Here is a 72,089-nt window from a genome sequence, read left to right on the forward strand (position 1 = left end):
CATGGGTGGAGCTTCAAAGCCCATCCCCACAATGACACGCTTCGTCCAACAAGGCCACACCTAACGGTGCCACTCCTCATGGGCCAAGCATATTCAATCCACCACAGGTGTCTTCTTAATTAGTCACTGATGTGGGAGGGTCCAGCCCATCGTAGGTGCTGCCATACCTGAGCTGGTCATTCTGGGCTCTATGAAAAGGTAGGGAGCCATGGGGAGCAAGCCAGTGAGCAGCACCCCTCCATGGCCTCTGCAGCAGCTCCTGCCTCCAGGTCCTCGCCCAGTTTGAGTTCCTGTCCTGATGTCCTTTGACGATGAAGTTGAACTGAGATGTGACGCTTAAGCAGAATGAGGAGTCTCCTCCCCAAGCTGCTTTGCTCAATGGCGTTTCATCGCAGCAGTAGCAATGTCAATCGAGACAGCGGGATAGCTCCATGCCTCCCTCCCCAGGCCTCCCTCCCACCTCCTTCCTTGTCCTTATGTACTGACAAAGTTGACCGATCAATCAGCTTTTACTTTGGTATACCAGTGTGCACAGCCACGACCCATTTTGATTGGCTGGTGCTTGTTTAGTACAGTGTTAAATATTGTGAACACTTCTGACTACAGCTGCCATTTCAGTTCTATCTCTGTCTACTGTGATGCTGTGAAATCAAAGGCATGGACTTTGTGTACTGTGTATTCACATCTCCAGAGCCAGAAAAAGTATCTGTAAATACATGGGGTCCTTATTTGCTAAAACGGACAGAATGTAAATAATCAAATTTTTTAAAAGATTACTTTCCTAATTGAAATATTTACTTTATGAAACTGTACTGCCCTATGCCAAAATCGTCGTTTCTTTTGACGAATGAAGTCGGCCATAGATTTGGTAAGTATACAGGCCAAGAGAAGAGGATTAAGTCATATCATGACTCTTTGTTTGGAATTGGGAGGGGAAATTCTACACTTGGGTATCAGACATATCTGTAACTGAACTGAGAGCCCTCAAACGTGTGACTCCGAGAGGCTATTTGACCTCTGTCTTTGCGTTTCTATTGCTGTGAAGAGACACCATGACCACAGCAACTCTTATAAGGCAAATATTTAAGTAGAGCTGACTTGCAGTTCAGAGGTTTAGTCCTTTATCATCGTGGCAGGAAGCATGACGGCGTGCAGGCAGACACGGTGCTGGAGAAGGAGCTGAGAGGTCTACATCTGGATCCACAGGCAGCAAGAAGAGACAGCCACTGGGCCTGGGTTGAGCTTCTGAGACCTGAAAGCCCACCCTTTAGTGACACACTTCCTCTAGCAAAGTCACACCTACTCCAATGAGGCCACACCTAATGCCATATTCTGTGGGCCTATGGGGGGCATTTTTATTCAAGCCCTGACATTCTATCCTCTGGGGCCCATAGGCTTGTAACCATAGCGTAACGCAGAGATGTATCCAGTCCAACTTCAACAGTCCCCACAGTCTATCAGTCTATCACAGTCTACCACAGGCTATCACAGTCTACCACAGGCTATCACAGTCTATCACAGTCTCAAACTCGTTTAAAAGTTCAAAGTCTCTTCTGAGACTCGGGAAATCTCTTAACTCTAATCCCCTATAATCAAAATGAAAAAAGCAGATCACATATTTCTCACATATAATGACACAGGACACACACACACACACACACACACACACACACACACACACACACACACACACCACACCACACCACACCAATTCCAAAAGAGAACATAGTAAGGAAATTCTGGACCAAAGCAAGATCAAAGCCTCCTGGGCAAACTCCAAACTCTGCGTCTCATATGTGATGTCAAAGCAGTTTTTAGATCTCCAACTCCTTCCAGCTTTAATGACTTGGACACACTTCTATCTCTCGAGCTGTTTCCACTCCCTGTTAGCAGCTCTCCTTGGCAGGTATCCGATGGTTTTGGCATCTCCAACATCTAGGGGGCTCCAAGGCAATCCAGGCTTCACCTTCCTGACTTCACACAATGGCCTCTCTGGGCCTCCATGCAGGGACATCCCTGACACATGCCTGGTCTCGGGAGCTTCCCTTAGCCGGGGAGGGAGAATCTTCCACCCCTTTCTTGTATCTTTCTTGTATCTTTGTATCTTTCTTGTATCTTGTTAGAGCCATGTGGCTGAAGCTGCCAAGCCCTGCTGCTTGCTGAGGCTGAAACCCGGCTGTTTTCAACAGTTTCCTTCAGCCTAAGCTTGGTTTTCTTGGATCTCATTTTCAGTGTTGTGATGTGACTATACTCATGGATTGTGATGTAAGATTGTGTGTTTAAAAGGACAGGATACAGTCTCCCTTAAACACCAGCTATTGACCCCTGGGAAGCTAGTTCAAGCTAGTAGTGGCCTTTTCTGTGAGAGACTATGCAGGGAAAGGAAGAGAGGAGCACATGCCTTGCAAGCTCTTGGCCACGCCATCATGAAGTCTTTGCAGAGGGCTCCATGCCTGCTGGGATGCATGGACTCTGAGCTGCAGAGACTCCTGTGCCCAGCATTACACAAGAGGGGCAAATGAAAGGCCTTTATCTGAGCAGAGTCTCACCTATCAACATAGGAACTATCTTGGGTTAGTCTGGAAGACATGTTATCCTAAAACTGGAAACTTCTTTCACCTGAGGCATCTCTCCTGCTGACGAACTGCAAAGAACAACTGGAAACTAAAGGCTGGAGGTCTGATGTCAAGGCAGGCCATGGTTCAGAGTTTTCTCTGACTGGGTGGACTGGTTAGAACTAGCAGATTCCAGGACACATGAAGGAACCCTAAACTGTAAAGATTACTTAGCCAGAAAAAAATGTTCCAAGTTAGAAATATTACCATTCTAGTACATAAAGATGTAGCATGAAGTTCATATTTGAAAGCTTGTTCAGTTAGCAGTCAACTGAATTATAAAGGATTAACTGTAGGTGAGAAAAAGAATTTCTTTAAATCTCCCCCTCTTCCTTTCCCCCTCCCTATGTCTGTCTGTCTGTCTGTCTCTTTCTCTCTCTCCTCCTCCTCCCTCTGCGTGTGCGTGTGTGTGTGTGTGTGTGTGTGCGTGTGCATGCATACATTTGTGTGTACCTAGGCATGTTTACTCATACGGCACTGTGGAAGCCAAATGTCAACACTAGATGGCTTCCTCTAACCCTTTTTACATGATGATGATGATGATGATGATGATGATGATGATGATGATGATGATGATGATGATGATTAGAGACAAGGTCTCTCACTAACCTGAACCTTGCCATTTTGGCTAGGCAGACTGGCCAGTGAGCTTCACGGATTTACCTGCTGCTTGCCTCTAAATTCTGTTGCCTACAGGAGGGAGCTATGGCTCCCGATGTCTATGTTCTGTGTGGGTGCTGGAGACCTGGACTCAGGGCCCTTATGCTTCCAGGGCAGGCACCTTATCCACTGGGCTGTCCCTCCAGCCTGAGTTTACTTTACGCCCACATGACGTCTTCTGTTACTTCTGTCTTATCAGTTCCCATGTAAAGGGACAAATCACGGTGAGTCCACAGACAGTAAGTGTGAGGTGCTTCTTTATGAAGGAACAGGGAGGTTCTACGGTGACCCCACTGGAACCTAACTAGGACACCTGTGACATAAGATCCCAGGCAAGACTGTGGTTCCTCCCCTCCTCTTCCAAGTCAGCAGTGTTTGCTTCGTGTTCCCTGCAGCTCCGTGTCCCCTACAAGCCCACTCTGCTGACGAGAGTCAACCGGCCGGCTGACACGATGTACACGGCTGGCTTCACACCTACTCATCAACGAACTCCACACAACTGGAGGGGACGGTCTTTCTCGGGACTCAATAAAGAAGCAACGAGACACTTGGGCTGCATAACAGAGTGTTCTCACTAGGAAATAGGTGTGAACCAAAGAGAAGCGCTTGCCATCCTGATGACTTCCTGACGCTCAACTCACCGAGGCCAGTCCTCACTCTGCCTCTGCTCTTCCTCCCCAATCCATTTCAGGGATGGATCTTTCTGACATTAAAAACACAGCAACCCAAATTCGATGCTTAGATAGTTCTCCGTGTCAGTATGCTACAAGCACATTTGTATGGGAAGAAAACTAATTTACTTAACCATATTCACAGTACCTGTAGCTATAGAATTTTAGAGTGAGACTTGGTTTGAAATGCTGACTTCTAAAATAATAATTTTATTATACTAAGTGTATGTTTGTGTGTGTGTGTGTGTGTGTGTGTGTGTTATACATGGATATGTGCACACTGTGTGGGTGTGCCTGTAGAGTCCAAAGTCAACAGATCCCTTTAAACTGGAGTTACAGGCAGTTGTGAACCACCTGAGGTGATCCTGGGAATCAAAGGACCTCTGAAGACCAGTAATCACTCTTAACGGCTAAGCAACCTCTCTGGTCCTGAACTGCTAACTTTAAGTGCACAGTGGTATAATATAATTCTGTTATGCAATAATTAAGTGGCATAAGAAAAAAAAGCTTTTCCCTTTCATTTTTTTTTTTTTAAGATAGGGTTTTTCTGTGCAGCCCTGGCTGTCCTAGAACTCACTCTGTAGACCAGGCTAGCCTTGAACTCACAGAGATCCACTTACCTCTGCCTCCCAAGTGCTGGGATCAGAGGCCTGCACCACCACTGCCACGGTCAAAATAATCTTTTAAAATCTTTAGATCGTCTATGGACACTGGTTTTATCTTTCCCTTAGTTTTCTTGCTTCAGTGTTGCTAAAGTCCTGTCTCACCGTTGAATACCCTATGAGCTCAGCATCCTTTCGTTCCCACTGATTCGGCGGCAGTGTTGGCTTCTTACTAACTTGAACCTGGGTTGGTACTTTGGCCTGTGTGGAAGAAAGAACAGCACACTGGGCTCTAAGGTGGGTCTGGTGACCGGTGGTGGATCACGGAGGATGCCATGCTGGGCAGTGGGGGTGGGGAGAGTGTCCCAACTGCTGACAGGAGATGAGGGGAGCATTCCAGGCCGTATCTGTCCAGGAGGAATTGACCTTCCCTCTGAGCGGTCGAAGATTATTAGGGTGTGTCTGAGGAGGGGCAAGCTCTCTGGCTTCTGTTTAAAGAAGACTGCCTTGGCTTTGTACTGAAAATAGTCTCAAAGAGCAGGAAGCAGGGAGACATTTGCCATTGCAGAGGAAGAGCTGCTGGCACAAGCTAGCAGCCAAGGAGGTGACAAGATGTGGTCTGGCTCTGCGTAGCGTCGGAAAGGAAAGCTGCAGAATCTTGTTGGTAGACTGAAGTGAAGTAGGAGAGAAAGAGACAAGACAAGATGATCCTAGGGACTGACTTCACACCCATATACATGCAGGCACATATACATGCACACACATGCACATACTTACACATACACATACACAATCACATGCACACACATGTATATACACACATGCACATGCACACTCACACACATGCACACACAAGCACACATACACATGCATGCACATACATGCATGCACACACACAAGCACACATACATGCATGCACACACATGCATGCACACACATGCACACTCACACAAGCACACAAACACACATGCATGCACACATACATGCACACTCACACAAGCACACAAACACACATACACATGCATGCACACATTCACACACATGTACACTCACACAAGCACACATACAGACACATGCACATGCATGCACACATGAGCACACACATGCACACTTATACACACACAAGCACATGCGCTCACATACATGCAGAGGCACTCACATGGTCACACATGTACATACAGAGGCAACATGTAACACGTTCACAAATTTCCTCAATCTATAAATAAAGCAACTGCTAATCAATTACATGAGAGGTTGACTGTTTACCCAATACCTTGCTAGGAAGGGGTCAGCCTCAACACCACGTTCAGCTCCATGAAACCACTCGAACTGTTCTCTGAACAATAGCACATTCGTCCACATGCCAATCTTGGAATTTTCATAAGCAAAGGTGTGGCATTTTGACTTTTGAGAAGTCACTGCTAATTTATCGATTTCATGTACTAGGGAGTATTTTGTAAACCTAATCCGGTATTCAACACTTGAGCACTTAATAGCAGCTGCAATTGAAAACTCCAGGTCCCAAGACACCCTGCAAATGTGCCAAAATGGAATGCTTTGGCCAAGAGCACAGACGTTTGCACTTTGAAATGTGGAGTATCCTCTGCCAAGACTGTGGCATTTAAAAACATACCCAGCGGGGCTGGCGATCACTTAGGGGTTTGAGGACCATGTCATTGTGGCTTCAAAGTTAGCCCGGCCCTCCTTATGTTTCTCTTTGGACACCTGGGAGACGTGTTTTTACCATCGCCTGAGATCTAATACTTAGTCAACACGGAGTATTTGCTTTGGCTGAAAAGTGGACATTTTGTGCTAGCTATCAACTCTAAAATATTACGCCCATATCAGATTCCCACTTTTTTTTAAACCAAAAGAAATCCTGGCCAGAATACTTTCCAAGGGGAATTGATGGTGTCTGCCAAAGGCGCTGTTGGCTCTCCGTCAAGCTGCTGAGTTTTAAAGACTCTAACCTTGATGACCACTGCTAGCTGGCAGAGACCCCCAAGAGATGAGGACGGCTTGACCCAAATCACACACTGGCCCCTCCTGGTCCTGCCCCTGGGCCCACTGTTATGTCTGTGTAAGGCATTCCGAATCTTGGAATCAGTCTTTCCAAAAGCCTGACCCTCAGTGGGCTGTCTGCTATTCTAGACTCCTCAGTACTTTTTTCTAAAAGCTGGCAGCACCCTTGGGTCCTGTCTGCTCTGACTTGCAAAGCACTCCAGCCTCAGTCTGTGACCTCCAGCTGCATTCAGATGCAGGAAATGAGCCATTCCTTCCTCCCACCAAATTAAACCTTTTAACTTGATTCTGAAACGTAATTGGCAAAGCTCACTCTACTGTAATAAAGCACTTTGTGAATCCGCCAGAGTTTAATACCACCAGACCACACTGAACTGGGTTCCAGCGGAAAGGGGAAGGACTTGGGAAGCAATTAGACTGTGTTTACTTGAACTTGAAGTTCTTGCCTCAATTTTATTTCTTCCATTGGCAAGGTGTACCAGCCTTGGGGGGGCGCAGGGTGACAGCTTCTGTGCTGCTGACAGGTGCAAGCAAGGGGTCTGCAGACTGAACCAGTCAGCAAGCTCAGCACTCTTGGCTTGCACACAGAGAGAGATTGCGTCCCAGAGGAGCTCAGCGGCCACGGCCACTTGGGTATTGCGATCACACTTCCTGTTGTCCCTAAAATCTAAGTGTCTGTTTGAAGGAAACCCCAGAGAATTAACAGTTTCAGAGTAGATGTTTTGAAGTTTTTGGTTTATTTGCTTGCTTCCTTATTTACTGGATCTGTAGTGGGCGTGTACTCCGGTTCATGCGCATCTACCTCGGGGTACCTCGGGGTCATGTGGCAGTTTCTGGGTACCTTTTTAAAAAGACATTCACTGAGTGAGCCGCATCTCCCTTGACTCCTCTCTCCTTAGTCTGGCTGCCCAGCGTGGATTTACCGCCCTAGACACTGAGTTGGGACAACACGTGAGAAGAATGACGTGGGAGGCGGCTGAGCCAATGATAGCGTAGAGAGCCAGGTGCAGAGGCTCTAACAAGCTGAGCCTTTGAATTCACATTAAAACACTGTTATTCTGGGTTACTCTTACTCAAACTGGTCCTAATATATAAAATACACCTCGGGGCTGGAGAGCTGGCTCAGAGGTTAAGAAGAAGACCTGGGTTCAGTTCCCAGAGCCCACACGGCAGCTGCAGGGGATCCGATGCCCTCCTATGGCCTTCTCAGCATGTGCCACGCGTGCACACAGACGGTCTTCTCAAACACGTAAGTAAAGAATAGAACCTTAAAAGAGATAGGTCTGCCAACATAAATGTCACATTTTCTTGAAGGCTATATTTCTAAAACCCAGGCTTGGCGATGTTCCCATTGTGAAATGGTTCCACGTGGCTCACAGAAATCTGTTTGGTGCCCTTGTCGAGCCGTAAGCGCCATGAGGCTTAGATGGCAACAGTCTCAGCGCTTTCCCCTCTTCTCGCTTTAACTGCGGGAGGCTCCGATACCACTGAACCACGTGCAGTCCGTGGAACTGTACTTTCTCCCGCTCTGCGTCTCTTGGCAGCAAGCTTTCTCTTTGCCCTCCTCCTTGGCTATCTCCCCACAGCCCTGACCCCGGACCTCTAATCTGTGTTGTGACCTTGACATGAACTCTCAAAGCACTTGCATGCACACATAGAATAAATGGATAAATATTTTCTAAAAATTAGCATACCTCTACGACTTGTCAACACCCCTGGGATCTAATTACTTGTTTTTATCAAGCACTATGGTCCTGGGCAGTTAGTTGTTGGTGGTTTTTAACTTAATTATTCCCTGTTAGGTTTTCCTGAGCCTGGAAGACCAGCAGTTCTTCTAAGGTATGTGTTTGGGTCCAAATACTGAGGAGAAAAACCATATGAAAGAGTCGATCCATTAGACGGGAAGTGTGGTGTATTAAATCTAATTACTCATTAAACCAAACATGGAATGTTCAGAAACAAAGCTAAGTCTGTTGCTAGAACAGCAGCTGGCACTGTGTTCAGGCCCCTCTCCCATCTGGGACTAATGTGGAGGTTTGCAGGGTGGGTAAGATGGGAGATGCAAGTGAACGGAGATGACTATTATTTACACCTTAACTAAGATAATCCAGTGTAAACTTTGGGCACACACGAACCTCCCAAGTCCTGGACCCCTGAAGACATTAGAGGTTACGCTGTGTCTCACATGTAATCCTGACCATATGTGTTTGCAGCCTACATTCAGAAGAAGCCATCACTCTCTTCGGGTTAAAGCATTTGCACAGACAGCAAGCCACTGTGAAAAGCAAGGAAATAACCTTTCAAAATAGGGCTCCCCCTGGAGCAAAGGAGGGGTGAGCTAGAGATGGGCTTTGAGGGCCTTAAGCACATGTGCCCCTAGTCTTACCAGAGACACGTAGTCTGCTCTGTCCTTTGCTCATCTGACAATACCCATGTGACCTGCATATTCCTGTTCATATACTATTTATGCTTGCCTTGCTGTTTCCTTCACTCAAACATGTAATTATACCTGCATGTTATACATGCAATTACACACTCCTGTTTATACACCGTTACCTCCTCACAGTTTAAAAGGCATGGACATAAATATTAGTAAGCAAATGTCAAATGCTCTAATAGAGAAATGGACAAAAAAAAAACAGAATTGAATGCTCATTAGATGTTTAAAAATAAGTTCAATGCCACTAGTAATTTGCAAGTGCAAATTTAAAGCACAGTGATGTGCTATTTAAAAACCACCTCATGTGCTCAAAGAGTTTGTCAGTATCCAGTGTCCATCAAGCTGTGGAGAAACAGAAACTCGTGTGCATCTAGACACCAAGCGAGATATAAAAGCACTGGGATTGTGTAGTTGAACTACAAATATGCCACACACATGGATGGACAATCTACAACCCAGACACAAGTCCAGGGTTCACACACAGTCACATTATTGTCACCATACTCTGGAAAGGACCTAAGAGCTGATCACCGATGAAAGAATGAAATCTTCAGTGTGTACAGCAGTCAGAAACCAATCAACGGCAGTTGCAGACTCCTGGATCGACCAATGTTTCCCACAAGCTAAGGAAAATAAGCCCGGGATACCAGGAGAGAGGATGCCGCATGGAGAGTTAGAAGTGCGATGTGTACATCAACACACAGACGGGCTCACGCCTAGGTGCTCAGCCTAGGTTTGTACACAGTGGGAAAGTGCAAAGAATCCAGGGATCGGATGGATACAAAGTCTCAGAGGAGGGCTGAGGCTGCCCATCTGCAGAACGGAATTGACACGTGGAGACATCAACACATTGCTGATGTTTGGTTCTACTTCCGGGCAGAACAGTAGCTATAATAAAAGTTATTCATTCTATTTTAAAGCCACAGATACATCTTTGATTAGTTATATATTTCATTTTGCATTTTTAAAAATGTAAATATAATTTGGTGCTAAGAAGATATGCTAGTAAGACACCCTGTCTCAAAAGATAAAACAAAGACTCAGCATACTCCAGGTGATGGTGCCTGCAGGATGACAGCCGAGGTTGTCTAGTTGTCCCCTGGCTTCCACATGCAACTGCACACGCCTGCACATGGGTCCACGTGCTCACACCCCACTCCCACTCCCCACCCCCAAACACACAGACAGACAGAGAAAGAAGGAAGGAAAGAATGACAGGAGGAAGAAAATTAGTTGATTATTGTCTTGATACCCCAGATATCTGCCAAGTTTCCAGGAAGAATTGATGAGCTTTTCCAACGTCCTTATGGTAGGAATAACCCCCCCCCCCACCTGCTAGTCCTAGACCAGGCTCGAGAGTGTGTACACACAACAGTTGCTTGTCCGTTTGCAAACACTCCACAACCTCCTACTCTGGGGTCTCCTGACTGGAAAAGTATCACATGCAAGTTTGAGCCTGCAGTAACCACCTCCTGTATGCCAGGTCAAATACAGATTAAACCCAGGAGAGCCTCCAATTCCTCCCATAAAACAAAAGGAATGCGTTTGATACAATGATGCCAGTTTATGAGAAAAGAAAATCAATACTTAATTTTCAGTTTTCTTGTTTCCCTTTTGCTGAAAACCAGTTAACTCTTTTCTTAATGGTCTGTCAGATCTTAACCCCTACTTTGTATATTTTAGATAATAAAATGCCAGGAGATTAATTCTTTCTGCCCACCCCACTCTGTAGGTAGATTTTGCCTTGTTTAATATGTTCGGAAAATTGGGAAGGTTCCAGAACATGCGAGTTTAATATCGGAGGACTGGGAAGGCTCAGGCGTACAGTCACCGGTCTCATGACTGAGCAGCCAGCAGAAGCTCCTCGGCTGCTCGTCTTTGCCTCTTGGGGTTCCTTTGTCTAAGAGTAAGGACCCCTCCTTCTTGCAGACTGTTCAGTCCAGACCATAATAACCTTCCCTTCTCTTAGGATGACACGAGAGACTAAGGTTCTTTTTAATTCCTCCAGTGCTGATATGGCGGTGAGTCGTGCCTCTGCCTGCCAACCGCACGCCCTCCCATCCCCCCCCCCCGCGCCTTCCCCAACCCTCTGGTCCTCCCATCCTCACATTCTTGGATGGACGTGCTCCTCTTGCTTTCACTTTTCCTTCTTTAAGATTTATTGATTTTTCTACTTTTAGCTCTCTCCCTCCCGCCTCTTTGTGCATGTGTGTGCGGGCGTGTGAGAGTGTGTGCGCTCGCTCGCTCGCTCGCTCGCTCGCTTGCTTGCACATGCAGCATGAATGGAAGCCAGACAGGGTGTTAGGCCCCTTGAAGCTGAAGTTTCTCTGACTGGAGTTTGTCCCTCCTCTGAGCCTCTGAGCCTGTGGTCTTAAGTGTGACAGCACTCCTTGGAGTCAAGCTCTCTCTGGGCAGGATTGGGGTGCAGATAGCTGTGATCTTAGGTGTGTAAGTACTCCTGGGAGACTAGCTCTCTCCAGGCGAGATCAGGGTGTGGATAGTTGTGGCACAGGGTTAACTCCGGGGGGCGCAGATGGAAACCTGAAGTTTGTCTTTTGAATCAGATATTAAAAGTTCTTTATGAAAATGGTCAGACATTAATGTGCCTAATTTCCTGAACTCACGGTCAATATGGAGGAGGATACACCATTTGTACACTAATATTAAATAACTTTTAAAACCGGATTAATAGGCATTTTATAGTTATTATTTATTTGTGTTCATTGTGTATGTGGAAGCCAGTAGACAACCTCAGGCGCTGTTCTTCAGCACTGCCTACTGCTTTGTTGACCCAGGAACACCTGGCCCAGTAGGCTAGGCCAGCTTTCCAGTGAGCCTTTTCTCCTTGCTAGGATTTTAAGAGCATTGTCGTGGGTTGGACACGCTTGACCCAGGGAGTGAAACCATTAGGGGTTTGACCTTGTTGGAGGAAGTGTGTCACTGTGGGCGTGGACTTTGAGAACATCTTCTTAGCAACTTGTAAGGCAGAGCTTCTTCTGGCTGCCTCCAATCAAGATGCAGAACTCTCAGCTTCTTCTCCAATACCATGCCCGCCTAGTTGCTGCCATACTCCTGCCTTGATGATAATGGACTGAACCTCTGAACCTGTAAAGTAGCCCCAATTAAATGCTGTCCTTTGTAAGAGTTGCTTTGGTCATGGTGTGTCTTCAGAGCAATAGAAACTAAGATAAACATCGCAGAATGCCTAGTTCTCCATGTACGTTCCAGGGAACCTAACTCCGGTCCTCATTCTTGCAAGGCCAAGAATTTCTTTGCCACATGAGCCTTTCCCTGGCTCAGCACATATATTTTGCTCTTTAAAGTAGGGAGGCTGTCCTGGCTAGTTTTATGTCAACTTGACACAAGCAAAAGAAGAAGAAACCTCAATCCAGAAAATGCCTCCATAAGTAGAAAACAGGCAAGCCTGTAGGGTATTTACTTAATTAGTGATTTTGGGAGAGGGCCCCGTTGTGGGTAGGGGCATCCCTGGGCTGTTGGTCTTGGGTTCCGTAAGAAAGCAAGCCATGGAAAGCAAGATAGTAAGCAGCACCTCTCCAGGGCCTCTGCCTCTGCTTCTGCCTCCAGGATCCTGCCCTGTGTGAGTTCCTGTCCTGACTTTCTTTGATGATGGACATAGATGTGGAAGTGTAAGTCAGATAAGCCCTTTCCTCCCAAGCTGCTTTGGTCATGGTGTTTCATCATGGCAATAGTGACCCTGCCTGGGACAGAGGCCCGTTCCTTTGTTGTGGTGTCTGAGATGAAGATGGGAAAATGTTCCTCAAAGGTGATGTACATGGAGTCTGGGGAGATTACCCAGTTGGTGAAAAGTGCTTGCTATGTAAGCATGGAGGTCTGGATCCAAGATGATTGGCAGCATTTGCCTGTCATTGCAGTTTTGAGGCAGGTAGGATATATGTACGTACGTGTGTGTGTGTGTGTGTGTGTGTGTGTGTGTGTATGTAAGTATAAATGTATATATATGTATGTATATATGTGTGTATGTGTGTATATGTATGTATATATATGGGTTATGTATGCATATGTGTATGTGTATATATATGTGTGTATATATGTATATGTATATATTGTAAAATGCAGTAACACTTTGACAGGATAGACTTCAAGTCAAGGAAAGCACAGCTCTGTGAACAGCATCTGTGCAGAAGAGCAGAGGCTGAGTCTGCTGCCTCACCTACTGGGAAGAGCTATGCAAGTAAACACAAAGAACTGTGTAGCCCAAGACGGCGCAGGGGAGTAATCCTGGGAATGGTCCTGCGGAGGCGTCCTGTGTAGACAGTCTCTTCTGGTAAGAGACCTGCCATGGGAGAGTGCTCCTGCCCACTTTGTGTGGTCATTTCCCCCCCCCTTAAATTTGTCCAAGTAATGTTTCTTATAGCTTCTATTTCTTTGTTCAAATTCTACCTCTCTTGGCCACATGGAGTGGAACAAAAGCAGCCATGGTCCCTGGGACAGCCACCCAAGCATTGATGTCATCTGTCCCTTTTCTGTTCTCGTTGTGGTTTAAATATCATTTTCTTTAAGCAACCATTCATCACATGATATGGTGACCAGGGTTCCTTCCTTCCATGAAGTCCCCAGCTTCTTAAGTCTGTATGACTTCATCCTCATCCAGTGACACTCTCCATTGGCCACAACTTTGAGAAGACCTTGTGCTGTAGAACAGCCAGTTACCACTGACTCTAGACACTGAAGGACAAGAAGGGTGAGGCCGCCTTCGTTTGCACTTATCTTAGCGGGCTACACAGAACCACTGATGGAAGACATCCTTCCAGCTGTGGCAGGTTACGAGCAGAGGGGAGAGAGAGCCATGAAGGGCAGGGGATCTCACAGAGTGGCCCAGGGAAAGGGGCGATGCACAGCAGGTTAGAGTGCTGGGAGATGAACGAGGGCTCGGAGGGGGCAGAGGCAGGTGCCACCGGCTTGGCCTCTCGTTAGCTGGAGCAGAGGAGGAAGCCCCGGATGTGTCAAGTCTGCACAGCTCGACTCCAGGAAGAGCCTGGTTGGGTTTGGTCATGAGAGGTTTGATGTGACAGCCGGGACTCACACTCAAAAAAATCAGAAAATCATTCATTCTAACTGGCGCAGTTTGGGGGTCTAGGGCCTCAAAGTAACATCTTTATGGAAAGGAGGGATCTCTAGGAAAGCTCTGAGTGCAGAACCAGCATTAGCTGGAAAAGCCGAGAAGAGCGCTATTCGAGGTCGGGGAGGGGAAGGATGGGTGGGGGGCGCTCATGTTTATCACTAGATGCTGAGATGTCACACACAGTGCACAGCCAAGAAAACATACCACTGAAGGGTGATTTTCTCTGACTAAGATAAGACTCACAGGATAAAGGAAGATGTTTGATGTCTGATGGTTGGAAGCCTTCTGGTTTCATTTTGATTTTTAGACTGGAATGATGTGAGCAAATGTCTGTGAGGAAACAGTGGAGGAGGAGGAGGAGGAGGAGAAGCAGGGAGAGGAGGGATGAGGATGAGGGAGGGGGGGATGAGGATGAGGGGAGGGAGGGGAGGGGATGAGGGGGAGAGGGAGGGAGGATGAGGGGGGGGGAGGGATGAGGATGAGGGAGAGGAGGGGGATGAGGGGATGAGGAGGGGAGGGGGAGGGATGAGGGATGAGGGAGGGAGGGATGAGGGATGAGGGGAGGGAGGGATGAGGATGAGGGAGGAGGGATGAGGATGGGGAGGGGGGAGGGGAGGAGGATGAGGGAGGGGGAGGGGATGAGGATGAGGGGGGAGGGGATGAGGGATGAGGGGAGGGGGGAGGGATGAGGATGAGGGAGGGAGGGATGAGGGATGAGGGAGAGGGGAGGGATGAGGGATGGGGAGGGAAGGATGGGGATGAGGGGAGGGAGGGATGAGGGATGAGGATGAGGGGAGGGAGGGATGGGGATGAGGGAGGGGAGGGATGAGGATGGGGAGGGGGGAGGGATGGGGGATGAGGGAGGGAGGGATGAGGGGAGAGGGAGGGGAGGGAGGGAGGATGGGGATGAGGGGAGGAGGGAGGGATGAGGGATGGGATGAGGGAGGGAGGGATGAGGGAGGAGGGAGGGATGAGGGAGGGAGGGGAGGGATGAGGGGGGAGGAGGGATGAGGGAGGGAGGGGAGGGAAGGATGAGGGAGGGATGAGGGGAGGGGAGGGATGAGGATGAGGGAGGGGAGGGATGAGGATGAGGGAGGGGAGGGATGAGGATGAGGGAGAGGAGGGATGAGGATGAGGGAGGGGAGGGATGAGGATGAGGGAGGGGAGGGATGAGGATGAGGGAGGGGAGGGATGAGGATGAGGGAGGGGAGGGATGAGGATGAGGGGAGGAGAAGGATGAGGATGAGGGAGGGAGCGAGGGAGGGGAGGGGATGAGGGATGGGGAGGGGGGAGGGATGAGGGAGGGGGGGAGGGATGAGGATGAGGGAGAGGGAGGGAGGGATGAGGGGGAGAGGAGGGGAGGGATGAGGATGAGGGGAGGGGAGAGGAGGGAGGGGAGGATGAGGGAGGGGGGGGAGGATGAGGGGAGGGGAGGGATGAGGGATGAGGGAGAGGAGGGATGGAGGGATGGGGAGGGGGAGGATGGGATGAGGGGGGGGAGGGATGAGGGAGGGGGAGGGAGGGATGAGGATGAGGGAGGGAGGGGGGATGAGGATGAGGGAGGGAGGGATGAGGATGAGGGAATCTGTCTACACGGAATGTTTGACTATGGAGGTGGGTTCACGTAGCCTATAGTCTTACTTTACATTTTAAAAATTGGTTACCATTCTCTCTCTCTCTCTCTCTCTCTCTCTCTCTCTCTCTCTCTCTCTGTCTCTCTCTGTGTGTGTGTGTGTGTATGTGTGTGTGTGTTAGGAGTTGGGGGAGTGTGGTGTAATTTAAGAGGAAACATCTACTGGTAAACATGTTTTCCCCTTTAAACACCAAACCCAGTGAGCGGGAGAGCTATAGGTTAAGCAGTTACACCACTGAGGCTCTGATAAAATCGTGTCTACTCAGGCTCTCTGTGTGTTCACTGATGCAGATCTAAGAACAGAGCTAAGAACAGCACCGGAGCTGCTGATGCGGAGACAGCAAATTACAAGTTTTCAGAGACTGAAAAGCTTTTTGTTAAAACACGAATAAGGGGCTTGAATCTAACTTCATCCTCTTCTTAAGTTAGCCAGGTTTGAGGATTCTGGTAAGAACTCTGGGGTTCCTAACACACACATATGCACGCACGCACATGAGCACACACACACACACACGCACATACACACACACACATACACACACACATACACACACATACACACAGATACACACACAGATATACACACACACACACACACCACAGAGATACACACACACACACAACCCAGACAGACACAGATCTTGCACACACACACACACATACACACACACACACACACACAACCCAGACAGATGCACACACACATGGATGCAGAGGCACAGAGACAGAGACAGACACAGAGACAGACATACTTTCTCCCTCCCTCCCTCCCTCCCTACCTCCCTCTCTCCCTCTCTCCCTCCCCCCTCCTCCCGGATCCTTCCTTTGTTAGAGGTACTGAGTACTCTCCCATAACTGTTGGTCTGTGTTATGGATTTCATACTATGGGATTTGGAAAATCTTTGCTCCTTTCTTCCAGAATTTTTTAATGTGATACCTGCCTAGCCAAGTACTCATGACCTAGCTCAAGCAAGTCCATGTTCAGGAAGTCTTTGGAGAACCAGTCAGAACAAAGGACTCTCCCATCCTCCATGTTACTTCAGTACAACATGCTTACTGCACGCCTGTCTGCGGCAGTGTCTGGCATACTCGGGAGCTCTGTAACGGGTCTTCTTGGCTAATGAATTAGACATTCAAGAAACTCTCTATACATAGGAAACGGAAAAGGAGCCAAGGGCTGGAATAAACTTCTATTGCTTTTAATGTACTGTACATATACTATACAGAGAATAGCATATGGATTGATACATTGTATACATAAGATGCCTAATCGATAGACTCTGTGAATGTTGATCTATCTGGTCAAAGAGAATTTGAATAGAGATTAAAGAAATGAGGTGATTCTGGATCATCTGGTTCGATGAAGTGATCACACGTTCACGCGAGGAGGTGGAGGGAGAACGGCAGAAGATGGAGGGATATCCGGAAAAGCTAGAGTTTCACCAGACACCCGAGGAGTGAACAACTGATAGGGAAGAAGGAGCCTAGAGAATTTCCTTCACCTGTGACCGTGCCCTGGGAACTTACAGCCCCAGCAGATTGAGGTGCCCAGGGAGGCCACTGGGCAAGGAGTGTGTAAATACAGAGAGCAGTTTTATGTTTGGAAAGGTTTCGCTACTGCAGCACCCAGGCCAGCTAAACAAGTTAAGTCCCTGGAGGCTTCAAGACCTGAGCAGGGATGGTTTCTCCCAGGCTCCTGTCCTTGGCAGGAAAACCTGGCCTTTTCCTGTCTCTGTCTGTGCCCTCCTCTCCTCTTCCTACAAGTCCTCTGTCACACTGTGTTAAGGTCCACACCGATGACTTCATCTTAAAGCTGATCACCGCCGTGAAGACCCTGTGTCTGTAGTCGAGTCCTGAGGAACTGAGGATTTGGAATTCGACGTGAGGATTAGGAGGTGGGATCCACGTTGGCTTGCAGAGTTCTCTGTCTCACACAGAGTTCTCCAGAGGAAGTGAGCCAATTACAAGAAGGGAATTTACTGGACTGGCTTACGCGATGGGGGCCAGTAACCCAGTGATGGATGTCTGCGGGCTGGATAGGAAAAAAGCAGGTACCCAGCCCAGAGCAGAAACCTCGGCTGGAGACCTAGACGCCCCTGGTACTGAGCCTACCTTGAAGGGCTGAGGCTGCAGTTGGAAGCAGGCCAGATCAGCCGAGTCACTCAGAAAACAGAGGGGCTTGCAGACTTACTGCTGCCCCTCCACAGCCTCTCAACACCTGTGCCACGAACCCATTAAAAGGGCCATTTTACCCCCAGGTGGGTCTCTCCCCCAGGTGCTGCCCCATGACATCCATCCTTTCTGGAAAGAATCCCAAGGAACAAGTGCATTCCTCAGGTCGGATCTCTCTGTGTGCTCATGTTGACAACAGCTAGGACCAGCCTTTCCATCAGGCACAGAGGGAGGGGGGCAACTTAAAACAAGTGCCTTAGGTCTCAGAAAAAGCCTCGCTCCCCGGATGTGGGCATGTGCCATCAGGGCAGAGAGGGAGCCCGAGGTCACTGGGGACAGTGTACTGACCATGGTCGGTGGTGTGATTCTGTCAAACCCGTGAGCACAACACCTGGGTGTATAAATAGGACAGAGAGGAGCTTGTGAGTTGGTCAGCTGTTACTGTCGGGAGTCATTGAGAGCGCCCTTCAGTTCCGGATTCTAAGCCGACAAAGGCTGAGAAGACCCTGGACAAGGTCAGAGGGGAGAAAGCCTTGTAGAATTACGGGCTTCTCAGCTATTTGAAAATGAGCACTCTGTGATCTCTCAGCCTAGGGGGAAGCCAAGAACCTCCCCCAAAACATCCACGTGAACGAGAGTGATCAGAGATCCTGCTGTCTGTAAGTTAGAGATGTAAGAGAAACCATTTCTTAACGCTAGTGACTTAGGAAAATATTTCACAACAATGTGAGTTTTTAAAAACTGAAGTTACTAGGGTGGACTTTAAATATAAGGTAAATTTTACTTCAAATGATTTTTAACATGAACAACCTCAAGTTAGCAACGTATGGAGTGCAATCAATTATTTGTTTAGTCAAGAAATCAGAAACTTTAAAACATTTATTTACTCTCTCTCTCCTCTCCTCTCTCTCTCTTCCCTCTTCTGTTTCTCTCCTCTCCTCTTCTTCTTCTCCTCCTCCTCTTCTTCCTCTCTCTCTTTCTCTCTTCCCTCCCCCTCTCCTCTCCTCTCTCTCCTGCCTTCTCTCTCTCTCTCTCTCTCTCTCTCTCTCTCTTCCTCTCTCTCTCTCTCTCTCTCTCTCTGTCACTTGTACCTCAGAGCACACGTGGAGGCCAGCAGACAACTTTCCGGACTGGATCCTCTGCTTCCCTGTGTGGTTTCCAAGGCTTTGTGGCAAGCGACTTAACCTGTTGAACCATCTCACAGCCCCTCAGCAGGTATTACTTCTTAAGTGCTGTCAACCATACATTAGGCACTTCTAGCCGATGTCTAACACAGTCCCTCTCCTCAGGAAGTTTACTTTACTAGGGGAGAGAGACCACAGGCACATGTGCACACACACATGTGCACTCACACACAGTGTGAAATGGCAACAACTTGTATGCAGTAAATGCATGAATCAGGAAAGGGGAAAATGGGACTGGTCCACTAATTAAGTCCGAGCTCTCGGTAGAGGCCTCCAGGACATACCCGAGCAGTGACCCGGGAGATGCGTACTGACAGGTAACCTTCATCTGCCCAGATTTGAACTCAGCTCTGCTTCATTCCATGCTCACAACCTATACTGGGGGAAACTGAGGCCCAAAGAGGTTAAGTGGCTTGCACAGGAGCCGGTTGGGCTTTGCTTCCTCCCACTATTAATATTCACTTCAATAATTCGAGTGAGGGCTCTGTTGGGCACAGATATGCTGCTTATTCATGTTCAATAAGGCGTACAGGGAAATAGGTGCATTTAGCAGAACTCTGAGTTACTCTGCCTTCATGATACCTGCCTGGGTACACATGATACACAAACCGGGCATTTAGCTGGCATGAGCCGACCTCAGAAGGCAGGTGTCCGCGGAGCAGAGGTGTCCGCGGAGCAGACTAGAAGCATGTGAGATCTCGTGGAGAGTAGACAGTCTGGCTGCTGCTAGAAGGAACAGCATGCGGCCCGCACAGTTACATGCACGATGACCCACAGCCACGGGTGTGACCACTGTCCCTGTGTGAAAGGTTCGCACGGCAGTGTCCACACTTAACTCCTGTCCCTCCACAGTCAGCACTTTCAGGTTCCGCCTCGGGTTTTACCTCTTCAGACTGTTTTTACCACAAATGTAAATGCTGCACGCAGCACTCTCTGCTTGGCCCTCTGGGACTGCGTATGTGCCAATGACTGTAGGAATTCTCCCAAGTAGGACATTTTGATTGACTTCAACCAAGCCTGCCTATTAGAGGCACCAGGGGAGCAGTTAACAGCTCCAAGTCCCAGGCTGAGCCCTTGGAGATCTTGACCAAATGGGTCTTGATTGAGTGCAGGCATCAGTGTTCACTGGATTGATAGCTTCCCTGGAGACCTGCTACATGGCTGTGGTGGGAACCTATGGCAAGGGCGAAGAGAAGCCAAACAGGCAGACGAGGAGTTCTGCACTCTCAACACCATGGACGATGCCTGCAATATCTCGGCTTCAAGATCCCCTAACATACACACTAGTCTTTGGGTGGGCACACCTTCAAGTTCCCTGTGACAGTGCTAAGACCTCAGGGAAGGTCAGCACCAGAGCATCCAGGCCTGGGTGGAAAAGTAATACAGGCATCCAGGAGGCCAGGTTTGAAAGGGAAGCCAAGGGTCTGCTCTGTAACGCGTAAAGTCATTTGATCTTTAAGGCCACGCCAACTGCCTCAGTGGTGCATGTGTGGCCTACATAAATGTCAAGGTCTGACTTAGTGCGGTGTTGTGGGGTGTGGCTGTCACGTCCTTGAATTCCCATCATTCGTGATTACCCACTCAACAACTACACAAGATTTGGCTGACCTATCTCTTCCCTCATGGGTGGGAGTGGGGGTTTGCCAGGCTCTGTCCCTCTCTGAGGATGTGGGAGTGGTCTACAGTGGCTTGGAGAGTGCACTTTTCCAGTGACCAAAGGCTCGTGAGCTCCCACGCACCTGTAAGTAACTAAGGAAGCTTGCTGCTTCCCCAAGCCAGCTCTGAGTGGAATCACTTCTTTGGTTTGTTGGCGCCCCATCTGGGGCGGAGCAGACATTTGTTCACACGGCCCAGGGGAAGTTCTCACAATGACTAGAAAGCACAAAGGCGGACGACAAACATGAAGAAGGCAATAATTCTGTCTCGCAGCAGCCACAAACTTGAAACCCAGGGATCACTCAGTGAAGGAGGGGATCCACCAACCAATCAACTTCAGCATCACAGAGTGATTTGCCCCAAAATAGAACACAGGTTTGTGATTGGCCAACAGTCTGCTCTGCCCACCAGTGAGCCTTCAGGTCTGCACCCTCCACAACTCCACACAGTGTTTACTCATCCAGTAATGTGATGTAATACAGCACGGCACGGCACAGCATGGCACAACACAGCAGGTCTGAAGATGTCTGTGGGGAAGTGCCTGATGCGTGGTCATGAGGACCTGAGTTCAGATCACCAGCACCCACATAAAATCCAGCACAGAAGAGTACACCTGTAACCCCATCGCCAGGGTGATGGTGGGAGAGGGGGAACCTGGGTTTGCTGGTCAGCCTAGCCTAACAGGTTAGCTTAGGTTTAGTGAGAGACCCTGTCTCAAACTGCAGAGTGATAGAGAAAAAACACTGACATCGGCTTACAGCCGTCAAACATGAACACACCCCTGCACATAAACTGCCGATAAGAATACATTTGTTTATATCTATCTGTCTCTGCACTTATACAGGCATTTCTAGGAAGAGACCAAGAGGAAGAGTTGTTGGGCTGAGAACAGTGGATCAGCACACACACATGCACGCACACACAAGTGCACACACTCACACATACTCACACACACAAGTGCACACACTCACACACATACATACACATACAAGTGCACACACACATACATGCACACACATACACACACAAGTACATACACAAGTGCACACACACATACTCACATACACAAGTGCATACACACACACACACACACCTTTTCAAGTTAGCCACACACTGTATAATGAGAGGGATAAATTCTGAGTATCGTTTCACTGGGCAATTTTGTCCTTGTGTGAACATCGTCCAGTATGCTTGCACAAACCTAGACGACACAGGACAGATGCTGGGCATGGCCTCTTGGTGTAACTGGGAACTGCACACTTGTAAGATGACCAGGATACCGGTATAGTGTGGCAGTCTGGCTCACAGCAATAGCCTTAATACGAGGAACACCTGAAAGAATGAGAGAAACTGCACCCCAGGGGGAAAGGGGGCACTGCTAACACAGCCCCATGGCACCACTGCCATGCACACAGCTGTCTAGAACCAAAGTCTCATTTGTGACCCTTGACAATGAAACACAAGGGTAGACCTGAGGGGCAGGTGACCAGTCGGACTTAACATATGGGAGCGCCAAATAAAGGGATACAAACAAATATGGAACAGCGTAAAATAGGAGTGCGAAGCCCACTGGAGCCTTCTGTGACAGGCTTCAGACTGGCTGGGGACCCTGGAGGCCTTATTCTACCTCGACATCAGCACCTAGGTCTTTGTAAAGTATATTCACAGCTGCAGACACTTGCTCAGGGCGGCCTGGTTAGGGGACACACTGAGATCCCAGAAGCCTATAGACACTGATTCTGCCACCTCCTCAAAGCTGACCCTCAGCTGGCCTTCTGGAGCCTCCAACGTACTTCTGCCTTTCCTTTCATGCAGGACGCTTTTGCCCAAGAGGATGCCAAGACTGGATGTTGTGAGCGCAGTTAATGCAAAATAAATGATAGATAGATGATAGATAGGTAGGTAGGTAGGTAGGTAGGTAGATGATAGGTAGATAGATAGATAGATAGATAGATAGATAGATAGATAGATAGATAGATAGATAGACAGACAAATAAATATAGACACTCCATTACTGCAGGTCACTGCAGGGTTCTTCCCTTTCTTTGAAACACTGGCCATAAGATATTTGTCTCCGGTAACCTTTGGCTTTAATCAAAGTCTCAGTAGAGAGATTTCTAGCCCTTCTCAGGGAACTCTTGCACCTCTGGGTCTTCAGAAGTCTTAGCTTTACAAATATCCAGGGGATTTACAAGAGATACTGCATACAGCCTTCGTGCTTGTGGTCTCAAGTACACTTTAATTATAAATGTTCTACAGAGGGAGGGAGGGGAGGGAAAGAAGGGAGAGGGGAAGGAAGGGTGAGGGAAGGGGGGAAGAGTCTTGGTGCACAGTTTCTGAGTGACAATGAGAGGCTCTTGCAGAGGAAGCCATGGTGCCTGCGTGTACTCAGCATTCTCCACAGTGTTTTTGAATCATCCTTTCCCAGTGGTGGTGGGAACACTAGTGCCCTCTCAGTCTGATTCCACTCCTGTCTGTGTTCTCCATCCTGGTTTTCACAGGTAACAAAGTAAACACTGTGGCCAGTTCCCCTTGGCTGTTGCTGCTGGAAGGGGGTGGGCGCCCATTTTCACTGTGAAAGCTTTGTTTACTTAGTGTGTAATGGTGTGGAGAAACAATGTTTCCAGCCACCACCACGGAACCCCTGTGCAAGCTTTGCCCTCTGCTAGGGTTCGGGGAACACAGTGGCTTGTCCAGAGTCAAGCTTTCCTCTGGTTCTATGTCTTGTCTTCAGGTTGAAACTAGGCACGGCAGCCTCAGGATCCTTAGTTTGTAGACAATGTATCGAGGACACATGAGAGGGTGGGTACATTGAAGCCAAACAGTAAAGGCTGTAGCTCTTTAGCCCGCTCTCTCTCTCTCTCTCTCTCTCTCTCTCTTCTCTCTGTCTCTCTCTGTCTCTCTCTATCTCTCTTCTCTGTCTCTGTTTCTGTCTCTCCTCTCTGCATGCTCTCTCTTTCTCTCTCTGTCTCTCTGTCTGTCTCTCCTCTCTCTCTCTGTCTCTCTCTGTCTCTCTCTGCTCTCTGTCTCTGTTTGTCTGTCTGTCTCTCGCTTTCTCTCTCTGTCTCTCTGTCTCTATCTATCTCTCTCTCCTCTCTCTCTGTTCTCTCTCTATGCTTTATATATTATATATACTTTCTATGTATTACATATACACAAGTGTATGAGTGTAGATATGAGCTCTCACCATAACTACATCGAGTCCTCACTATATATTCCATAAGTTTTTCTAACGCCTCACAACAGATCATCACCCAACTTTACAGACCAAGGGAGGCTGAACCTTCAAGGGCTTGGGGTAACTATTTCTAGCCAGTTGGGAGGTCCAAGTTCAGGAGAGCTGACATCAGAGCCCAGTTTCTGAGGTGCCTCCCTCGTCTGCTCTGTGTCAGCCACGGCTCTACAAGGCATGACAGTCAATGCGGAGTGTCAGGTGACACCTGAGGCCCCTCAGCACGCACAGGCTCGGAGACAGCACTTCAGAATCTCTGCTGGGAAGGCACAAGCACACAGACCCATGGCGAGCTTCTGAGAGGTCCAGGCAGGGGCGGCGGGGGCAGTGGAGATAGCGGGGCTGCAGGGGCCTCAGGGGCCACAGGGGTGAGGTCCTCACACTCCTGTGCCTGACAGTGCCAGCTCCTTAGGACTCCCTTCTTCTTGAAGTGCCTGTGAGGTTAGCAACCTGATGTCTGGTAGGAAACAGGCAGGTCAGAAGGAAGGTGGCAGTAGAGTAAGGACTAAAGCTGAAAGGCGGGTGCACTGAGAGAACAAAAATCACAACCAGGAGTAAAGCTGGCAGGTTACTATTTTTTGCTTGTGTGTTTGTTTAATAACATGGTTTGAGGAAATGTCGCTGTTTCCTGTGTGGACCGGAAACCGATTGGAACCGGGTAAAGCTGGAGGTGTCACTACAGTAAGGCGCAGTGCTGTGGTCAAACTGTGGAAGTGTTCAGACCCTCATTATGAAGTTACCCCAGAGCTGCTGCGCAGACTTGGTTTGGCTGGAGTCCGTTCGAGGTTCCTTATTTTGGTTCTTGCTTGTCTGTTGTTGTGGTAGAAATAATCCGAGAAAAGCAACTTACGGAAGGGTTTACTGTGGCTCACAGCTCATAGCACTGCCCAAGGCAGCAGGGAGACAGGACAGCAGAAGCCTGAGGTGGCCTATGACATTGCAGCCACAGTCAGGAAGAAGAGAGTGAGGAATAACTGTGCTCCCCTCACTGCCTCCTTGCGTACAGTCCTGAATCCAGCCAATGAATGAGGGCGGGTCTTCCCACTCCAACTAAACATACCAACAGAATCCTGATGGGCATGACCAGAGGCCAATCCGACTGAGAGAGAGCCCCTGGGTGCGCCCAGAAGTGTATCTTCTAGGGGACTCTTCATTCTGTCAAGTGGACAACCCTAACCATCGCATGTATCCCTAGGCCCTTTGTGAACTTCCTGGACACCCACAATGGGGTTTGTCCTAGTTAGGGTTATGCTCACCGTGACGAAGCACCACAAGCAAAGCAACCTGGGGGGAGAGGGTTTATTTCAGCTTACACTCCCAGGCAGTCAGGACAGGAGCTCAAGCAGGGCAGGAACCTGGCGGCAGGAGCTGATGCAGAGGCCATGGAGGGTGCTGCTTACTGGCTTGCTCTCCATGGCTTACTCAGCCTGCTTTCTTACAGAAGCCAGGACCACCTGACCAGGGGTGAGCCCTTCCATATCAATCACTAACTAAGAAAATCCCCTGTTCCAGAGCCATTGCAAGTATGACTGTTATGTCACATGTGCGTCAGTAGGTGGCAGAGAGAAGGGAGAGAAGTGTATGTTGAGAGAAGTGTATGTCTATACTCCGTTATGTCTGATGATTAGTAGCTTAATACTCCTTGAAAAAAGGAAACCTGAGATGGTCACCAGTCCAGTGTGAGGGCAGGGAACAAGCCAGAGACTAGAAGACCCCTCCCTACTGGGACCGTGGGCTTGGGGCAGGAATGAGTCCAAGCCAGATGACCCTCGCATGGGGCCATGTAGGCTAGCCTGGGTGAAGGGCTAGCCTGGGATGACCACCAGTCTGACACTACTCAGGCCTGGGGTGAGCAGGTGGACCATGCCAGAGACGACTCCAGACACTCGGAGACCCTGGGCACCACTAAGAGGAGAGAGTGAGTGGTGGAGAAATGGAAGGGAAGGAAAAACCGTTTTACGTGAGTACCCAGTGATGCCACCTGGGACCGTGGTGGGGTTCCAGCCTGTGCTGACACTGGAGACTACGTCTGGGTCTGTGGCCCTGCTGCAGTGGGGGTCTGTTATCACCAAGAGCCAGCCAGATGTCTCAGGATATCTGAGGGGAGACCCAGTGGGGTCCAGTACTGATAGAGTAGCAGAAGCCAGAGGCCTCGTATCAGACCAACGAGTCATTGCAATGAACATTTGCAAGCAAAGAAGTGTGGACAAAAGGGTGTATTGTGGGACACACTGAGACACACTGCAGCTTCTATAATGAAGATGTTTTTTCTCTGTTGGAGGGGGGTTTGCAAGGGTGGAGGGTGGGTATTAGGAGAGAGGGATATGACTGGGATTGGGGTGCATGATATGAAAGTCACAAAGAACCAATTAAAGATTGAAAACAAAAGTAAAAGGAAAACGTGTCCAACAGTCTTTCCTATGGGCCTGTCTGAGAGGAGGGTTCCCTCTCTCATGATTCAAGCCTGTGTTAACCTGACATAAACTTAGCCACCACAGGGCCTCCGTTTCTTTTCTCAGACCTGACCGACTCCTTACATCATTAACTTTAGAGCTAACGGTATCTACCCTTAGAATCTGCCGTCAGTCGGACTGCACAGACGTCCAAGAGCTCCTTGGTTGTCTTTATTTCCAGGATTCATCTATAAAACCATTACTGAGCCCTCAGCTGGGATATACACCATCCCAAAGGGCCAGTGCGGATCAAGCCAATGCCTTTGCTCCGTACAGTGGAAAAGCAGTTAACTAGCTCAGTCCAAACAGCAGAAAATGTCAAGACCAGACACAAACCTTGCTTTTAAGGAAGTGAGGCCTGCATGGTTAGTCTATGAAGTTCAGAGATCATTTCTTATCCTATTGGTCAGAGTTACTACTAAACAACGGTTTTCCCTGACTTTGGAGATGTGTTCTATGATTGTTTGGTGTGTGTGTGTGTGTGTGTGTGTGTGTGTGTGTGTGTGTGTGCGTGCGTGCGCACGCGTGTGTGTGTGTAGGGGGGCAGTCTTTAAACCCTACCGGTGAGCAGCGTTTTCTGTCTTCTGTGCTTTTTTACCAAGGACCGGTCTTTATGTAAGATACATTCTGCAATAACACATTTAGGGGTCTGCAAATGTCTGTCACTAACTCCTCCCTCTCTCTGAGATGACACAAGGAAAATCTTATGTGCTAATGAGGTCTCCAGAGCTGGTCTTCTTGGCAGTATAATATGACATCTGTGGGCCAGGTTCTTTCCCTGTAACTACTACTTATGAACGACTCAAACAGCGTGCTGCTCAAATTCTTGTTCATGTGCTGGGCAGAGGCATCAGGGAAGTTCTCCCTCCCTCCCTCCCTCTCTCCCTCCCTCCCTCCTTCCCTCCTTCCCTCCTCTTTCTCCCTCTCTCCTTCCCCTCCCTCCTCCCTCCTCTCCTCCCTCTCCCCTTCCTCCCTCCCTCCCTCCTTCCCTCCCCTCCTCTCCCTCACTCCCTTTTCCCCTCCAGCTTTGAAGAGTTTGAAGTTAAATGGAACAGTTCCTACCCTCATGGCAACTTTCCCCAAAGCTCTGTGTACAAATTCAGTGTGTTCTTTTCCTGGGTCATTTTATGTCTGAAGATGAATGTCGCTGTGCCCAGACCGTCCTTCCTGAGTTGGAGGCAGAACAACCATAAAGCAAGGCTCTGGGGAGGGATGTTCTGCATGGATATGGATGAGTGAAAGGCATCCTCCTGCACCACGCAGCCCGTTCAATTAACTTCTCTGTATTTCTCCAGATCCGGGATGGCTTCTCTCATTGTAAGAGAACATTATTCATGACTCTCCCAAGAGTGCTTTACTGCATATACTCATGGCCATGAATTAAATGAGCTTAGGAAAAGCGTCTTGCTTGTAACAAATTCTTTTCCTTTTACAGACCAGGGTACTAAAGTTTAAAACATTAATGCAATGACCAAATTGCCTATTTTAACTCTAAGTTGACCAGATATTCTTGATAAAGGCATTGTGTTTTTATAGCTACCATTTTAACCTACATTTATATTTAAGGGCCACAAATAGCATGAATATTATGTTTCATTTAGTCATTTACACTATACATTGCAAAACGGGACTCTGGAGACCTCGCCCTCAGTCACCACTCCCAGCTATACTCCCATCTTTGAGACTTGCTCCTCTCAGACATTAAAACCACCCCACTCTAGTTCCCACCCTTTTATTTACTCACTAGGCCTTAGATCTGGAAAAAATTGATCTTCATATGTTCCTAGGGAGAAATTACAGACGTGATCAAGTTAAGCAGTCTGATGTGGGAGATTGCCCTAGATGGCACAGGTGCGGAGTGTGTGACACAGTCTGATACAGAAGATTGTCCTAGATGGCACAGGTGCAGAGTGTGTGACATCAAGGCATGCAGGAGTGTCAGAGACAGAAAGGGAATCAACAACAAAACCAAGGCCTGCACAGTGGAGCCTACAGTTAGGAACAGCAATGGCCTCCACAGCAGGCCAGGGTAAGGACAGGCTTTCTCTGTATCTGAAAGGGTCCTTCCTGGTGACTTTCCTTTCTGTTATTGTGCTAAACACCAGGATCAAGGTAGCTTATGTAGAAAGAGCTCACTGGAAATGGTGTTGGCTTTTTTAAAACTCAAAGTCCACCCCAAGTGTCACGCCTCCTCCAACAAGGCCACACCTCCTAATCCTTCCCAAACAGTTCCACCACCTTGGGACTGAGTACTCAGTCAATTCCTGAGCCTCTGGTGTCCATCCTCATTCAAACCCCCACACATGGTTAGATTGAAAAGGATATTGTCTCCCAAATAAATAAAAGCAAAATGAATTTGCATATTTCAAGGCACCAAGTCTGTAGCAGTTTGCAATAAATTCACCACTGGGGGGGCAACAAAGCATGGTGGCACCTGACAGTGTTCTCAATACTTGGGAGCTAGCAGCAGGGAGCTCAGAGTTAAAGGACAACTTCAGATACAGAGCAAGTCTCAGACCAGCTTGGACTGTACGAATTTATGTCCTAAAAATCCAAACACGTTTACACTCATGTACATAAACATAACAAGTGCTGGTGCCTGCCCCAGGAGAGGAGGAGCGTGGTCAGCTCTCTCACCAGAAATCAGCCACAATTAATAGGGACTGCGGAAGGACGATCTCAGGACACACAGAGGGACATGTCAGTTAGAAAATCCACTCTAAGAGCACCGGTGCTCTGGCTTCTGAACCACTACTCGCTTCCAGCATCTTTCAGCACCATAGAGCTACAAGTTCTTCCTTTTTCCAGCCCCCTGAGGAGGCGTGGCTGGGCGGAATGTGGCAGGGCGGGGCGGGGCGGGGCGGGGCGGGGCGGAGCATGGCACTGGTGTCTCCTCATTCCCTCTCGATCCTTGTAGAAACTCCAGGCAGGTGTAATTGAGGTGTCCTCAGCTCCTCCCTACACCCAGCTCCACACCCATAGGATGTCACTAAAGCGATTGTGCCTTCGTCAGCTTCTTCGCACTCTGTTCCTAGGATTGAGGTCTCATGACAAGAAAGGTGAGCCAAAGAGACCCCGCCCCCACTGAGTGTCCCGTGCCGAGAGGATGCTCCTTCCTGGTCATCAGCACTGGCTGCCAATCGCTTTCTTTATGGATTCTCAGTTTTAATTTTGATTCCTCTGATGGCTAAGGGTGCTGAGCACTTAATCCAAGCATTTACTGGCTGTCTGCTCCTCTTTTGAGAACAGTCCCTTCCGCTTATTAGACCGTTTGTTGCCTGGATGATCTGTTTTCTTTGTGCTGAAGTTGTTTTAAGCCCTTTACAGATCCGGGAGAGAAGGAAGAGAGAGGGAAGGGAAACTGGCACGGGATGAATGGGAACAAAATACAATGGTGTATGCGTCTGATGATGTCATACTGAAGCCTGCAGCACTGTATGCCTTCTTAAAAGAACTTATGAGTCTGGTGTCAATCAAAGAGAGATGTGATGCTGTCCACTCCCTCAGTCCTCCCCGCCCCACACACAGGAGAATAAGAACAATGAGCCTGGTTTGTGTGTGTGCATGTGTGAGTGTGTGTGCATTTATGTGCATGTGTGAGCATTTGTGCATGTGTGTGGGATGTGCATACATGAGTGTCTGTGTGTACATGTCTGTGTGTGCTCATGTGTGTACATGTCTGTGCACGTGTATTTGTGCACATGTGTGGTATGTGTGTGTCTGTGCATGTGTGTGTGTGTGTGTGTGTGTGTACATGTTGGTACTCAATGATTCAGCCACTGCCACCACTGCTCTAGGCACTGTTGTACCGTCATCCTCAGTGTCGTGGTCCCTATAGTGACACAGAGTACAGGCATAGAGGTGCTTGTAGCTCAAATGGTTGGGAACTAGCTGGGTAAGGACAAAGAACTCAGTGTGTTTTCAAGTACATGGTTTCAGTAATCGGTCCTGTATTTAGGCCGTGTGAAAACGGAAGCAAGGGTGGGGAAGCTGAGGACCTGCAAGTGTGACAACAACGTGCACAGGCGATTTCAGTAACACAGGCATTACTGCGGGGGAGGGGAGCAGACAGGAAGAGTCAGAGGCAGCCCCCATTAGTGCGGTATGACACTTTCTACTCTGAACGCGGGGATGCTTTCTGTGCGCTTCAAACAGATCAAAGTGCTTGCTTGCTAATAGAGTACAATTATGTGCTCTAAGACAAAGTCACACGCGTAGGAAACTATTGGTGTGTTAATTGAGCAGTGACATGGGACAAAGGACACAAAGTATTTCAACAACAGGGCAACCTCAGAGGCTGGGTTTGAAACTAGAGCAGCCTGCTTCCCACAGGGAGAGCATCTTCCTGACTGTGTCTCTACTATGGAGCTTCCTGGACCCTCTGCTCCAGCTGGATACAGCGCCCGTTCCATGGGGTTGTTGTGCACATTATAATGTATGTAAATTACCTGATCATCAGTAAATATTAATCACTGCTAACTAAGAAGCCAATCCCCAGTGCTTCGGGGAGTTCTCCGTCCACCGTAGAAAGTTTTAACGGAGATGTGGAAGGACAAAGAATTTTCCCAATCAGGCCTTCCTGGCTGAGGGCCAGCGATGGGCTTCTTCCTGTCTTATGTGTACAAATCTCCGAATTGGACGACAGAGTCAGAGACCTGATGGTTGGTTTAGTGACACATTCCCAGTGACTAGACAAAACTGTGACTCCAGAAGGAGAGGTGGCGAAGGCCAGCGTGATGTCTGGTGGATATCGCACACCTGTACCACCCAGCAAGAGCACTGTTCACGTGCTACGTGGTGCCTGTAAATGAGTTCTGAGGCCATCTACTCTCTTACCCTCCATGCCCCAGTCTCACAGGACCCTCAGGTAGCTCTAACCCGAGGGTCTTCCCGAGTTGTCATTTGATTATCCCGTCTTCCCACTTTCATCTTGGTTTACAGAGTTTCCTTTCCTTCCATGGTCTGCTTCTCTCTTGATGGACAGCTAATACCTAGTCTCAAGAACTCCCTTCGTGTGTGTGTGTGTGTGTGTGTGTGTGTGCGTGTGTGTGTGTAAAGCTGTTGGTCTTAGTTACACCCTGGCTGTGACTATCAAAGGTGAAAAAGCAAAGGCTGGAGAGATGGCTCAGTGTTTAAAAGCACTGACTGCTCTTCCAGAGGTCCTGAGTTCAATTCCCACCAACCACATGGTGTCTGTAATGGGATCCAATGCTCTATGCTGGTGCGTCTGAAGACAGCTACTGTGTACTCATACACAAAATAAGTAATTCCTTTTTAAAAAAGAAAAGGAGAGAAAGCAGACTGAGATATGTAAAGTGAAGAACTGAGCACATTTTAGCGAGGTCAGTCTTAACGGCACAGGAGGCAAGACAATTTGCAAAGTGTCTCCAAGCACAGTTTCTCGGTGCCCTGGAAGACTGCGCAGTGGGAGGTAGGCTCCTCCTGCAGCTCAGCACGGTCAACTGCGAATGAGTGAATGAGTCGTGTCCCCAAACCTTTCTTCCCAGAGTGTTTGCATCGCAACCTTACTCTTTCTTCCTGACTTAGTTCCTTTCTTGTTTTTAAATATTCTGATTCGAATAACCCAGAAGCTTCTCTAAGACCCTCTCTTCCACGGTGGGTTGGGACCTCATACGAAGTTGTATGACTGACTGCGGGGCTGTGGGAAAAGCCTGTCAGCAGTACGAGATTGAGAACACAAAGGGGCCAAGAGTTAACTCGGAATCTGCCATGTTGCAAGCCTGAAGTATGTCTGATGGTGTTCGCCTGGGCCGGGCACACCCCTGCACTGTGGCTGCGGTGCTGAGCACGTGTGCACATTTGATATGGCAAAGATGTCATATCAGCAGGAAAGTGAACGCTGGGCTCGGATTGGCGACTGTTGTGTGCCATGAACGCTGGTGTTCTTACTGTATGTAAACAGTCTTCTGCTCTTACAACAACCTAACGGTTTAATCTTTGAAGACAGAGACTTTTGGTATCTTCCTATCATCATTATTAGCATGCCAACCCCCCGAATGACTATACCTCTGAGTTATATGATATTACAATGTAATTTGAAGTTTACTTAAACAATCGTTAAATGAATTTGGGTTTGCAATTAGGGAAGTATTTCAAACGATTTCCTAGGTGACCCTAAACATGCCTCTGCCACTTCGTACCGTGCATTTCTCTAAAGAGGCCTTCTTAGTATTTTTAATAATTACGTATGACTATCGTGAGCAGCTTTAACCATGGCCCCTGATGTGGGCATCTGCCTTCTAAGGCAATGTGCATTAATGTTGGCTAACACACCAACGCCCGGTGATGCTTGCGGCTCACCAATGGCAGTGATCAAAGCCTACGTCTGAAATAGTCCTTTGATCCTTCGAATCTCCACTGCTTGCCATACCTAATTAGATCATCATTGTCTCGGTCTCACAGATGCGGCTGAGGAGGAGCTCATCTACAGGAACAGCGTTTACAGGTAATTATCTTGTTCCTCTCTCCGCTGTGGACCACTGCCCATCCTCTGTCCCTTTGTCAACCTTCTTTTCAGCCGTGCGTCTGCTTTGTGAGGCCAAGGCCAGTTAATGACAGATAACATCGTTTGGAAGCCTAATTACACAGACGCAGATAGCAACGTTTAAATAAGGGCTTCCAGCAAACGGCCGGTGTATACTGATATCAACTCAAACACCCACTCCTCAAAGAGGCTGGCTTACTCCTTAATGCCCTGATGTGGTCCGTGAAAGGTTCAGTTGTCAGCATGCATCCTGAGTGCTAGGAAGTTTGGTTTTGTGTCCCTTAATAAATGAGATGTGAGTATTAATTAGCCCATGGTCTATTTATACATGGCAGTATATTACATGAGGATATTTTCACCCGGGATGTGTACATCCCAACTTCTTGACCCTTTTCTAAAACCCCAATAAATTGATCTACAAAAGGTTTAAACCACCTTTTCAAATCTTTCTGGGTAAGTTCATGGCACACCATGTGAATTCAGTTCCATCAAAACTGAGGGTATTTCCTTCAGGACAAGGTAAAGGATAAACAAAAGTAGTTTTTCAATGGAGGCCCACACTGTTCGCCATGTGGTGTCTCAATGACTGAAATTCAATGGTGTGTATGTTTCCAGGATCTGATGTACTGAAGCAGTATACACTCGGGCCAGAGATGGCTTGCTGGTCAAGAACACTAACTGCTCTTTCAGAGGGTCTGAGTTCAGTTCCTAGCCCATCCACATCCAGCAGCTCAAATCAGTCCAGAGCAACTGGACACCTCTGGCCTCTGAGGGTTCCTGTGCTCACTTTTACATATCTGCATGTAACTGATGGGAGAGGTCGTGCATGGAGTATCTTCCCCTGTGTCTGCCTCATGGCTTTTCCATACATGGAGCCTCCCTGGCCCTCCAGTAGGTTGCCCTTCTACAGTAACTTCGTTCTGTGATCTTTGTGGTCCCGGCATGCTGCACATCCTCACTTCTTACTTACTAGATGGGGAGAGTCATGATGGTTTAGGTGGACAGGCCTTCCCCTGTGCAGAAGCACGAGGCTGCTGTGCAGAGATCACAGATGGCAAAGCCGGTGCGTCTCCCTCCCCGCAGCCTCTCGTGGCTCAGGCTGCTTGTGATGTGTCCCTTGATTGTCCCGTCTTTCCAGAGTCATCTGGACACAGAGCATCCACTCTCCCTTTCAAAGGCTCCCTGCTTTCCTCTTGATGAGCCAACCCAGCCCTGAGACCTCTTTTCGGAGTCCCCTGGAGTGATGCTGGGTCTGCAGGGCATGTGTCAGGTGTGGGCAGGTCTGTGTTTCAGTGTTCCCTGGCATTCACTATTACAAGAGGAAAAAAACCAGACTGAAGATAGGCAAACAGAGGACATTGCATTTCAAAGACGGAAAACATCACGGTGCGGTCCTCTGAGCGCTGTACTGTATGAGCAGCTGTGTGCCACAATTCATGTTCATATTAGGGAAAAGTCAGAAGTGAAGGGTCCGTACGTTTTGTTAGAAGTATATCGATCATCGAAAGTGAGTGCAGGATTCTCTCAGATGATAGAGTCTGTGCCGATCGTAACCAGCAGAACCAAGTCCACCTTAACATGGCTTCATTTCTGCATTTGGCTATGATTCCATTTATCAATAAAAGACCAACGCTTGTTGAACATTTTAATCTATCAAGCTTGGGTCATCAACTTGTTTTTCTGTCGCTGTAACTAATCAGATCCTTGATTGGTAAAACCCCAGATGCAAAGAATAATTGACCAAACCCACTCGTGAGCACGAAACATGACACGGGCAAAATCTATTCATCGAAGTAAGCCGTAAGGTTGCTACGTGCAGACGGACTAATGATGGCGCAGGGGAGCTGGTCTGTGGTCTGGAGCACTTGCTGTCCTTCCAGGGGACAGGAGTTCAGTTCCTAGCACAGGTTAGGCAGCTTGAAACTGCCTGGAATTCCAGCCCCTAGGGATCCAACAACCCCTCCTGGCCTCCATGGGCACCCATATACAATGTAGTATACACACAGGTCATGCACACGAATAAATAAAAACTTAACGAAAATCAACTTGGTGAGTTTAAAGTTCTCCAGGTCATTCGCTTCCTTCTGCGCTGTTGTGTCCTAGGTAAGGTAACTCTTTAACTCTTCATGACTCATCACAAGATGTGTCTCTGCCCCCTTCCCTGAGTCCGTCTCTCTGAGGCTGTTTCCTGTTCCTCGCTTGGCCACTCACTGGCAGCAGGAAATCACTTCATCTGTTTTGGGCTTTCCTTTGCTTGTCCGACTTACAAGGGCAGTGATAAATTTCCTTCTTAGGTTCCTTGCCTCTCTTCGCTTTCAGATTCTACGACTGGAGAAGCGGTTTTAGCTGCACTAGGCATCTTTTTACGGGTGGTTATTCTTAAGCCATAAGATGCTTACACATTTTTAATTAGCCAAGGAATCAACTATGTGTTTGGAGGGAAAAGGAAATCCAATCCACAGTAACGATAACAGAGAAGGCATAGCCCCGCTTCCCGTGTGGTTCTTGTGTGGTGTCTTTGTAAATCTCGCACTGATTTCTTAATTAAATAAGGTCCTATAACTTACACTGTGATGTCCAGTATGAGAGCAAAGGGCGTATCAGAGGATGTCCACTGCTGGCCCTGCCTAAGTTATTCTGTGCAGACTGCAAGCCGAACCTCTTTAAAGCCAACAATCCACCCGCTGGTCACTGCCACAGATTTTAGCAAATGTGTGTGGTGTGGTGTGTGTGGTGTGTATTGTGTGTGTGTGGTATGTGTGGTGTGTGTGTCTCTATGTGTGTGTGGTATGTATGTGTTTGTGTGTGTGTGTGTGTCTGCATGTGTGTGGTGTGTGTGTTCTGTGTGTATTGTGTGTGTGTGGTGTGGTGTGTGTGTTCTGTGTGTATTGTGTGTGTGTGGTGTGGTGTGTGTGGTGTGTGTGTGTGTGTGTGTGTGTATTGTGTGTGTGTGGTGTGGTGTGTGTGGTGTGTGTGTGTGGTGTGTGTGTTCTGTGTGTATTGTGTGTGTGTGTCTCTATGTGTGTGTGGTATGTGTGTGTTTGTATGTGTTTGTGTGTGTCTGTGTGTTTGTGTGTGTGTGTGTGTGTGTGTGTGTGTGTGTCAGTCACATGCCTGGTCCCCTGAAGCTGAAGCTGCAGGAGATTGTGAGCTGTCAGATGAGTGAGCGCTGGGAACTGAACTATGGTTCTCTGCAAGAGCATTGCTGGGCCCTCATCACACAGCCATCCTCTAGGCCCAGAAATGCAATTTTACTGATGGTAAAAACATAAGACGGTGTGTGCTCAAATCCTATGGCCTGAGTTGCTTCTGCCTCCTTGCTCTGAAGGCCCCGGATCTGACATGCTGGACTCCTCAGCCACAGAAGGCTCTCCTGTCACCCGCTGGGGATGAGGACACCTCACTTCCCAGCAATTCACCCTGCAGGAAGGATAGCATTCCGGACTGTGGCGCCTGTCCTCCGGAAGGACCTAGTCGTCTGTGCGAGCTGTTAAGGTTCAGGGGGATGAGTTGTGATAAGGAGATTGGAGGTCAAGACGCACCACTGGTTTTACTGCTTTGACTAGACCTTTAGAGCTTGTCTAACTGGCACAAGGTTTTCTCTGGAATTGGGTGCGTGGTGCTTATCAAGGGTGGAAGGTAAAGCACCCGGAGAAGCCCCAGGGCCCTGCCGAGAGGGCAGATGCGCGAGGGTACAGGCGAGCTGGGGCCTTTGAGAGGTAACCCTTCCCTTTGGGAGAGAGGATGAAAAGGTGAAGAAGATGGAGAAGTTGCGACTGGTCGTGCTGGGCCATTTAGAAGGTAATTCACGTAAATGATTGTTGGTGCCTACGGTCAGAGACTTCGATATCTCCATTTCAGAGAAGCCTGTAAACCAGTCCTTTTGCTTTGTCTCTAAACTGTCTGTCTGTGAGTATGTCACTCTACTAGAATGTGACAGGCCCCGAGTCCGTTTCTCTACAGAGGGATTAGTGCACAGACACTGGAGATACAGTGGGCTAGGCCACAGCGGCTGAGCTCCCCAGAGCACCATAAGGAGGGTGGTGAGGGCAGAGGCTGCCATCTGCATTACGAGCCTTGCTCTCTCTGTCCGTTTTCTGCCACTAACTGAGCTGCAGCTGAACAACGTTGGAGGCTGTTGAGTTGTTATGTCCAGTTCTGGCTAGGCCTGGAGGTACAGATTTTGAATCCTGGCTACTTCTGTGATTCCAGGAGAACCAGGAGCTCAAGGCCTTCGACTATGGAGGTGAGTTTAAGGCCAACAGAGGCAGCTTTGTGAGGCCCCGTGTGAGCAGAGGGTTGGGGAAGGAGCTCGGTGGGAGAGTGCTTGCCTCGTGTAAGAGAGGCCCTGGGTGCAGTAGAATCAACCAAACGAACAAGCTTTCCTTTTACATGTTTAAATATATCGACCTTAGTCTTCTCTCCCAACTCTTCCCACTCAATTTCTCCACTCTTGTCTTTTTTAAAAAAATATAACCAATCCAGTCCAACTGTGCTGCTCGGCTATGGCTCTGGCCTCCCAGCCTCCCATAGCGTCCAACAGCCCATGTGAATGAGAATTCCCAGAGGAAAGCTGCTCCACAAAGACTGACTAACCGGTTAAAGTTCGGTGGTGGACAGAGGCTGGAATCCTGCAGGCCCAGAGCTGTGCCTCACCTCATGCTACATCAAACCACATCTCTGGGAGCAGCGCCCTGAACAGCTGTGCTTGCTCACTCTGTGTCAGGACTAACATCCTGGGAGGGGCAGATACAAGCTTTGGGAATCTATTAACCTAGCAGACTACTGCTTTGACCTGAAGCTAAGAAGGTCGTCAGACAGTCTGAGGCCTACACAGAAAGTTTCTTCCGTGTTGCTTTACCCACCCAGGTACTTTACATTTCCCCCTCATTTATGACATTCTTTGTTTTGTAAAACTATAAAACCTCATGAACCTGCTTCCATGTTGGAACATGGAATTTGGGGTGACCTAGACTTGTATTCTCGGGCCATTTAAGAAGGCTCCAGAACAAACTGTTGCTTACTCCCTTCTAACACAAGAGCCGTGTTTTTGAAGTTGACACCCACAAACACAGCTCAAAATGCTGTGTGCTCGTCAAGGTGGAGTCAATCCTAGACACTAAGGAGACCCAACGCTCCAGGGGGCGACATTCCAGGCAGTGAGGTGCCTGACCTCTGAGGAAAGGCAGGCTTGTGGGCCACATGATCTGCACGCTCAATGATTACAGGCGAAGCGCCAAGATGAACAAGCCCATGAGGAGGGGTGCAGACCCAGCAAACCCACCAAACTGACAGCTGAGGTGTGAGTTCATGTGAGCTACTGGAACTGAGTGCCACGCTCTGGTGGCTTGAACAACAGAGAATCATTTCCTCATAGTTTCAGACTAGGAGTCCAAGGTCAAGGTGGCAGGAGGTGGTTTCAGGCAAGGCATCTCTCCTGGCTTGCAAGCAGCCATCTTTGTTGTTTCTTATATGATCCATCCACTGAAAGCTCAAATCTCTGAAGCCTCTTCCACACCTGATAAGGTGTACTGGTCAGGGTCCTCTAGGGTAACAGAACTTACAGCGCTCTCTCTCTCTCTCTCTCTCTCTCTCTCTCTCTCTCTCTCATATATATATATATATATATGTATATATAAGTATGTATATATATGTGTGTGTGCATGTGTGTATATGTGTATTTTGTGTGTATGTGTGGTGTGTGTGCATATATGTATATATATGTATGTATGGGGATGTATATGTATGTGTGTGTGGTGTGTGCATGTGTGTATATGTGTACGTGTGTATGTGCTTGTGTGTGTATGTGTGTGCACGTGCCTGTGTACAGGCTGTAGTACAGCTAATCCAACAATGGCTGGTTATGAATGCAAGGTCCAAGAATCCAGTGGTTGCTCAGTCCCGGAAGCTGGATGTCTCAGCTGGTCTTCAGTTTAAACTGGAATCCCATTGACGTAGGCTCTAATGCCAGTGGAGGAATTGGACTTTCTAGCAAGGAGAGAGCAAGCACGCAGGAAGCACAGGCTTCCTTTTTTCCACGTCCTTACACGAGCTTCAGCAGGAGGTATGGCCAGGATTAAAGGTGTGTCTTCCTGTCTCAAAGATCCCTGTTAGGAGTGGATCTTCCTACTTCAAATTGAGCAGAAACCATCAAAGGCATGCCCTCCATTTCTGAATTCCTACCTCGTTTATCTTTGTTTGAGGTCCTAGCTTCACATACAGCTTTAGGGTTAAAGGGCTCGATATGTGAGACATTGGAGGAGAGAGCCACAATTTGGTCCACAGAGGTGAGAAATACTTTAGAGAAGTAATATGTTCAGCAGACGCTTGAGGCATAGCATCATCACACAGAAGGGGCTGGGACAGCACAGGACTGCAGAGATCAGTCCCAGCCCTCAGCATCTCCCTTTCCTAGCTGCAAGAGTAATCCAAACATCTGCAGAGGCTAGCAGGAAGAGAAGGAGAGAACCAACCCCATAGCTTCTCTCTGTCTGCTCTGAGAAGCATAGAGAGGCAGCGAGTGGGTCAGGCAAAGCATGACAAGCAGACCATCCTGTATTCCCCACTGCAGCTCTCCCACCGGGCCTGCTGGTATCTCTGGGTAAACCTTCAGGAGAAACATGTCCGTGGCTGCAGAAGGTGCCAGGTCAGGAATGCAGGGCAGGAAGAAGGCAAATAGTCTCTGCCTAACGTCATGTTCCCAGGCTGGCGTGGGTCACGGAGGACAACAGCCCACAGGCAAACACCCGGCCAGACCTGTGTACCCAGAGCACAGCTGGGCACGGCTATGGGAAACGTCCTCAGCTCAGGGCCAGGCAGGTGTGGGAGAGGTCAGACCAGTTGAGAGGCTATGACACCTGGGACTGAGGTCACCTTTCATGGTGACTCTGAGGGCCTGGGGGTACGGAACCAAAGCAGAAAGAACAACAGTGGGGCCCAGTTCATCGCCTGGGCAGTGGTCCCTGCAGAGCAAGCTGAGCGGGTCCAGCCTGTGTTTCCACTGTAGCCCACACTGGGGCTGGCTTTGAATTAGCTAGCTAGCAGGCCTCCCTGCCTGACACCTGCTCAGGAAGAGCGGCCCGGAACTAACTGAAACATTGTATTTCACATTCTTTTCCTTAGAACCCACCCAAAGCTATCTGGTGCAGAAGGAACAGGTTTTTCTTAACTAACCTTCTGCTGGATGCTACTCTGGATACCTCACACTTTCCCCTCCCCCTCTCCCTCCCTGTTCCAGTCCTACCCAGTACGGTTTAAACAGATCCCAATCCCCACTTCCCAGGAGGCTGGCCACGGCAGTACCCATACCTTAAACACAGAGCTCCCAGAAAAGTCACCCCTTACCATGGGCCCAGGGCATCTGAAACAGACCTCCCTTGTTCCTTCTTCCCAGCATCGCTATCTTGCTACCTTCAGATACACTAACCTTAGTCCATGTCTGGCACCTGTGTGGGCCAAGGACAGCTCTGCCTGGGTTGTCTGCTTTCCCAAAATGGCCTGGAAGTCCAGACGTCCCATGGGAGGCAGCCCTTGTTGAACAGGAAGAGCTCATTCTGATGGCTCTGCACACAGGTTCAGTCAGTAGCATTGATCACACCACCCCTTCTCTGTCCATTATACCCCTCTCCCCAAATGGAAGACGCTCCTGGGGAGCATTGGTTGTTTGTTTTGTTGTTGTTTTGTTTTTATAAAGTAACCACTTTTGAAATCCTAAAACTGAGAGAGAGGAAACTAGACAGTAAGGTTAGGGCTTTACCAATCGAATGTATGTTCCCCAAACTCTACTAACCTCTTTCCTGGGTCACGCCTAGACTCTGCTGCCTCTGGTTTGAGATTAAAGCCAGGCTGACCTGTATGGCAGTCTCTCGGGGTGGGGTGGGGGGACCCCCATGGGAGAGTGTCCCTTTCCATCACTAGAGAGCTCCTGGGGGAGGTGGTATTTCAGTCCTTTGGATGGGGAAAAGCCCACCACTGCAGGTTTTCACGTGTGCGGCCAACACGACTTTATTGCTGACATCTACCCAAATAGAACTACAGGTAAGAACGGAAGGGACAAGTAAGACAGGAGGCATTGTGTCATGACGACCTGAATTAAGTCACATCCACAGAAAAGTGCTGGAGACAGACAAGTGCTTCTGGACAGGAACACACTCTCTGCAGAATAAACAGCATCTCAGGAAAGGACCCTAAGGAAACCAAACACAGGACAAAAAGCCTGCCTCCGTGCTGGGCTGGAAATCAAAAAGAAACCAAAGAAGCCAAAAGAAAGAGGCAGGAGAGTGTTGAATCAGGACAACCGCAATTCACAGTCCCCGCACTGCAGAGAGAACCCCGAGATCCTTTCTGTTCTTCAAAGGATTAGTGGATAAACGTGGCAAGGGAGAGAGAGAAGAAACAAGTTTCTAAGCAGGTGACTCACACCTGCAGTCTCAGCTCTTGGACTTCAGAGTCATTCTTGAGAGAGGACACATCATCCCTCTGAGCACACCCAGCTCTGTCCCTAAGGACATGAGCCACAATCTACAGCACACTGCTGGGGGCCTGGTGCACGCTGTGTTGTCTGGAGAAACGGGCTAACTAGGTGTTCCTACCCCCAGGACTCTGGCTCCGTGCTGATGGCCAGGACATTCTGAACAGGAAGAGACCAAACACTTGGGAACAAAGATAAGAATGAAGGGCATGGAGGACCTGAGCGGAGAGCCATCTGGTCAGGGGAGGGGTCAGCATGATCAGGGGGAGGGGCCAGCAGGTCAAGGGGGAGGGGTCAGCATGACCGAGGGGAGGGATCTGAACTGGTTTGTCCTCTGTGTGTTTTGTTTTGCTGCTGTTTTCTGTTTGACCAGAACGGGCAGCAGCCTCATTTTTGTCATCTGTTCATCATGATGAGGTCCCGGGGTCCTTAAGACAACAAATTTCCAGCTATGTATAAATTAATTTAAAAGCAATAAGGATTAAGCCTAGTAGCTTAAGACCAATAAATACTTAAAACTAGATGAAACAAACAAACAAACAAAAACTGTAGTAAAATTTAAAACATTACAGGAGCGCTAAGGAGCTTGTAGCCCTTAGAAATTAAAACTACGAATCTGTACTTCTCTGGACTGAATGTTCTATGCTTCATTTAACTGAAGCAATTTTTAAAACCGGCATCTCACAACATTCTAAAGCACCTTAGAGCCATGTACAAAATAAAAACTTCAAATAAAGCAAGGCGTTGATACAATCACAACTGTAACACGCACGCACGCACGCACGCATGCACGCACGCACGCGCCCAGCAGAGGCAACAGGGGAAGAGGAGGAGGAGGCAGAGGAGGAGGCGCCACCAGCAGCAGCAAGCGGGCTCTACTGCAGCCTTTGCAGCTGCTTCGGGCGATACAAAAATACAATGCCAATAGCAACTTTCTGTCCAGTGAAATTGACAAGGCGTGCCAAGCTCTTTACAAGTCCGTGAAGACCAAGCACAGTCTGGACCCAGCAGAGCTGCCACGGTGGGTGGTCCAGAGCGTGTGCAGCCCAGCGTCTGTTGCCAGGACAGTCTTGGCAGGGAAGGGCAGGCCTGGGAGGCCCTTGCCCAGTCTTCTCAATCCCATAGCAGGGCCTCTCTTTCATACATTCCTCTGCTGCAGACAAATCGCAGACCTCCAGCCTCCTCCAGGCTGTTGGAATGCTCCACCATCTGACATACATCTGTGGATCCTTACCAAGTCCATCTGTGTGTCCTTACCAGCATTACAGTGAGGTCACGGCCTCGCAAAGGAACCTGGTCTGGGAGACTGTAAGCCAGAGAGGAAAACTTTAGTCAATGTTCTACTGCTATTTTAAACAGGAGTCAATGAGAATATAAAGAGGAAACACTTATTTCACTCCAAGTTTGAAGGTTAGGCCTTGGTCTGCGGGGACCCACTGCTTTGGGCCCATGATTATGGCAGTGAAGTTGGGTGAGGGACTCATAGTAGAGTTGGTGTAAAGAGGAGGGGAACCTGGATCCCATGATCCCTTCAGGAGACTTCCCACCAGGCCTCAGCAGTAAGACCTCCACGCAGAGGACTGAGCCTGACCCATGGGCTCAGGGGTCCTGCAGATCCCGTCATGGCCCCATCTTTGTGAGGAAACTGCACTCTGTCAGGGACTGGTTCTAATGCTTTGGTGTAATTGGGAATCTGCATGTGCAAACACTGAAGGTCCTTGTCACCAATTGGTTTTTAGATGTCAGTGACCAATGGCTGGACAAAGCTGGAGGTGGGAGATGGGGGTGGGACCCTTCCATTTGCGTCCGCTAGGATGCTGGGGAGAGGAGGATCCACATGATTCAAAGGGAGATGGATCAGATTTAGAGCTTCAGAAGGAAAATCATCCGAAATGTAGGAGAGAAGGAATACAGCCCCTGAAGGGCTTCCCAGAAGCGTTTGGGCAGCAAAAGACTAGGGGGCCACCCAGAAGGCACTGGGCAACAAAGACAGATCATGGACTTGGAGAGTGTTAAGAGTACCAGAGGGAAATCTATGATAGCCCGGTGGGGGATTAGAACTGCCCAGCCTTGAGCTAGCCAGGGCATTTCAAAATGAGTCGGTGTGTGTGTGTGTGTGTGTGTGTGTGTGTGTGTGTGTGTGTGTGTGTTTCTCCGATCCAAGGCTGGAAGCGTGAGGCCTGCCGGGAATCAAAGCTGGTATAGCTAAAAACTCACACTACAACACTCAAAAACAAAACAAAACAAACAAACAAACAAAAACAAAAAACCTCATGCTACAACACTCAAAGCACATTTGTCTGCCTATTGCTTTTAGAGCAGTAAGTGTTCTTGAGAGATTTCTGAGAATGTAAGAGACGTGTAAAATCACTCAAGATCTGATTGGCACCATCATACATCAGCAGCACGTGTGGTTCTGGACCTGGGTCAGTGACTCCTGCCACTTCTGTCACTTGGTCATGAGCCGTCTTCCTGCCCAAGTGGAAGGCCTTTCTTCAGTCCGTCCGTCCGTCCTTCCTTCCTTTCTTTCTTCCTTCCTTCCTTTCTTTCTTTCTTTCTTTCTTTCTTTGGAATGAGGTCTGGAGATTTAGCTTGGCTGGTGAATGTTTGTCAAGCAAGACACAGCCCTGGGTTCAGTACCCAGCACCATGTGAACTGGGGCTAGTGGCACCGATCTGTGATCCCAGAATTCAGTTGGCAAAAAGCAAAGGGCTCAGGAGTCCAAAGTCATCATCAGAAATATAGTAATGGGGTTGGGGATTTAGCTCAGTGGTAAAGCGCTTGCCTAGCAAGCGCAAGGCCCTGGGTTCGATCCTCAGCTCCAAAAAATAAAATAAAATAAAATAAAATAAAAATAGTAATTTGTCTGGCCAGTCTGGGTTAAACAGACCCTTTCTAAAACAAGGGGGGGAGGGTGGTGTGCTGGCTGGTTTTGTGTGTCAGCTTGACACAGGCTGGAGTTAGCACAGAAAAGGAGCCTCAGTTGTGGAAATGCCTTTGTGAGACCCAGCTGTATTGCATTTTCTCAACTAGTGATCGATGTGGGAGCACTCAGCCCATGGTGGGTGGTGCTGTCCCTGGGCTGATGGTCTTGGGTTCTATAAGAGAACAAGCTGAGCAAGCCAGAAGGAGCAAGCCAGTAAGTAACATCCCTCCATGGCCTCTGCATCAGCTCCTGCTTCCTGACCTGCTTGAGTTCCAGTCCTGACTTCCTTTGGTGATGAACAGCAATGTGGAAGTGTAAGCTGAATAAACCCTTTCCTCCCCAACTTGCTTCTTGGTCATGGTGTTTGTGCAGGAATAGAAACCCTGACTAAGACAGGAGGGGAGGAAAGGAAAGGGAAAGAAGGGTAAGAAAGGCTTGTGGAGAGCAGGCCAGGGAAGGAGAGGGCAGGGGAGGGGAGGAGAGGAGCTGAGCTGAGCTGAGCCCGGCCTGGTTGAACACTTAGGATTTTCTTGAAGTTTTTTATAGCTGAATTTTATACCCACATATAATTGTTTTGATCGAATCCACCTCCCATCCCCTCCCAACTTTTCTCTTCCAGCTTCATGGGCCCTTCTTTAAAACTCACCAAAGTCTTCTAGTGCCGCCGGTACATGCACAGAGGTATGGGCCACGTGCTGGAGCGTGGCAGCACCTCAGGGACCACTCCCTGAAGGAAGCCTGTTTTCTCTCTTCCAGCAGGCTTCTACTGCCGATAGATCCCCGGCTATGAGTAGGACTTGTGAGCCTGTCCTCCCCATCCGTGCAGATGTTCTGGCTGCTGTGTTCTTATGCAGGTCTTGTGCGTGCAGTCCAGCCGCTGTGAGCTTATGTGTGAAAACGCCCTGTGGTGTCCAGCAAATGAGGTTTTGCTGTGGTTTTCCACTACTCCTGATTGAACTCTTTGGACCCCTCTTGTGCCACAATCCCTTAGTCCTGGGGGGAGAAGGATGATGGAGGTGTCTCGTTGAGTTTAGTACTCCATAGCCTATTAATTATTCTCTGTACGCTGACCCGTACGCTGACCAGTTGAGACTCTCTGGACTGATTCTCACCTAACTGTAAAAGGAAGGCTCTTTCATGAGGTTGAAGGAAACACTAATCTACAGATATGAACATGAGGACCATGAGGCCAGTTTAATCCTATGTCCATTCAGCAAAATAATAGCACTAAGTTCTCCCCTTGGGCTTACGATCCATTCAGCCACCAGTTACCATTGTTAGAAATGGCTTCCGTCTTGTAGAGTGACTTTTAAATCCAATCGGAAAGTAGCTGATCACCCCATAATATTCACACCGCCACTGCACCGATGGGCGTGTCCTGCCAGGGCAGTCATAACTGTGGCTTGCAGGATTCGCAGACGGTTAGCTTTTTACAAAGCCGAGATTACCCTGACACCAACCAAAACCAGGAAAAGGTCCAACCAAAAGAGAAGATGGAGACAGATGCAAAATTTCTCAATATATTTGCAAATGAAATTCGAGGATATATCCAAAATGTCACTCACCCAACAAAATCAAGTTGGCTTCATCCAAGAGATACAGGGATGGTTCAATGTATGTAAATTGATAAATGCAATCACAGAAATCATTTGATCATCTGAGCAGATGTAAAAAAAAAAAAAGGCCTTTGGTGAAATCCAACATCTCTTAATGCTACAGGTCCTGAGGAATATAGTGACACAGGGGACATTATTTGGACATGGTAAAGGCAATACACAAACCCATAGTCAGCATCGTGTAAAATGGAACAAAATGCCAAGCATGTTCCACTACTGTCAAGAACAGAATGAAGCTGTCCACTCTTCATTCTGCTCAATGTTGTGCTTCCAGTCTTAGCTCTCAAAAGGCAGCAGGAGGAGAGAGGATGAACGTAGACAGGAAGAAGTAACTACACCCACATCTGCAGATGAACGACTCCACCCCTTCAAAGCCTTCAAGACTCCAGACAACGCCAGCGGCTGACGGACGGACACGCAGGGGATGCAGAGTTCACACATAGATCAACAGCCTCCCTGAATCCCAGGGGCAAACCTACAGAGAGATAAACTGGGGACACAGTACCTGTTTAACAGTCTCAAAACATCCTGGAATAAATCTAAACAGTGACGTGAAGGACTTGTATACTGGAACCCTTAGGATCCCGGAGAAAGAAACTAAGGACCAGAAGAAGGCAGAAAGATCTACCATGCTCATGGATTGGCCAGATTAACAGCGAAAGTAATGCAGTCCCTATCAAAACTCCGACATAGTTCTTCATAGAAACTGAAAAAAATCTCCAAATTCGATATGGGGGACACAAAAGACTTAGGAGATCCAAAATAATCCAGGATGATAAAACGCTTGGTGAATGTATCCCTGTCCCGGATTTCAGGTTAAACAACAGAGCCACAGGAGTAAAAAAGCATAGGTTCGTTATCAAAATAGGCATGTCCATCAGCGCAATAAAACCGAGAGCCAGAAAGACACCAGACCCACGTCCCCGAGGATGTGACAGAGGAGCCAAAAACTGACATGGAATTCATTAATTCTCCTCTTCCGCAGAATTCTCTGTAACTCTCTTACCTTGCTTCCCTTTGCACAGCACCTACCACCACCAGTGCCTTGCCTTGGTTTGGCTTCTGTTTGTTTGACTTTTGAGCTTTCCACCCACAGGAATGCAGTCTACAACAGGCCTGACAGAGGGAGATGGACGCTCGACGTCCAGGAAGCGCTCGGCGAACACTCCTTGACTGCTGAATGAACTTCACCCACGTGTCAGCAACAGCCCAGCGTTTCCCACTTCAGGAGACAAATAGAAGACAGAAGGCGACTGATCAAGGGAAGAGATGTGGGTCCTGCAGATGCTCTGAGGTCAGCAGGTCGCAGGTGGCAAGGTCTAGTTCCTTTTATAGAGTCCCTAAGTAGGTGTACATCCACCCCAGAGCTTGAAATTATAGACTGGAAAGTAATTAAATACAGGCAGCAACGGCACGTTCTGTTTTTGTGCATGCAGCCAGGCCAGAGAAACGCCAGTGTTGGGGCCCAGGAGCTGTTGCCATAGTGACAGTAACAAGCCTGACTTCTTAGGTGAAGAGCCAGAGCCAGTGTGTTCATTAATCTACGGAGAGAATGGCTGTTTTATCTTTTTAAATCTGTACTTTTTGTACCCAAGAAAAGGCTGCATCGTTCTTAAAAACGCCTAGTTGGTTTTGCCAGCCGCGCGCTGCTGTGGCAAACACTAGAGAGAAGCGCTTGGAGGATCTACCCTGGCGGCCCTTTCAGGGCTCCTGGTCCATGGTTACTTTGCTCCATGTGCCTGGGCCTGCAGTGAGAAAACAATTCTTGGCGGAAGTACACTGCAGAGGAAACCTCACAGCCCAGCCAGCGGGAAATGAGAGGGGAAACAGGAAGCGCCAAGGCCACAGATGCCCCCCAAGGTGCTTCCACCTCCTTCATTTAGGCCCCATGTTCAGGAGGGTCCGAGAAACCACCTAGCCCCCCATGGTCACTGAGGGACCTTCAGCATGAGAGCCAGTGCTGGGTGACATCCCCTGCTCAGACCGTGGGCGTTGTCCACCATTATCTGCCTGGATACTTGGTTTCTCAGAGAACCTGTCTTTCGAGGGGGTGCTTTTCCTCCTCGAGTCACAGACAGAAGCTTGTTGAGGCTACAAGCCCTTAAGGAAAGATGAAATCAGCTTTAAGTCCATTTTACAGTTTGGCAAAGGGAAAGAAACATCTGATTATGGGCGATCAGGTTCCACCCCAGTGGAGAAGGCTTGCTCAGATGGTCAAAGTGTGTTCAGTGAGAACCCCAAAGTATTCCAGAGCGTCGTATGTGTGATCTTTTCCTTCACAGATGTTGGGGGAGGGGCAAGCTGGATGCTTTAGGCTAAGTGCTGCTTAAGAAAACTGTTCTCGGGGCTGGGGAGGTGGCTCAGTGATTAAGAGCACTGGCTGCCCTTGCAGAAGACCAGGGCTCAGTTTCTAGAAGCCACACGGCAGCTCACAGCCATCTGTAACTTCAGCTCCAGGGCATTGGATAACTCTTCTGGCCTCTGTGGGCACCAGACATGCACATGGTGCACAGCCAGACAGGCAGGCAAAACACCCACACACATAACATTCTACCAAGATTTATAATAGATGTCAAGTGTGTGAAACTACTGGGAAGGAGCATGGGTGGGTCAGACATAGACTCAGGCGATGTTTGCCCTGTACACGTGCACATGTGTGCACGCATACATGCATGTGCATGACCCTGTACGGCACAAAAGAAACCGAAATGGAAGCATGGACAAATTATCATAGTGATTTTTATAATTGCAAGATGGATAACACCCGCCTCTTGTCCTTTTCAGACATCCTTCTACCCCGCTCTCTTTACTTCTGCCCACTAGCCGAGCAGTCCTTACTCACTGGGGACGGGAGCTGAAGTGCGGTGGCCGAGAACTCAGGTCGGATACACATTCCCAGCTCTGCAGGAGAAACTTCCTGTGGAACGGTTTCTCTCTCTCTCTCTCTCTCTCTCTCTCTCGCTCTCGCTCTCGCTCTCGCTCTTGCTCTCGCTCTCTCTCTGAGAGATGCCAGAACTAATCGGTGCTTTACTTTCCCGGAAAAGGAAATGTCCGGTGAGTTATTACGCTAATAATCTATTAAGTCAAATTGATAAATTGTTATTTCTCCTTTAGAAATAATGTGTATTTGTTTTAGAGAGATGGGACATACACATACACAAAAAAATCAAATTACTAATAGAGAATGACTCACACCAATTACATCTGGTAGCTCTGTTTGCTTGGTGGTTAAGAGTTTTTAAAACATAAACATAGATGCTACATTGTTTCGTATCTGGCATCTCCAGTTTGTCACTGTCTACGTTTCTATTCCCATATTCCACACAATAGAACAGCAAGAGGTGGAAACAGAACACTTTGTATTTAATTTAGAATCAATCAGGAGCATGTGTGATGTATTCTAAAAACCACTCAGCCATCAGTGAAATCTAATGCAAACCTAGCCCGAATCCCTGCTTCTCCATATAGAATGGGGTGAGCTTCAGTCCTTTTGCCTTTTTCTGCTCCCCTCATCTCTCCACTTTGGCTGGGTCTGGTCCTCCACTAAGAAAGGCCGGCACAGTGAACGGGTACCAATGGCTCATCCCACCCCACCTCTTTCTTCAATGGCATTGCATCCTTCCTTGAGAGCTTTCTGTCAAAGAGCAGATGTCCAGTGTATACATGTGACACTCAGGAGAAAGGAAACGCGTGGAGGGAAGGAGACAAAAAGACTGAGAGTCCAAGGCCAGCCAGGGCTACAATGGGTTTCAGGACAGTCTACACAGTGAGCTTTAGGACAGTCAGCACTACACAGTGAAACCTTGTCTCAAAATACTTAAGATAAGAGTCTCCATCATCTCCTATCAGCCCCAAGAGTGGATGGCAACTTTGTACTCATTGGTGATGCAGGGTGGCTTCCTTGCCTGGGTTAAATTTCTATGGGCACTTGGAAACAGGCCTCATATTTGTATCCTGAACAAGATATTCAAGTTCAGCTTAGACTCATTCACTAGAGACAGCCATGAATTCCAACAGACCTCTCGGTCTGAACTGTGACTACCGTAACTACTGTGGGATCAGACTTTAGGAGATCTGTCACTGGAGTTTCTCTTCTGGAGTGGTATGCATGTTATCTGACTTTTTGTCTTCTGCACTCCCCATGTTGACATCTGAACACCTGGAAAGGAGGTTCCCTTGATCGTTTCTCTTTTCTGTGATAGTGGGGTTGTTCACACCTCTGTGAACTTTTGTTCTCAGACTCACTCACTGTATGTCTGAAGGACAGTGTCCATACAGGCACCTATGTTTTTCGAGTTCTTTCTGCCTTCACTTCCTTGAGGGTCCCTATTATCTAACTTCTGAGTATCTGGCAAGAGAGATCAGAAGATGGACAGCAACAGCTAACACCCCTGAACTGTGCTGTACACAGCACAGGAGGAGCAGGCAAAGCGGCCCTTGCTTAAAGAAGGGCAGGACGATGAGAGAGCAAGATGAGGGAAGCGTTCAAGCACAGCGGAAGGGAGCAAAGAGGCTTCTAGAGAACATGGAGAGAGCCACTTCAGGAAGGGCTAAGGAGGTCACTAGAGAAGGTGTTCCTGGGGGGCACTCTGCACAACCAGAAGGCAATAACCTTGGAGAGCCTAATGTGATGGTTTGAGGGGACCCTGATGAACCGGTAAACGAGGCCTCATGCTCGGTGGGGTCAGGGAGGAGAAACTGAAGCTCTGAGAGAAGGAAGGGGTGCAGACAGGGCTCCAGATGTCCCCATTAAAGTCATCCAACTTTGGACACCAACACTCAGAGAAATTTGTTTCATGTCTCCAAAATAGTTGTCCCACAGCCTTCCCTTTAAATAGTTCACCATGTGACATGATGAAGCTTGAAAGTGCACAAAGGGAAGAGGAACGTTAGCTCTCATTTCTGCAAAGCGAAGTCTGAGGATGAACATTGCTTGGGTTGGGGGGGCGGGTCCAGGAACGCTGTGGATTAGTAAGGAGTGACTGGGAAAAATACTTAGTCACCGTGACTCGTCATTTCTTCATCCCTACAACTGGGTACCTAGCACATTAGCTCACTGGGCACTGTGAGATTCATAGGTGAATCAAACTATTTAACAGTGTACCAGATAGATGAGACCATGGCTTCCTTCACCTCCCAGACTGCTCTGGATGCCTGACTCCACTGACCTCTGCCTTTTAATACTGTTTTCTGTTCTCCATCGTGTCTGGTAGACTCCTTCCTTCTCTGCCATCAGGGGCATCTCAGGAAACGATGGTATGTGCAAAGGGCTTCCAGATGAGGATCGTGTGACACAGACTATCTCACACAGGGGATGGCGGACACCAGAGAATGAAAACTCATGCTCACCTTTGGGGGAAGGCATAAGAAGGGTCTCAGTGACACATGGCAGACAGATGACCAGGTTGTGGAGGAGCCGTGGACTTGAGAGGAATCAGACCTTCCCAGAGCTTCGGGAGTCAGAAAGGAGGAGCAAGTGTGCAGAAGAGTAACCCCACCCCCTTTGACTGTTGACATTTTGTGGGCACCTCTCATTGGCTGACCCTAAGTGGAAGCTAACAAACAAGTTAGATATAACCTGTAAGTGTTGGTTTCTTGGAGGCACAGGCAGGCCGAGAGGAGATGGAGAATGAGCTGAGAGTCATAGACAGTAACCTGGTACTCCAAACCCATTCCAGCCTCATGCTGGACCATTCTGATTCTATTGCCACACAAAGTCTAATGGAAAAAAATATCACTTCATGTGCCCCAGGAAATCCTCACCCAGCACATCCCTCACTCACCCACACTGGCTTCCCCTCCAGGGAAAGGTACCCACACAGCTCTGCCCTAGAGTCCCACTTAGAACTCAGTGCCTTATTTGGAGCCATCAATAAGCCCATTAACCTCACACACCCGCCTTCCTTGGACACTGACACGCCCATAAGCCTCTCGGGCCACATATTGTCCTGTGAACCTCCTTTGCTCTCAACATTGTTCTTTCCTATCTGGAACCTGCTGGAGCACCTCCTTTCGGATGCAAACACTTCTCAGGTGTTTCTGCCTGGTGTTCTCTTCATCTGCACAGGTCGACAGTATCAGGCTTTCCCTGAGAGACTGCTTCTTCCACTCCATTTCCTAAGCCACACACAGGCCTCGAACTGAATGTCCATTCCTCGAGCCCTCCACCGTGGAAGCCACCCACATACCAGAACAGGCCTCTAGATCTTAGGTTAGTCCTGGGGCCCAGGCAGGGCCGAGAACAGATGGCAGAGTGGGACCAGGGCGTTGTAACAGTGACCAGAAGCCTCACACTGTCTGATGTTGCTCCCTCATTCCAACCTCAAGTCTTCACATCTTGATATTACCACCACACAGATTTGAGTGAAAAGCCAGTTCATCTCATGAATTCTGCGAATTCAGCAAACCTGGCGTCAGCCACAGGGCATCTTGCTTTGCTGCTCTCACCACATGTCCCCTTCCTGCCACAGAGGAGCACCATCCACAGAGGAGCACCATCCACAGAGGAGCACGTCCACAGAGGAGCACCGTCTCCAGAGGAGCATCGTCCACAGAGGAGCACCGTCCACAGAGGAGCACCGTCTCCAGAGGAGCATCATCCACAGAGGGGCACCGTGTACAGAGGAGCACGTCCACAGAGGAGCACGTCCACAGAGGAGCACCATCCACAGAGGAGCACATCCACAGAGGAGCACCGTCCACAGAGGAGCACGTCCACAGAGGAGCACGTCCACAGAGAAGCACCGTCTACAGAGACTCCCGGCAGGCTCTGAGTTTCCCGCCTGTTTAGCATCAGATCATCTCGCCTTTGGTCTAAGGCATCATCTGCCTCAAATCTTCCTCCTAAAAGTCTGCCTTTCAATTCACTGCAGGTTCTTCATGCCAAATCCTGAGTTCTGTCCTGAGCCTTTCTCTCCTTGCTTTAGGCTCTCCCCAGGGTGGGGCCTGTGTTAATCACCCCACGGTCATGACCTGCTGGTCTTGCCTCTGTCAGTCCAGCCTCTCTAGAGCCATGCACATTTTCTCAATGTGAAATGTCATTTCCTGACTCCCTTCCTCCAGCTCCCATGTTGTCTCCTGACACGGTCTCCACTTGATGAGGACGCCAATGTTCACCCTTTCACCAGGCTGATGGGAGAACAGAAGCTTACAAAGCTTTCTGGTGTCCCCACCAGGCGGGGAGCCCTGTCAGTGGGGCAAAGCCACCTCCATAGGTCTTAAATGTTTGTCTTGGCATTTTGCTTGGGTTAGACTCTCATGGCGGTCCCCTGCATTCGTCTGCCCCCCGAGGACAGAGGCCACCTTGTTGTCATGCCTGGCATGCGTTCTGTGATAATTTGTGGCACTGACTCCCACCTGTCTCTCCAGCCCAGCCTCCTGAACTGCACTGTTCCTGCTTTGTGTCACCCAGCGGCCCTCCCTCCTCCCCACCCCACTGCTGTAGCTTCAGGTCAGCAGCTTGTGACGGTCAGCAGCGCCTGGTTTTTTAACAATAGCATGCTGAAACGGGAGGCCACCGGCATTCAGACAGAACTCAAGACCTCAGGGCACTAGGTCCATCTAACTTTTTAAAATTAACTTTCTGAGGAAATTCTTGCTCAGGATGACAGCTGTGACTGTAGTCATGCAATCGACAAGCTCACGGATTCAGGAAGCTCATGAAAAACAAGTTATCTGGACGAGTGCACGCTGCTCCTCCCACCCAGCAGGTGCGTAAGAGCTGTGTCCCTAGGGGCTCCTGGACCACGGGCTCAGCACTTGAAGGATGCTTGTTTCTCTGCATCTCACACGCACTCTGCTCCCTGCACTTAGAACGCCGTTCCTTTTTGCTGGCCATGAGTTTCTCTTGGGTTGGTTTCTCTTCGGTCGTCCTTGTTTGTTTTGAGACGTGACCCCATCTGGCGTCCAATTCACTACCAGGCCGAGGAGGACCTTGAACCCTTCCGGCCTCCATCTCCTGAGTTCTGAGATGACAGCTCAGATCGATCTTTAGCACTAGACTAAAATGACAGTTCCCCCTTCAAGTTTGGGAGTCCCTAAATGGAAATAATGGTGCTTTTTTAGGGGAAAAGGGGCTTCTGAATGTATTTGGAGGACGGGTGGTTGTAAGCCTTACCACATGTACAGTGCCTGCTACCAAGCTTAGCAACTGGACTACGGACCTACAGAGAGCTGGCCCTGCCTGTTTGTGAGAGCATGTGACCTGTGAATGTTTGACAGCCAAATACGTGGAGAAGGTCCAGGGTAGCTCAGGGAAGACTGCCATCGTTAGCCCCAGGACCAGTCGGGATCTGATCCTGCAGGCTCCTGGTTGGCTTTACACTTCCCAGTGTCTTGCTGGGGCAAATGCTGTTGTTGAGTAAGAAATAACGGTATAGGAAGAAAACTGTCTCGGGGCAAGCCGCCGTTTTCCCTATGACAGGCAACAGCAATGAAGCTCAGAGAGGTGGTGACCTGACAAAGTAGGATGTGCAGGAACCAGGATAGAACGTCCCCAAAGAGCTCCCCAAGGCTGTACCGTCAGCCTCTGAGTTGCAGGCTGTGCTCACAGCTTGAGAGGAGCTCAGCCTCACCTAAGCTGAATGTCTGCCCTGAGAGAAGCCAAGATACAACGGCTCCTCTGGGTTTTGTCTTTGGCTCTGACTCCTAGTCAGTTTGTAGTCATGTCACATCAGATATCCCGTAGGCTAAGAGAGGGCAGTCTTACTTGTGATTGGCAGGTGACCCTGCTTCCTGCGGGGAGCCTTGCTGACCTCAGTCACTACAGGGTGAGGCTTAGGCGGCAGTGCTGGGGCCGAGCTCCATCTCCAGTGCAGGTAACTAGCTCCTGTTTGCACATCAGTCTGGAATCCTTCCTGCTGTGCTGCTCTGCTGACCCCAATGCCTGATAGGCCTCAAGCTGACACAGAAGAGCTTCTGAACCCTGGTCTATGCTGTACATTTCATACAGAGAGGTCATCATGTGCTGTCCACTCATTAGGTTTAGATATGAGAGGCCATTGAGGTGGCTCGAGCAAAGGCGCCTGCTGCCAAGGCTGACAATCTGAGTTCAATCCCAAGACCCTTATGGTGCACCTACACACACACACACACACACACACACACACACACACACACACACACACACACAGAGAGAGAGAGAGAGAGAGAGACACACACACACATACACACACACACACACACACACACAGACACACACACACACACACAGACACACACAGACACACACACACACACACACAGACACACACACACGCACACAGACACAGAGAGAGAGAGAGAGAGAGGCAGACACACATAGAGAGAGAGAGAGAGAGAGAGGCAGACACACACACATACACAGAGACAGACACACACACATACACACACAGACACACACGCACACAAAGACAGACACACACGCACACAGACACAGAGAGAGAGAGAGAAAGAGGCAGACACACACACAGAGAAAGACACACACACACACTTATATTAACAGCATTAGGAAATGTGCACGGCAGAAGTTCTGTATGGACACGACCCAGTTACACAGCAGCCTCTGAGCTTCATGAGTTCACTGATGAGGCTGCCTTTCTCCCTCCTGTGGGTTGAGATACTGGGAAAATGTGTGCAGCACATATACAGTATGTTGAATGAGTAGACTGCATGGGAGGCTACACTGCTCATCAACAAAGAGGGAGCCCACGTGTGCAGGAGCTGACTCCCGGAGATGACCAACACCCGAGTGGCACGGGAACGGTGTGGAGACTTAAGCATCACCAAACGTCATCAATGGCAAAGGTGGTGGTGGGGTGATCTGTGTGAAAGGCATCGGAATGTATGTCGAGTGAAGATGTGGACAGAGGGGGGAGGGAAGGGTGTGATTAATTCGGAGGCTGTATGCTTGCACAGGTGTTCTTGCGGTGGCCTGGGAAGCAAACTGGAGCAGAGCCAGCCACACTGCACATTGTAGTAACTATAGTAACTCAAATGAGAGCGAGCGAGCGAGAGAAAGAGAGAGAGGTAGATAGAGGATATTTCAAAAGTAGAGTTGGCGGAGCTTTGAAAATGGTTAGCAGATAGGCAGGAAGGGGGACTGGAGGCCGGCGCCCGTGCTCTGGGCCTGCTGCACCACTCAACAAGGTAAAGAAGGCAGCAGAGGCCATGGTGGAAGCCTGTCTTCTGGGGACTGGAGCCCGTGTGTCTGTTGATGGCTCAGAGAAGAGGCTCCAGAGATACTCAGGTGCATTTTGAAAGCTCAAGTGGGTGACGGGGCTGGAGGCCCTGTGAGAGAAGCCAGGGATACCCCTCAGGTTGCTCTGTGTGGGGATGTGTAGAAAGAGCAAACAGTATATGAAGGATATCCATTTTGGAAGGTTGGGAAAGAGGGCCCAAGGAGCAGTGTGTAAAGAGCCCCAGAAACAAGAGGAGAATGAGTAAAGTTGAGCCTCTAGAGTTAACAACTGCGCTGTGGGATGCTGTTCTCCATGCAAGGCATAGCTGTTGCTCTTGTGAACTCTTGGTAGCTGTGATGACCCTCACTTAACACGTACAGAGATGGGGCCGCTGGTGGTCAGGGTGGGGAGGAGTCAGTCATGGTTGAACTCAGTCACGGGAAAGAGCTGCTCCCTTTGGTGGTGTAGTTGTTCATAAGTTGCCCGCATTCTTGACCAGTCCTAATTAAACTAAAAGCTCACTGGCTCACCAAACCATACTTGGTCTTTTCTTGATGCCATACTTGGAGTGAGCAGATGCTTGCTCATTGCCCCGGAAAAGCTCACACAGCAAACTGAAACAAGGGTATTAAATGTAAGGCCAAGAAAGAGTGCAGCTCACTGGCAAGTCACTTGGCTAGCATGCATAAAGCCCTGGGGTAGCTCATCAGCATCAAGAAAATTAGCACTAAGGAAATAATTTGCAACCTCCATGAAAACTGCTTCAGGGTCTGGGAGAAACCTAAGCTGATAAATGACTAGAAAGTAAAGTGAGCACAGTACAAGTATTTTAAAAAATTTGCTTCTGAAGGAATTTTTCCTATACATCTTCCAAATTCATTAAATATCCAATATTTATCAAAAGAAATATTGACGATATTGTGGTGGGATAAGGAAGAGCAAAGCTGACCCCAAAACTGTGGATAATCCTCATTCTTTGACGCACCCACAGACAGAAAGTAGGCAGAGGCGAGGCTTCCAGGGAAGTTGCTTTAAGTGTGTGTCAGATTGCATTTTGCACAAGGAAAATACAGAAAAGCAGCTAACAATAGAGCCAACAGATGCACTCTGACAGAAATGAACCTTCCTAGAGGCCTGCGGCAATGCAGTGTGGGTCAGAGGGTCTGAGACTTCTCAGGAAAGAATATGGGACATGAGGCGACGTGAGGATGTGATGGGAAATGTGACCACAGACCCTTGTGCTAGGACACCAGGTCCCAGCTAGGGACTGCTTAGAAGGCCCAGGAACTCACTCACAGGGAGTGGTTAGGAGGTTAGGGGGCGTAGCTTAGGAAGTAGGTCATGGTGTGGGCCTGAGGCCACATTTCCGTGCCAATATTTGAACCTTTAATAAGTCATCTTCAGCAGTGAGAAAATTCTGAATTTCTGATTACTAAAGACAAACATCCCTTCCCCAACCACCCCAGAGGGTACACTGTGCAATACTCCTGACGTTACTATTGGAATATATCCAGGAACATTTACTTAGGCACGCTCAGCATTTTCTGTAGGGTTTAATTGCTGTGAGCAATGAGCTTCTCACCGTGAAGAATGAGGGATGCAAGGTGCAAGCAGAGTGTTGGCTGAGTGTTCTCTGACAGAATCCCAGAAGGCAGGGTTCTTGGATGACAGGAACATGGGCAACAGAGGCTTAGCATACCCAGAATGCTGTGAGAAGAGCCAGGAGTGGGCCTTCGTACAGGTGGCGTGGACCTTTGTGCCCTGTGTTATGTCATGTACTAGGTACATTCTCGAGGTCATGACTGGGAGAGGGACTGGTGCAGACTGAGCTCCAGAGAGCAGTGTAAGTCATGACACTTAGCTCACTAAGTGGAGAAATGAGAGGGTCTGAGGGGGCACATCCAAGCACCGAAACTCCCTGGGCAAGAAGAGGCGCTAAAGCTAATGTTCTGTCCGCAAATCGGAAACTGAACCCATCAATCAAGTCACTTGTGAACCTGTCGGTTGTGAGTTTCAAAGTGAAGACTGAAAACACGGGCACCTCTTTTAGTTATATTTTACCTTGAGGAACACATACTGTTCTAGCTTAGTTTCTAGTTTGGATAGTTCACCAAATTACATGTGTGTGATTGATAAAGAACAGATCAAAATCAGCACGGAAGGAAGGGATTTATACACCTTACAGGTTACAGAACATAGGGCAGGGAGGTGAGGATTGAGGCAGAGGCCACGGAGGAATGCTGTTTACTGGCTGGCCCCCTCTGGCTTGTCCAGCCTGCTCTCTTGTACACTGAGGGTCACCTGCCCCAGGTGATGCTGCCGGAAGTGGGCTGGGCCTTCTCACATCTATCATCATTGTCAAGAAAATGACTCACAGACTTGCCTTCAGGCAAAGCTGAGAAAGACAACCCTCAGGTGAGGTTCCCTCGTCTTAGGTGACTCTAGTTTGTATCAAGTTGAGGAAGGCAGGCACACCTGTGGTCACACACACACACATATAGACACACACACATGTCCTATGACACACACACACATCCTATGACACACACACATACACACACACATCCTATGACATACGCACACACACGTCCTATCACACACACGTCCTATCACACACATGTCCTATCACACACACACACATACACACACACACACATGTCCTATCACACACACACACGTCCTATCACACACACACATACACACACACACACGTCCTATGGCATACACACACACACACACACACACACGTCCTATCTCTCTCTCTCTCACACACACACATGCACACGCACACACACACGTCCTATGAGACGAGCAAGGGCTCTTAGATCAGTGCCCTCCTAACCAGAGCTTTATGGCATTTCTCTTGCACAGGCTTCAGCTGTCTTCTGTTTCTACATTTTAAAAATAAAGAACAAAACCATCAGTGCAATCTCCAAAACATTCGCACATTTTTTTCCAATGCTTGTTTTGGTTCGTTCCTCCCGATACCTATCTGAATTACAATGTTTTCTGTTTACTCTCATATCTTTCCAAAATGTTTAACTGAATTTTCACAGGTCTGAGTCTCTTTCGTGCTCACACTCATTGGAGGACAGAATACTTAATTATTTGTAGAAAATGCAGGCTTGCAAAGTCTAGTTCATGTCTAGACAACATGGCACTGATGTGGATATACAGTGTGGGTCAAGATGATTAATCCTGGACATCCACAGGGCTACAAAGTGGCTGACAATGGCTGTCAGGGGACCCAAAAGTAAACAGTGATGTAATCTGCTGTTTCTGGCAGAATGCTACTCTTGTAAAAATATGGCCTTAGGGTCAGAGCCACATAGGCTAGTGTGTACCCATTCTCCAGGCCTGTGATACCTCCACGTATCATGTATGCCTGTCTATACCTGCCTGTGTGTAGCCCGTGTATGCCGGTGTCTGCCTGGGTACCAGCTGGCAGTGGTCTCCTTAATGGTCCCTGTGGCGGTCTTTGCCTAGAGTGAATGAAGCATGTCTTATCTGTCCGCAGCTCTCTAATCTCTGATCTCCTGTCCCTATGTGACTCTTTCTTTTTTGAAATCAAAACTCAGGACTTTGCAGTACTGGAACAATAACAAAAACAGCTAGAGTCACACCCTGAACAATGACACGTCCTTGCAGGTGAACACACAATCACATCAGGAAAGCCTGTCTGTGTTTCTCGTTTTGTCAACTGAACATGAGCTGTGGTCACCAGGGAAGAGGAAACCTCAGCTGAGAAAATGTCTCTATTCAACTGTAGGCTTGTGGGCCATCTGCTTGACTGACTGCAAGGCTCAGACCACGGTGGTCAGGGCCACCCAGAGTCAAACCTGAGTAGGCTACTGACCAACCCGGCCTTGTCTCAGTGTCTACCAGCTTCAGGGAGGAGCATGGCAGATGCCTGGAGAGTGTGGCTAATGGGACGACTTGGCTGATGGACCCCTGGGCAACATCTTTTAGTAAGAGCCAAGCTATAGGAACAGCGGTAGAAGAACAGAACAGAAACTGGAAAACTGTTCAAGGCTCTAGCTTTGGAAACAACAATTCAGAGGCTGGGTCCAAAGGAAGGTTTCCTTCCAGGACTTAGCTGTAGAATCCAGTCACACAGCATGTGCTTCAGAGATCCTCTGAGAACCCAGCCTCACCCACGGTGCCATGCTCAAGACAAGTTCAGATGGTATGAAATAAGTAACACTGGCTCTTTAACAGAAGGAAAAATAGAATGAAGTGATGTGACTTTTTGCCTTCTACTTTGGCTGAGCCACAAACAAATAAGGATCACTGGGAGAGAGAAAAAAAAAAGAGGTTTGAGAGAAAATATAATAAATCTAGTTTTGGATGTGCTATTTCCTGGTGTGGTATCCATGCTGAGACGTCCAGAAACAGTTGGAGGAGGGGAGGGTAGAACAGAGGAGAGCTGTTCTGGCTTCTATGAAAAGTCTTGATTAGCAGAACTGACTGGAGGCCACACAAGGAGTGGGCGGAGCTACAAGAAAGGACAGAAGGAGGCCACAAAATGGAAAGGAGTGTACAGAACAGTGGAGCAGGGGAGGGGAAGGGAAAGGAGGGGAGGGGGAAGAGAGGAGGGCAGAGCAGAGGAAAGAAAGGAGGGGAGAGGAGAGGCATCCAGGTTTGTATGCAGAGGAGGCAGGGAAGTGTAGCACACTGTTGTACGTGGGAGAACCAGAGATCTAAAGGAACCAGCATGGTAAGGAGTGGTTAAGAACACATCTAGGATGTGCAGGCGAGGGTACAGGTGAGGAGATAAGCTCACCAGTTTGGGTCGGACTCCTGAGCTGTGGGCAGCTGCTGTCACTCCAGAAGCATCTGAAACTCCCCAGATAGGGCCCAAATGACAAAGTGCCTAAGAAGGGGTTCTTGCTGCCTAAAAGAGAAGCGGGACCAGGGGAGGCCCCATAACAGAGGATCTATAGAAGGTCTGTCACCCATTAGCCAAGTCATCTGCATGATCCTTACTGAAGCTGGTGCCACTGCCTTGTGGTCACCTGGAACCTTGTGCTGAGTCTGGAATGGCCATGCAAGGGACAGCATGACATGGTTCCTGCCTCTGGGGCAGAATAAGCAGGGCATGGGCCTCCACAAATGCAGATGTTTCTATGGGTGTTTGTATAATAATGTACATATTTTCATGTTCCTCCTTTGGGGAATATTCTCCCTTCAGAGGCTAATGACTCCATGATCATTAGAAGCAGCCTGAGTCCAGGAGGTGAGGGTGTGTCTATGTCTCAGCAAAATGGTAAACGATGAGACTGGCAGGACAGCCCTTAAGGCTGTAGGAAAGAACTCTGAAAACACGAGTTCAAGAATATATAATTTCTAAACTCTGCAAACTATATGGATGCGATATGAATTGTGTAAGGAGCTTTACGGACCTAAAAGAACAGAGGCAGCTGCACCGTGAGACAGCTTGTCAAAAAAGATCCTAAGGAAGGAGATAAAGAGACTTGGGGAGTGGTGATCACAGGGCACAATCCTGCCCAGCTAGCTTATTGTCTGTGCTTACAAAGGTGGGCAGATCTCTGAATTTGTTTGCTATATTAGGAAGGAAGGAAGGAAGGAAGGAAGGAAGGAAGGAAGGAAGGAAGGAAGGAAGGAAGGAAAATGTACTTGCTGTCTCTTTCTAAGAATCAAGGGGCTGGGAACAGGGGATGCTGATTCATGGGATAATCAACAGGGAACCTGGGGTAATGAGTGAATTGACATGTAAATAAAAGACTGGGATTGGGTCTGCAAGAAATGAGGTATCCAGAGAGTTTTTAGAATGTTTTTCTAGTGAGAGAAAGCTGTCTCAAGCAGAACACAGGCTATAAGCTTGAACTCAGGATTGACTCTGAGTTGTTTTTTCTATGATCTCAAATGCCCCTTCTCTCAGGAACCCCTCTCCAAGCTGAGGTTGGCCCATAGCAGCACAGTGTTCTACTTAGGTTTGCATAACCATGAAATGGACCAGGACCATAACCTAAAGCATTGGGTTAGGGAAGTGCATCTAATACATGGCCTTAGCATATTCACTGTGACTATCTTTTTCTGTTTATTAATTTTTATTAACAAATTAATTTTTCACAAAGACTTTCTCTTTAAAGTATACCATCTGCTTTGATCATTTCACCCTCAGTCTCCTTTCCCCCTTCTCATGAGTCTTTTCCTGTAACAGATAACCCTGCCCCCCACCCCACTAAATTTCCTTCATATGCTTATTCCAGGATATATTGTATAAGCAATGATCCATATATAAATGATAACACAGGGTATTCACTTGTGTGATTCTGACTTATTTCATTTAACATGGTCATGTTTAGTTGCACTCAGTGTCATTTTCAAATCCAAAATCATCTTTTTGCCCAGATACTTTCTCCTCTAATTCTTTCCCTATATCTGTTTCTGCTGATTTGGTTCCATTCACTACACTGTAGTCAGAGTGACTTAAAAAAAAAAACAAGAAATAAAGGGTTTATCTTTTGAAGGACCTTAAAAAGCCTCTTATTGCTTCTTGGATAAAGACTTCCATGCCTCATACAGTCCTCCAGATGATCATGTGCCCCCCTGAGCAGATGTACGCTCACATGAAATCAATTATGTTCTGAATTCTATTCCTTGGACATAGAGGCCTTCTCCTCCTTCCTCAGAACCAACAGTGGGGAGGACAGAGTGGGAAGCACTTTACTGTATGATCAGCTGTTTGGGTGTCTAAAAGAGGGAAGAGTATGGAGATAAGGAACATGAGAATAAACTCTGATGCAGCTTCCTGAGCAAAGACAAACAAAGTAAGCAAGAACAGGTGATTCAAGACAGACTCAACAGAAAGCCACACCCACTGAGCGGTGACCTCCATTCCTCTGCTAATCGAGGAAACATCGTAAGTCAATCCATGTAGCTGTGAGGGTCTTGTCTTCCATGACAGTCCATGCTAGGTAGGACAGATGGACGGTCTTTGTCTCCAGACAGTTGGAGTGTCTATGAGGTTTAACTTCCACAGTCAAATGCCGTCAGAGAGTCTCTGAGCCTCTGTTTAATGGTAGCTGTAAAGCAGGATGGTCACCAAAGAAAACAGGCAATTGAAAAGCGCAAAGGCTCCAGGTAGGACCACAGGGTGACATACTGAGTGCATATTTTCAGCTCTCTATTCCATGGCTGACTCAGAGCCTTATTCAATAGCCTCATAGCTCACTGCCTCCACCCGACCTTAAGATGTACAACCTCAAGTTCCTTGTTCTCTTTTCAAGTGTGCAGAGGTCCGTGGAGTCACATCTCAGAGGCATGCCGTACAGCAGAATCTTACTTTCTAGGATCGTGGACAAGAGCCTCCCTCTGCCTCCTCTATGCAAACTCCAAGGCCCTCCTCAGGGAGTTCTAAGGGCATCCATCTCCTGCCCTGTCATTTCACAGCCCTGAAGCCACAGCTTCAGTCTGGAAAGCCATGATACCCAGAAGCTGTCTACAGTTCAAGACACACAGCCATTTGTCTACACACATGACTGAAATTCTAATTTGAGCCCAGTCCAAAAGAGTGATGGTTTGATGGCCTTAAAATCTCTCAGAGAACTCAGAATGGTCACTGTGACCAAAAAACACATTTGAACTCAAACATAAGTATGTTCTGTCTGTGCCGTGGGGGCTGCCTTCAGAACAATCTCTGCTAGTCCTTGTGAACTCATGACTGGTTAAGAAAGGGAATGGAAGGCTCACTCTAGCTCCTTTCCCAAAGACCAGGATTCTGTGGACCTTTAACGATGCAAGGACATCAGTACATTACACGGCATCACCCTCTATAAGGAGGTCAGAGGGGTGGAGAGGTCAGAGTAGGTGAGGAGGTCAGAGGGGCCACACATGGCAGGAAGGTTTGTGATGAGTTTTCTCTGGAGACAGGCACCGTAGACCTCAAGGAACTCTTGCTAGGGAGGCTACTTCACAGAAAGAATAAAGTCTGAGAGTGTTCGCACATTTCCAGCCAGCCCAGCTACTAGGTGGTAGTGTCAGCTGACAAAGGGGCACAGTTGAGAACAGGCTTATCACGAAGCATTTCAGGGCAATTACAATGGCAGTTGAGAACTCCAGAGAGCTTGGTGTCTTACCATATTTTTTATTGCTATAGAAAACATAGTACTCTGTGTACAATAGAGGTTAAAATTTCTCACAGATAAAGAGTCTAGGAAGGCCAAGATCTTGGTTCCAATATTTGCCTGATCTCTGGTGAGAGACTTCTTGCTGCTTCATGATAGGGTGGGGGACATCACACAGCAAGACAGAGCAACCATGCTAGCTCAGGTCTCTTTTCTTATCACTATGACACCACTGATGCTACAGGATCCCATCCAATCTTAATCACTCTTTCTCCACATCCATATGTAATAGCACTGAAACCTCGTTAGCTTTAATTATTAACCTGACACAGCCTAGAATCATCTGAAAGGAAAGTCTCTATTGAAAAACGGCCTAGATCAGATTGGTCTGTGGAATGCCTCTGGAAAATTGTCTTAGCTGCTGGTTCATAAAGGCAGGCTCAGCCAACTGTGGGTAGCACCATTCCCTAGGCAGACTGTGGGTAGCACCATTCCCTAGGCAAGTGCTCTTGGACTGTAAAAGAAGCTCACTAAGTTTGAGCCTGAATGAGGTAATAAGAATTTTCCTCAAAGTTTCCTGCTTCAGGTCCCCACTTGAACTCCTTCCCTGGCTTTTCTCAATGGCAGGGAATAAACTGTAAAGTGGAATAAAACTCTTTCTCTATTAAGTGTTTTTCCCCATCTACACCGGAGTATTGAGGCAGAACTATGAGTTCAGTGTCAGAGATGTTAGTTGAATTAACAGCTCTCAAGGATATGGTCCAGAGAAAGTATCTGGACAGAGCTAAAGAGACAGCAAAACCCTGAAACTTTCTACACTGAGAAGTAAAAAGTGTCCCCAGTATATTCCTGAACCAAGGGGGAGAAGCCTGGGGATAAAACGGCTGTAGGAAATTGATGCCCCCCAAAACTTATTTCTGAGTCCTTTCTGGAAAAATCTATCATCTCATTGTTCATAGATCTTCCCTTTGAAAGAATTCCCTGCAAAGAACCACATCTGAGAAATGAGTCTCAAGTAAGAGAAACACACATGAGTACTTTGTTTTCAGGATATAAATCAGCGAGAAGGGAGACTGGGAATAATGGTCACCAGCTGAAGAGCAGCCCTGTGAGCCCAGGGTCTGTCACCAGCTGAAGAACAGCCGTGTGAGTCCCAGAGTTATTTTTTTTTATTACTTTTAAAAAATTGATAGTCCAGAAAGACACCAATAACATAAAGAATTGTGTTGATTGGCCTTTTTCAGAGTGATTAATTTCTCCATTTCCTCCCTAGCCCTTGCAAAAAGCACAGTACTTTAACAGAAACTTTACAGGGCTTTTGCCTTGCAGTTTTAGAGCGGGGTGGCACGGTCTCCATTTCGTAACTCAAGCCCAGACTAGTTCAACCTAGGCGCTTTCCTGTGGGTTCAGAATGTGCAGGGCTGCAAGCCTTGGCCCCCAGATCTCCAGAGCAGGTCTTGCTAACTCCAAGATGAACCTGCTTCCCCGAGACTTTCCGTTTCCTCTCTCTTACATCCGTGCACATCAAGTCAGGCCACGTGAAGCTCACTGTCCATCCTGCACAGACGGCAGGTCCTCGTCATATGAGGAGTGTCACCCACACTGCAGCATGGGCTCTTTCTTTAGTTTCAACTTCCTGAGCCAGTCAGGGTTAGTTAGGGTAGGGGTTGGCTGGTGTGGACTGCCCTGGTGCTGTTTGTATTTTGATGCTAATTCTGCTTCCTCAAGAGGGGCTCCCCCAGCTAGGAGGAGTAGATCACATACTCAGGAGATTTCTGGTGAACCTTCTTCCTATTAACTGATCAAATAAAGCCTAGAGCCTGTGATTGGGCAGTGGAAGGGAAAGGTGGGGCTGGGAGTTTTAGCGAGGGTGAGAGAGGAAGGAGGAGGTGTAGATGAGGAGATGGAGGAGGGGAGGTGGAAGATCGAGCAGAACCACGTGGCCTGGAGGAGCCGCAGGTAACAAGGGAGCTCACCGCTGGGGAGTTGAGCAGTGTGGTGGTGAATCTGCCCAGTCTAGGCGTGCAGCTTATTATTATTATAACTGGGTTGTGTGTTCTTTGCATAGGCTTACTGGGGTTGGAGATTTACTGAAACGAATCTGGCTGGTATCAAATATTAAGGCTGTCTGGTGTTTTCCATTTGCAATGATTTAGGTGGGCAAGTCAGAGGGCAACACTGCAGAGCTCTCACTGGCAGTTGGCAGAGCCAAGCACTGAGGCGGTCGGAGGAGGAATGGGCAGCATAGAGGTGGAGTCAGAGGCAGCCTGAGGTAAGTCGTGAGGAGACCAGGCAAGGGAAAGGGTGCTTCCTATAAATACACACGACAGGCAACCTATGCTCCTGAGGCCGTCAGTGACAGGCAGGCAGCCTGTGCCCCATCCCTGGTTTGAGGGTGGACTTAGCCTGGACACACTTTGGCTCTGAAGCTGGATCCTTGCCAATCAGAGGTATGGGAGGCCCCTGGAGGGCGGGCACCGGAGAGCTGGAGCTTGGCCTCTGCTTCCTAGCTGCCTCCCTGACCCCGAGGGATTCACCGGTGTCAATTTTTCACCCACAGAGGTTGCAGTTTTCAGACAAGTGTAAGTCTTCCCACAGTCTGGGAGTAGCCAGCCTTGCTGCGATGACCTCTGACCCTTCCGTGTTTTCCAGTGAACGTCACCTCCTGACTGTTCACTCTGTTACAGCACTCAGTGTGGATTCTGTTTCTCCAGGTGCAGGGGTGCAGGTGGGAGGAGAGGAGGAGGGATCCTCTAGAGGCTGGCCCTATCCCCAAGTCTTTACCTTTCGTTGACGCCCTCCCTCCTCCCTCACGAGGTACTAACAGATATGGTAGTTTTTATATGCATGGGCTCTGACTTCCCATTAGAGGAACTGGAAGCACAGACAAAAGCCCACGGTGCCCATTAGGAGGAGGCAGGCTTAGGATGCAGGCCTCTCATTTTGCAAAAGTGGTTTTATGTGAATCGTTTCACATCTCTGCCAATTTCCCCCTCATTGTGATTTTGAAAGGACGTAATGAATAATGTATATGAAGGCATTCCACACAAGATGTGTGTGTGTGTGTGTGTGTGTGTGTGTGTGTGAGACACCTTTTACACAGCAGCTCTCAGGATGTTTTTGGGTGTTTGTAAACGTCCATTGTGATGACCTGATTAATGTTGCACAGTTTGTTATGCTCCATTAGCTTTATTTACTAACAAAACAGATTGCAGTTCTGCTGTAAATAGCAGGCTGATAAGGCCTGCCTCCCTCCTCGGGCACCCTGTACATGGAACACGTTCTGTTTGAAATACGAGCTCTGTTATCTATTCAGGTGCCCCCACTGACCGGAAAGTAATGACGGTTTTCACAGTGATCTGACTTCAGTGAAAACGGTCAGCACACACCTGTCCCTCAGAAATCGTGAAAAAGCCTGGTGAAGAATGCTGCCACTGGAAAAGCAGAGTGCGGATTCCACAGCCCGTCTGCGTGTCCTTGACGGTTCCTGAAGGGAACAGGCTGTGTGCTTCACTAGGGCCGGAAGAATCAGACTGGGAGCCTGAGGAGCCTGCAGCTCTGCTCAGTGCAGCCCAGCGTAAATGCCTGCCCCAAGGTTGCTTTCCCAAGGCCTGTCTCACACTAAGGTAAAGTAATTTGAGCTGCTGAAGGGTCTGACAGGACCCTCTCGCATTCACAGAGCAGCCCCAATGAACGTCCAGCCGCTCGCATTCACACGTGTGTCTTCCATGACAGTCGTGAAGAGCGCAGACAGCCAGAGCCTCAGCGTGTGACCGGGAAGGTGCACTGTGTCAAACAGTCATGACTTGGGAGTGTAACCTTCAAGTGCTGCCCTCCTCCCTGGCAAGACCGGCAGAGGACTTTTCTCCAGTTCAGTGGCTCTCGGCTTTGCTGAGCCTCTGTTACCTAGAGAGCTCCTCACTCCCAGACTGCCTGGCACAATCTCCACGTGAGGGGAGGGAGGGCCTATGCTGTGTTTGGAGTGTGATTATCGACAAGGGTGGCCAAACCAACAGAGACACAAAGACCTGCACATCCACAGAACTAAAAAGATCTGTGCCCTTGGCCACAGTGCCATATGCCGTGATCTCAGCACTTGGAACTTGAGGCAGATTGTCGGTTCAAGGTCAGCCAGGGCAGCATAGCCACACCCTGCTCTGATGAACTGAAATCAATGAATTTGTTAGAAGGAACTGCCTTCTGTGGTAATGGAGTCTGAGAAGTCTCAAGTTCCACAGACCCAGGGAAGCTGATGAACTGATCCAGTTCAGTCCACTCCCACGTCCCGAGGACAGCTAATGGTGTAAGGCCTGGGATGCAGGCCGGAGGACCAGACCCAGGAAGAGCTCATTTTCCCTAAGTGAGCCTCAAAGCAGCATGAGACGGATACCACACTCAAGGTTAAGTGAGGCTTTTTGTCCCTGCCAGTTCTTCAGCTGATGAGGGAGCCTACTGCATTAGGGAGGGGAGAACTCAATCTAGTCTGTGGGTTCAAACGTTAGCCTGCTACAGAGACACCCACAGGGCACACACTGAGTAGTATTTGACCACATGTCTGTGAGCCCCAAGGTCTAGCCAAGTTAATCATGGAGCAGGGTATCACTGAAGGATACTGCTGAGGCTGTGTGGGGTCTGAGCTCTGAGAACATATACCAAGGGAGAGCCACCACTAACGTTATTTGTGTGACAGGACCTGCAGGTTAGCACACAGGGAATAGCGAGAGTATCGGATGGGCAACTAGAGCCACTGAGGTTGGCAGAGTGGGGTGGGGAGGGCGGGAAGCAGGAGGTGGATCTCTTGTAGAGAGACCTGAGGACACAGAAGATGGCTCTTAGGCCACTGGACCTCACCATACCCTGCTTGATGGGATAATGACCACTGGACCTCACTGTCCTCAGCTTGAGGGGCTAGCCTAGACTAATGGCTCCAGATTTCTAAGTTCACTTGTACTTTTTTTTTTTTTTTTTTTTTTTTTTTTTTTTTTTTTTGGTTCTTTTTTTCGGAGCTGGGGAGAACAGGGCCTTCCCTAGGTAAGCGCTCTACCACTGAGCTAAATCCCCAGCCCCTCACTTGTACTTTCAAGAGGAAGTGGTGTCTAAGAGGGTTTCAAATAACTGCTAATTTGCGGTAAGACTATCATTTGCTGAGTGCTGGGCTGTTGAACAGTAAAGTATCTTGTTCCTAGGAACAGCTCGTTAGTCCCAGTTTGCAAAGGAAGAAGCTAAGATCATCACATCTGAGAAGTAGTGAGTGGATTTCCAATCGTTCCCTACCACTTTTGCTCTTATAGCCTGTGACACGCATGTGAGCTGTCAGGTAAGAACATGTTAGTTACCACAGATGACCCCCAAGGTGCTCATAGTGCAGTAGGGTCTGCCCTTCTGTCTTTAAAAATTACATGGAGCAGACCGAACACAGGAGGATTGTTCCGAGTGTCACTGGAGCGTGGAGCTGAGGTCCTCCCCATAATGGCTTTAACAAGAATAGCTTCTGGTGTCAGATTCTTGAGGGTCTAAATCCCACTGCCCCACTTAAGAGTTGTGAGAACGTGGCAAGTAATCTCTGTGCCTCAGTTTCTCCTTTATAATACTTACCTGGTAAGAGTGTTCAGAACTTTACCGGACTACGTGTTTAGAGGATTAAGTAATCCACCTCTGAGAATTATTTACATACAAAGCACTACTCAGAAAGCCATTAGTTTCTGAGTGTCACCACACCCCCATTACTATTCTCAAGCAGAGCAAAGGGTGGCAGTGGTGGGTTAGTTCAGGAAGGAGTTGATACAAAGTTACCCTTGAAGAATTAGCTTCATTGAGGGGAGGGCATCAATGCATGGGCGCAGTGATCACCGGTTGGGCCAGCATTAATATGGGCAGGGGGTATCTGAGACAACACCACGAGGCCTTACATGTAAGAAAGGCCTCCCCTTGAAGGCTGAGGAGGAACGCGTATGCCACACTCCCCTCCACAAGGCTTGGAGATCATTGAGGGATGGGGGTTAGAGAGGTGTGAGAGACAGAGGTGGTAGATGAAGGGAATATTATCTTTTGGACACAGCGGGGCAGCTGCCCTCCATCAACTCACAGTGGAATAAAGACTGCCAAAGCCAGAACAAAGGAGAGGAGCATGGAAAAGGGGAGCTGGGTGTACAACCCTACCCCTGCTGTGAAGCTGCTGGCAAGTGTAAGCCCTGGGAGAGGGCGAGACAGTTCGCTCAGCGGAAGACCACACACCCAGGAATATCTGTGGAGCCAGAAATTGGTCTTGATGCCTCTAAAAAAGAAAACGGACGAAGGTGGGTGTGAAGGGAGGGAAGGGGGATGGGAGGAGCTGGGGAGGGGAGGGTGCACCTTATGAAATGTTTAGTAAGGCAAACAGGGGAGGCATGGGGAGCACCAGGAAAGCAGACACCTGCGAGTTCAAGGCCAGCCTGTCTATACAGCAAGTTTCAGACATGGGCCTACTGTGAGACACTTGAAGTCGCAGAAGGAAGGGGGTGCTGATGGTGGGGGAGTCTGGGGAACCTTCAGAAAAATCCCCAAAGGAAAGTGCCTGGCTTTTACACCCTCCCGTGTGCTTTAGTCTGGGACAGCCGACATGACAGGGAGTAAGGAGGACTGAGTAGGGTCATAAATTAGGAACTGTAAGACCACAGCACCAACAGCTGGCTCACAGCTGTTCCAGAGGATGGCTGGGGGAAGGGAGAGTGCTCCAGCCTCTTAAGGGCTTGACCTAGCAACCTCCAGCATCTTAAAGGGCCCCGACCTAGCAACCATCATAATTATACCCCTGGCACCAAGCTTGATGCCTGACACGTGCAAGGCAATCTATATACACGTGCTGGATGGATCATTACACGGACCCTCTTTCGGGAGACGGCAATCATTATCCACACAGCAGCTAAAGCTTCCCACAAAGAGACCTTCTGTAACTTACACTCAGCCTTCTGGAAGCTTCCGCTATTACTCAAGGCAGTTTCAGAAACTGATTTCTACCTGTTGTATGGCAATCTTTTCCTCAATAACATGGTGCTATTTTAGACTTTGCCTCAGTAGCCATGGCAACCAGAGTAAAACATGCTGTGGTACCAGGTCTGTGGCGATGACAACAGAGCCACTCATATCCCTAGTGATGGAAGAAAGAGGGCCAGGAGGTCAGGAGGTCAGGAGGTCAGGAGGTCGCAAAGTGAGGAGACCCTCACCTAAAGTCCCGGGTGTTGCCTCCACCAGCAGCAAATGATCATGGAAAATGCTACACACACAGGAAGTGGGAAGCTAACGGAAAGTGGGCTTCATGATGAAGCATTCAGGAGCTCTGCCTCCATGTGGGCGGGACTGTGCAGTGAGGCAGCTATGTGGGGGTCGCCCACACCTAAACTGCGCTTTGGAACAGCAAGCCTGGTAAACTCATTGCTCTCACCAAACTGGGCTCTGGTGGAACTGACGTTTACTCTGTCATTATTCGATCTTCCCAGGAAAAGTTAATGTGGTACTTACTGCCCATAATGTGTGCTTGCTGTTGGTCCAGTGCAGTAAAGGTCCTGACATCCTACTACAGAAACTCACGACAAGGATGTGCAGCAAAATCTTTACATTCTTAAATGCCTGCCAGTGTTCAGATCTTGCAACTGAAGATGATTAACTGGAGAGAGAGTGGCCACACAGAACTTTGCAAAGCATTGTGCAAGACGCCCCCTTGTTTTTATTATCAGGTCCACTTAATAAAAAGTCACTTGGAAATTTAAAACTTCATCTTTTCTTTTAAAAGTGGGGCAATGCCAAAGAATTCATAAGTGGGGCACACACAAGTGAGAATTGTGGTTGATTCTGACATTTAAAAATACCTGGGCTCTTTAGCGCTGGGCTACTGCATATGCAACA

General features: G+C 48.5%; 1 non-coding gene across 1 annotated transcript; it reads left to right on the plus strand.

The window, feature by feature from the left end:
* The first annotated feature begins 25,493 nt into the window (after positions 1–25,493).
* Positions 25,494–25,631, plus strand: LOC116904767. Its single transcript, XR_004388439.1, has one exon. It is a non-coding gene; the product is annotated as a small nucleolar RNA SNORA17 (small nucleolar RNA).
* The last annotated feature ends 46,458 nt before the right edge of the window (positions 25,632–72,089 follow it).

Source organism: Rattus rattus, chromosome 6, assembly GCF_011064425.1.
Source record: "Rattus rattus isolate New Zealand chromosome 6, Rrattus_CSIRO_v1, whole genome shotgun sequence".
In the NCBI taxonomy this organism is placed as follows: domain Eukaryota; kingdom Metazoa; phylum Chordata; class Mammalia; order Rodentia; family Muridae; genus Rattus; species Rattus rattus.